Source organism: Melospiza georgiana, chromosome 15, assembly GCF_028018845.1.
Source record: "Melospiza georgiana isolate bMelGeo1 chromosome 15, bMelGeo1.pri, whole genome shotgun sequence".
Classification (NCBI taxonomy): Eukaryota; Metazoa; Chordata; class Aves; order Passeriformes; family Passerellidae; genus Melospiza; species Melospiza georgiana.
Window position 1 is genome coordinate 5,591,813 of NC_080444.1, and position 69,245 is coordinate 5,661,057.

The window sequence follows — 69,245 nt, forward strand, 5'->3', positions numbered from 1 at the left end:
AAGCAGGTGTCCTCTGGAGTTATACCAAAGGATATGTTCATACTGGCTGATGTTCAGTTTACATTCAATTAAAACACTGCTCCCCTCTTTGGCTATGATATCATGGTGTGCTGGAGAACTTATTAAAGCTTGAGACACTGCATGAAGTGATGCATTGAAAGGCCTAAAAGCAACTGTCCTGTTAAAAGCTACATTTTCCACTGTGAATCCAGCTGAAAGACCAGCACTAACAGTCAAAATTAACAGGCAATAGCTGAGCTTCATGGAAAGCTAGTGAAAATTCTTCTTTCATTTAATTTGAAGAAATGAGGTCATATGATATTAAGCTGTCTGTATTGCTCTGAGATAGGAGAGGAGCTCTTGATTTGTTCTGTGATGGAAAATGTCTGGGATCCAAGTGCACTTTCAAGACCATCAATATTTGAAGTGGAAACTGGAAGTAAAACTGGAAAAAAAAAAAAGCAATAAGTTTATTAGTGATCACAAGGCTACCATGTATTCATATTAAACTTCCAATAAACAGATTTCAAATATCATAATATAAACTGTCAACTGAGAGGTTCCAAATCAGAGCTTTGCTCAGAACACAGTGATAAAATGAGGGTAAGAAGGCATTTGCACAACCCTCCAGTCCACTAGATGTTCATCTTCCCAACCAAATAAATAATCTCTGGAACAATAATCATTAAGGGGAAAAAGGTTTTAGAAAAAGAACAAATTGTTCAGACTACTCAAAATGCACAATTATCTTTAAAAGTGGGTTCTGCATTTGTTACCAGAGAAAAAGTGCTTTCTTAACAGAGGAAGAAAAGCAAGAAAGAGGATGTAATTTCTGCCTGCCTCTCCACCAATATCAAAGTGCTTTTAAGCCCTGGTTTTCTAAAGCCAGTCTTCCATTTACTACCCAAAGAAAAACCAAAGTGCACACATGCACATCTGATTTTTAGCATTTACATCTACTTACTTGACTTTAGGGGCACAATTGATATTAGATGCCTAAATATTATATAATATAGTTTAATTACTTGGGAAAAGTCTCTTGGTTGTTATCTACAGCCAGAAGAGGAAGTCCTTTTCTGAACAGCAGGACACTGATGTCTACACATACTTCCTTTTTTGCAATATCTCTTGTTGCTGCTGCATTTTCTAAGTCTGCTCCCTGTTAATCTTGTTTGTTTTACAATGAGCTCCTGTTGAAAATCTTTTAGTTTATGCTGCTTCATCTCAGCAGTCATATATTCTTCATTGTCTTGTCCACCCATATTTCATAAATATGTGAAAAAAATTGTTTTGTCTAGGGACAGATACTCTTCAAATTAATGTGCACAAAAGATATTTTAAGACATTAGGATACAACAAATTTTCTGTCTTTTGTACACAAGCCAGAATAAAACCAACTTGTAACAAAATGAGATGACACTGATAAGAGACAATCTGTTATCAATTTTCCTGGAAGCTCGATTCAAGAAAATTTCTAATCTAATATGTGTTCCCTGAAGTTATGATTCCATCTAGACAGATCCAGAGCCTTAAAAAAACATTTACAAAGTACAGAAGCCACAAACTCAAATATTATACTAAAAAATATCTCACTTCATATCATTGACTGTGTGACTTCAAATTTATTATCTTCTACAAATAACAGATGTTAGTGGAAGGGAATTCCATAAATACCACAACACAAAGGGACCCATTGACTTAATAAATAATGCAGACACTTTTCATCCTTCTAGAATTACCAGTTAATACTATCTAAAGCACTTCTGAAAAATAAAGTAACATGCATAAAACCAGCTGATTTCTAGTAATTGTCTTTCATCAGAGACAAACTAAGCATATTCAAAAGGGGGAATTCTGCTGATGCTATCCAGACTGGGAATTTTTTTCAGTGAAAGTTAATTTGTCGAAGGTCAAACCAGATTCCAGACTTGATGAGATGAGAAATGTGTTATCTGACCCATTTCCATTTCTGTTGTGGCTATTGCCAAAGCCAGTTTAACAAAGAAGGCAAAGAAGACAGCTGTGTCCAACTCTCCTTCAAGCTTGACTAACCAACTCACCCACTGAATCCTGCAAGAGAAACTGGAAAACAGGCTCCCTACTTGTTTCTCTGTAAACAGAAATCCCTTCATCTGCCTTCTTCTTTTTCTTTTTTTTAATCATTGGCCCCACTCTGTTTTCTATCATGCCTCTTGTCCTTTCATTTAAGATGAGACTAGTGCAGAGAACTCAATTATACCATTGTGCTGGAGGAGCCACTTTCCCACAGCTAAACAGTTAAAACCACTACCAAGGCCTCCTTCATTCCTGTTTTTCACCAGCTACACTTTAGGGAAAGCATTACTGAGTCCTGCTGCCTCTGAAGAACAGCATCCCATCCACAGCAACAGCACAGGTCTGAATTAAAAAAAATACTAAGGCTGCTGTTGATCAGCAACTATTCTTCTGTTTGAGGGAGTGGTTTTACCTTCCATTTTTAGACCTCTGGTATTTTCAGAGCCTGCAAAAGGCTGCTGATACTGACCTGCTTGCTTTGGCAACCTCACACAGACAGGCAGTGGACTGGTGGTGGTTTGTGGACCACTGATATTTGGGTTGCTTTAAAGGTCTGTCACAGCTTGTGGGGGCACGTGAGGTGCTGTGGTCCCAGACATCACCCTATGCCCCAGCTGCCTTCAGCTCAAAATGCACTTCTGCATGCATCAGACTTGATTTCACAGCACCTGATGCAATTAAAACAGACCACAGTTCTGCAGCAAACACAAACCTTCATCTTCACCCTTGAATCACAGGCACATAACTTTCAGTCTTCTAAAACAATAACAACCCAACCGATACTTTAGATTTATTAGAGAATAATCCCAGAGAATAATCCTCTTGTACTTTGCCTGTGCAATTGTAATTTTAAATTATTAAATTTGAATTGTTAAGGTTTCCAAGCGTCTCTGACGTCTGTTCCTAAATGACATTAGGAATCTCACTCATTTATTTAACACAAGAAATACTCAGCAACATTTTCCCTCATAAGAATAATTATCTTCAGTAATTGCATATGCTCTCCACTATCCTTGCACTGAGCCTGCATAATGCATAAACCATTGCTGATGGGTCATTTAATTTTACTATTAAATTCTTCGAGGTCTGATTTATTAGAAATTGTTTGTCTTTTGGAAAAGCCATTATTGCTAAGCAGACAATGATCTCTCACTGCCGAGTGCTGGGAACAATAAAATGATTTGCAAAATCCGTATTCTTCATCCACTGCACTTATGCAAAACAGCTGCTAAAGGACCCAAAAAGGATAAAGCGTGATCAGTGCCAACATCACAATTCTTCAACAAAGTGTTAAGCTCAATCAAGATGAAATGTGCCAGCATAGAAACTGGCTATTTTACAACTGAACCTGAAGCTGAACTCAACACATTTAACCTTTATTAAACCATAGGTTGTAACAACAAATAGCAGTGGAAAGATAAAAATCTGTGATGCATGTGCTTGTATGAGTCATCCTTGGCTCCTACCCTGAAGAAGTGTATTTGTGTCTAACTTAGAGCACTCTAAGTAGTCCCACTGAGGTCAGTGGAAGCACTGATAGTACTTAAAATTACACACATTTATATGGCACTGCAAAATTGGGGCCCAAGAGGTTGCAAGTTATATGGTTTTACATCCATTGCTTATAACATCACTTCATACCTGGAGTAACGTGAGGCAATAAACCGAGACACACCTGACAGAGCACAGGCTGCTGATGTCTTGCAGAAATACCATTTGCAAGCCCCCTCTGACCCTCTGTCAGAGAGGGAGATGCATTTGGCAGAGCCCTGAAGACAGGAACTCTTGGGAAGTTTATGAACACATCCAGCACGGTGCTGACAAAAGCCATTCCGGGTGCTCCAGCATGGGAGAGGCTGCAGGGAGGGCTCACCCTCTGCACCAGCCAAAGCTCTGCAGGGGAATGGCAGCACACACAGCCCAAAAACCATCCTAAGGGGCAAATCCACAGCATCCCAGGGCCAGCCTCACTGCTGCCTGATGGGATTTGTTGTTTTCCCGTGCACATCCCCTGGTTGCCTGACAGGACACGGTGTTTTGCTGTGCTTATCCCTTGGCAGTCTATCACACATAACTCACCAGGACACACCATCAACTGTGCACCAAAACAGGTTTTTTGTCCTGTCAGCTAAAAACGACCAGCCACAAAGTTCCACTTAACATCACCCTGTCCTCACAGCCCTAGTTCACTGGTGGAAAAGCCCTGGTGCCAGCTGGTGGTGGCAGTGGGACTCAGGACATGCGACATGACCATGACCGCACTGCATCCGAGGGCACTGGGACACGGTGGGGTGACATCACGCGGGCTGGTGTCACTGGGGCATGATGTCATGCCAGAAACACAAACAGAATATTCTGAGCTGGAAGAAAACCAACAAGGATCATCCAGTTCAACTCCTGGCCCTGCTCAGGACGCCCCAACAGTCCCAGCCCGTGCCGGGCAGCGCTGCCCGAACGCCCCTGGAGCTCGGGCAGCCTCGGGCCCTGCCCATTCCCTGGGGAGCCCGGGCAGTGCCCAGCACCCTCTGGGGGAAAACCTTTCCCTGATCTCCAACCAAACCTCCCCTGGCACAGCTCCAGCCGTTCCCTGGGTGCTTTCACTGTCACACAGAGCAGGGATCCGAGCTGTCCCTCCGCTGCCCCTCGGGAGGAGCTGCAGACCCCGATGAGTTCTGCCCGCAGTCTCCCTCTCTCCGGCCTGAGCAGACGAAGTGACCTCAGCCGCTCCTCCTGTAGCTTCCCCTCGAGGCCCTCCGCCGCCTTCGCTGCCCTCCAAACCTGCCTCTACTGCCCCTATTTCCACGCCAAAACAGCGAGGCGGGACATGGCTCCGCAGCCTCCCCATCCGCCGCTGCCCTCCGACCCCGAGCTTGCCCGGTGAACCTGGCGGTACCACCGCTCTCACCGGGACGAGGCTGCCCGGCCCGGCCTGGCCCGTCCCGCAGCTCCGCCGCCGCCGCCGGCCCCGCCGCCCGGACGCGCTTCCCCGAGCCGAGGCCGCTTCCGGGGCAGCGCCGGGGCCGCTCTGCGCCGGCCTCGCTGCTCTCGGTCCGCCCGGAGCCGCGGGGGCCGCGCCGAGCGCCGACGGTGAGGGCTGGCACCGGGTCCGGGGCTCAGCGGGGCACAGCGAGCCCCGCGGGCAAACGGGCGTTGGGGACCGCTGCGGGGCAGGCGGGGCCACGGCGGGGCGGTGCGGGCACCTGGCGGGCTCCGTGTGCGGCAGGAGTCACACGGGGAGGCTCGGGGACCGTGCGGTGCCATACGGGACAGCCCCGTGTGGGGGTCAGGGGACTCTGGGGGTCTCCCGGGGAAGCGGAGGCACAGGGAGGCCTGCAGGGCTGCGGGGTGAGGAGGGTGCCGGGGGTGACCTGGGGGTCCCGGCAGATGGGGTGGCGGTGCCCAGCCCGCAGCCGGAGCTGTCACTGTCCTTCGCTTGAGGCCCCGCCAGCTGCCCCGATTGCATCAGTGACAGGGGGCACAGCAGTGTCACCCCAGTGTGATCCTGGGGAACCGTGGGGGTCCCGGCTTGTCCCTCCCTGCCCTGCAAGGCACTTGTGCCGCAGGTGCTGTCATAGGAGCCCGGAGGGGTGACAGGCGGGCCCCGGGCCCAGCGGGACAGCCCCGCTCCCGGCTCCCGGCTCCCCGAGCCCGGGCCGCGGGGCTGGGGCGGCTGCTGGGGCGGCTGGAGCTCACCGCGACTCCTGGGGGTGTTCGTGCTCATCCCCAGTCACAGGAGTGACCCACTCTCTGCCTCCCTGCCTGCTCAGCTCTCTGACTGCTGTCCCCATTTGTGTCCTACACACCTCAAGCCATCCCAGCCATTCCAAGCGATTTGTTTTCACTTTTATTTTGGTGAGACATGTAATGGATTTAATTATCTGAGGCCCTTTTGTACCTTCATTTGTTTTTCAGAGTTAGCAAGCTGGTTTATTTTGCTGTGGAGAGGGTGTGTCAGTTAGATAAAGCCACGTGTCCCTGTGGGACTTTAAACTTCCAAGTATGCTATTTTTGAGTCAGACGTAATTTGGTGTGCACACATGTGGGTACATGTGGCAACACTGTTGTGTTTAATTATTTAAAGCACCAATGTGATGCTCTTGAACTAATGTCAAAGTGCGAGGGAGGGATTATTTTATTTGCTTTGCTTTCTGTGGATGTTTGTAGTCATGTCTGAGGAAGACAGTGGTGAAAATCTGAAAGATGAAACCTCTTACAAAGCTGAAAATGAACAGAAGACAGAGGAACTTGGCTGCTCTGAGAGCAGTGAAGGGAAACAACAAGAGACTGTGCCTGTGACTCGGAAAAGACCTGAACCCAAGCCCCCAAGCCAGCCTGCTGCCACGGAAAAGCCTGCAGGTGAAACCGTCAAGGTAAGTTCCTGTGCTTGCTCAGAAAGATGGGACTTCACATTTCACGGCTTTGAGCACAGGAGAGCTCCGAGCATAAGCCTCACTCCTTTCTGAAAATTCACATTGCTGTTCTCTGAAATGAAAAAGCTGCACAAAAGTCACAAGTCAGTCTGCTTGTGTTCCTTTCCTCACCATGATGCCTGCATCAGTCTTCTGTGTTTCTTCATTAAAGGTCTCAGATCCTCCTGCAGTTCAGACAGGGTGGGGCTACTGGGGAAGCTGGGGGAAATCTCTTCTGTCAACTGCGTCTGCTACTGTAGCTACTGTAGGTAAGGCTCTTTCTGGTGTTTGATAAATATTTTAATCATGTGTTGTGTCTCAAGCTGGTGCTTTAGAACTTGTTTCTGGAGAAGAGGATTTCAGTTATAGCAGCCATTATTGGAAAAATGTCAAGAGAATTGTTCAAGTAATGGGAAAAGCTTGTACCAAAAGGTACAGTGAGATTAAAGAGATATGCACAGGCAGAATTACTTTCAGGTTTTTAAGGCGCTTGTGTAATTTTCACCTGGTATTTTAAACTAGTATTCTGCCAGTATTTACAACTTTATTTAAAAGCTAAGATGAAACCTTGGTTCATTACATTGGTAGGTGAGGTGGATAGAAGGAGGTTTTTATGCTGGTTAAACTGTTTTGAACAGAAGGAATCCAGAAAAATAAAAAAGAATATGCAGCTCTAATCCTGTTTCTGTTCTGATTTCTGTCTTCTCTAGGTCAAGGTATTTCAAATGTCATAGAAAAAGCAGAAACAACCCTTGGGATCCCCAGTCCAAGTGAAATCTCGTCAGAGTCTAAAGATGGTGCAAGAGGTCAGTTTTGTACTGCATGAGAACAGCCCTGCAATGTTTTTCACAACATAATGAGCCCCAAAATAACATCACCTTACTCTGCACCTTGCGCCTTGAGAATGATAATAAAATCATTTAAATAATACTGTGTTGCTTAGTACTGTTAGCTCTGAAAAGTAGGGGGGAAGATAATCCGAATTGTAGGCTTGCTCCTAGCTGATATTTGGTGTCTGTTGATTTTCTCCACTCTGTGGCTGACAGGATCTTTTATTTTTTTGGAGGTCAGGAAGTTAATTTTCTGCCTTCTAATGCAGGAAGTGAGGATCCTGCTGCCAGCAACGCTGATGCAGCTGATGATGGCAGCTCCTTCCCTATTGCTGGGGCTCTTGAAGTTTTATCAACCATCTCTACTGCTGTCCAAAGCACAGTGAGTGAGTTGGGAATGCAGGAGAAAATGGGTTTAAGGGAGCTTTGGGGTTTTGGCCTTTGATCTGAAACATTGTAAGAAGAAACTTAATTTTGACAGTTGCGGGATGCATGGTGATAAACTCTTCCAGCCTTCAGAAAACCATTATCTTGGGCCTTGCTTTACTGACACCTAATGTGAAAGATGTTATGAATTTTGATAGTTCTGTATTGAATGTTGGTACCTGACAAAAAAATCCTAATGGTGGATTGTGCAGAGCATGCATTTCTGTGCATGTCACCTCTGTACCTGTCATCTCTGTCTTTCCTTTGGAGTATCAGCTAAATGCAGGGTCAGACTCATTCCTGGAGTATTTCCACTGATTTCCACAGAACTAGAGATGAAATTCATTCTCCTCTTCAAAAAACCTATGTGAAACTAGCTCAGTTGGCTTGGAAATCAGCTTGCTCCTGTGACCAGGAGAAATGCACTTCAAAGGAAGCCATTACCCTTAGAAACTGCTTTTGTGATCTGCTGTCTTGTCAATTTGCCTGGGAATCTGAAAGAGCTGCAGATTGAAAGCTTGCTTCTGTTTTTTGCTTTTAAGGCTCAAACAAAAGTTAGCAGTCAAAATCCACAGGTCTGGTGTTTTCTTATTGGAAAGATGAGAACTGAAATCTGTAATGTGCTGAGAGCCAGCTTATTCACAAACTAAAAAAATGTATTTCCCATCAGATTGCTGCAGCTGTCTGGGTGCTGTAATAAGCTGTTGGGTGATAATGTGTTGTGGCTCTTTCCATGTCCTGCTGCTCTCTGTGTGATGATTAGGGTTGAATTTAGGGTGACAAGGACCAATTTGGCTTTTATGTGAGTGCACGCTGTAAGATTGCTGATAAAACCCTCCCAATTCAATTTCTTCCATTGGGTAATTTTCTCTGAGTTTTATGTGCTGTCTTTATCCAAATCTGATTCCCAGGGTAAAAGTGTTATTAGTGGAGGTCTGGATGCCTTGGAATTCATCGGCAAGAAGACAATGGATGTAATAGCTGAGGGAGACCCTGGATTCAAAAAAACAAAGGGCCTCATAAACAGAACCTCTACATTATCTCAGGTACAGCACTTCCCTATCAGCACCTCATTGGTTTCTCTCATCTCTTCTCCCTTCTTTTGTGGTCCTATCATTAAGCAGCCATTTTTTGCTATTGAGCCAAAAACCCTCTCCTCCTGTATATTCTTTATCTCCTGGCACTGTCACGAGGCCTCTGCTTTTCTTTTTCAGGTCTTAAGAGAAGCAAAGGAGAAAGAAGAGCAGCAGACAGCTACCGAGGTTACCATGGCTACTGAGAAGAAAGCCCATTATGGGTTACTGTTTGATGAGTTTCAGGGTCTTTCGCATCTGGAGGCCTTAGAGATGCTTTCCAGAGAGAGTGAATCAAAGGTAATGGCCTTGAGCATTTTGCTTTCTATTTTGAGTTCAGCTGAGCAGGGGAAAAAAGATTAGAAATATATGTATATGCATGTAAAATCAAGTGCTCAGAACTTGCTGTAAAATGATTACAGAGCTTCACTTTGATCCTTGCATTAGGATCTGGTGTTTACCTTGGGAGCAGTTTGTCCTGTCCTCAGCTCCTAAAGCCATTCCCAGCCTCAGTTCCTGCAGTTCAAGTCCTCCAACTTCTCACAAGTTACTCTCCTCACACCTGCTGCTTTGCTGCCTTGGCCTGCATTTTCCATCCTGTTGGATGGATTTATTGATTCTTTCTTGGCTGTGCTGCCCTTAACCAGGTGAAAGCAGTTCTGAATGCCCTCTCTGGAGAGAAGTTGGACACACTGAAGGAGGAAATGGAGCAACTCAAAGAAGCATTTTCTTTGCCTGAATTCTTTGAAGAAGAAGAGGAAGAAAAGAAGGGTAAGAGAGCCCCAGGTTTTGAAAAGAGAAGCTGGTCCTAGTGCAGAACCAGCCAGCCCTGATCAGTGGCAATGGGCATGATGCCAAATTTAAATTATTTTTTAGCTGGATGTTTAATCCTAAAGCCATTTCTGTCCAAGGGCATGACAGGTAGCAACACCCTTCACCTCTGAGAAGCTGTGCAGTAATCCTGTAGCAGGAATGATTTCTTGCCAGAGCAGGGTTAGAGTTGTTTGACTCATGGGCAGTTCATACAACTGACCCTGAGCCAAGATGCTAATTCAGAGATAAAGTGGGTTTCCTTGACCAGGAGGGGAAAACTGAACAGAGTTGTCCAACATGTGGAAGAGCAAAAGCCTTTTTATTTGTTTTTTAAATGAGAGTTAGCCACACAGAGCAAAAGATTCAGAGGTACCTTTGCACACAAGAGCCCTGATTCTTGAGAATTACATGGATTTAAATGTAAATTTCTTGCATTGCTTTTACCTAAATGCTCATCAGGGAGGGCTTACACACCTGCACTTGCTATCATTCAACGTTTAATGTATCTTTTATATTTGCACATAATGGATCTCACATCTGCTGTGCCATATATAATAGGAGAACCATAGGCTCTAAGTGATATTTCAGACTCTCCAAGGTAATGTGCAACTTAGTGTGTTATAAAAGGCTGCCTGTAAAAAAATAAAAAATAAAAAAAAGGAGTTACCTTAGCTACAAAGCCAGAACTGAGAAAGCAGGAACTAACCTTCAGGCACTGATGTCTCCACCTTTGCAGAACTTACCTTAGAAATCGTATTTGAAAAGACTGAATTTGATGCATTCTTGCCTGAGGTGATGATTCACAGAGAAATTAAGAAAACAGTTGACAGACTTGTGCAGAACTAGTTGTGCATTGAAGTGCTGCTTATTCCTAAATTTGTCCTTTGTGTGGATTCTTTAACCTTTCCTGTCCTTCAGGAGATGAAGAGTTCACAAAAGAAGTAACAGAGTTGTTTTCAGAATTGCACATCTCCTCCACGCCAGACAAAGTGATCACGGTGAGTTATTTTCCATATTCTAAAAGCTGGAGAGTTTCCTCACGGGAAGGGCTTCTCTTCACCTGCTTTGCTTGTGAAAATATCAAATGCATGAAAACAAGCCATATTTTACATCTTTTTGCAATGGTATGCAAAGGAGGTGTGCCTTCAACTTTATGGGGCAGAGTTATGTGAGCCTTCAGCCACCACAGTAAAAAAACCTACAGTCATGAGCTGAAGGCCTGCTCTTGGTGCAAAGCATCTCATTTTACTGTCTTCAGGAGCTGGTGTGAGGAAGTTTCGTCTTTTTTGCCATCATTTCACTACCCTTCAGATCCACCAAGTGGCAGCACCATTCTGCAGACATGTTTTTAAAGCAACTCTGATAGTTTGGTCTTGTTGGTAAACTCCAACCCCTGGTGCTAGAGAAACAAATGCCCTCAACTGCATCAGTGCAGGCAAACTTCTGCAAAATCCTGAAGGCACTGGGATTATTTACCCTGGTTCTTCTCAGAAGCTCAAAAGGAGTTGTAGCTGCTCCATTGTCTTGTGGTGTGCAGGGGGGCTTCATTCCAGTCATTAAATATTATGGCACTTCTTGCTCCAGGTGAGGACATCTGCTCATGAGTGGATAGCACGATTCAACAGTAGTCTTCCTAAAGAAGAAAAAGAAAATGAAGAAAACCAAGAAGTAGAATCCAGAGATGGTGACCAGGATGCTAAGAAATCAGTAGAGGTAACTGGGTAATCAAGGAAAAGATATCTGCCTGCAGAGTGTTTGTCTGGCTGCTGAGTTACAGTTGTGACTCACAAGGTTTATGTGTTTCTATTTCTGTGTGGGTTCTGAGGTCTGAAAGGGCAGTGATAGTTTGTTGTGTGATTGACTTGTTTTAAATAATAAAAGCTGCTAGTTTTTGTGTAGTATGCAGAATTTTTGTCACTCTTGCAGGATATTCATGCATTTGCCATAAGAAGCCTGGCAGAACTGACAGCCTGCTCCATTGAAATGTTTCACAAAACTGCAGCTTTGTTTCTCTATGGTCAGAAACAGGAGGTGACAGCCACAGACAGAGCCAAGTCCCTGTCACAGTGAGTGCATCTCTCAGTAAATGGATAGCATAAAATTACTGATTAAACTGTCTGATAATTCTTTGGAAATCCATGCAATGCAGGGCTCTTCAATTCTGCATAGGTGTTTAAATATGGGACTTGGGTGAATTTGTGATGGTGGCATCATTATCTTCCAACAGAACTCAGCTGTCTCTTTCCAGCTTAAAGGCATTTCTTGAAAAGAAAGAGGAAACTCTTCTTGAAAGCTTTGTGTAGCCTAGAAGAATATTTGCATTAAGCTTGTGCTAGTCAGTAGGCAGAGATTTAAAACATAACAAAACAGGTGCACAAAGTGACTCCTGATTTCCTCTTTGTTAATCATTTAGTATGCTTGGTACATGAGATGGCAAAATTACTGCACAGGAGACACTTGGCATGTGTCTGAAATGTGCAGTACTTTCTATTTCAGAAAATGACACTTGCCTGTAAAAAAAGGCAAGTTAGTACTGTTCCTTCTGGAATGGCTCTGTGTCCTCTGAGTGCTCTTTAAGGTCTTCTGCTTTAATTATTTATTTCCCCATCTTTTCTCTCTCTATTTTATTTGGGAAACTTCTGAATCTTCATACACCATTTATATCAACTTTGGTTTATTTTAACTTGGTAAGCATAGAAATAGGGCATTTATGTTTTAAACTTGAAAGAAACCTAATCTTGAGGACTGTGTTTACCTCATTGTTTTCCCTGTCTTCTCCACAGATTGACTATCATGCTGTGTAAAGAACTGTCAGCTTTCTCTAAAGAGTTCACAACATGCTTAACAACTTCAGGGGTAAGAGTTACACCACAGTTCTTAGGAATGAGATGTGCTTATTTGATTACAGCCTTGGGATCTTTGCCAGGAACTGCTTTTTGTTTTTGATGTTTACATATGCAGTTTTTAACTGATCTTTTAGGCTAGAGTTCCTCAAACTGTGGCATCTGAGCTTTTGAGAGCCTGGCAAAGAGTGAGGGTGGGAATTGATGCTCACAGTGCTAAGGAGACAGAGACAAATGAAATGTGACCCTGTTGTGGATTTTCCAAAGCACTCAGGTGTTCCTGAAGATGGTATCATCATCTCTGTATTCCCCACTTGTCCCCAATTCATTTGAAGATGTGATGTGTATTCATACCTGACCTGTGCTGGGCACATGCAGATTTCTTTGTTCTTATTTGCATGCTACAAGGCTGTTCAGCTTGTGGCTTGGCTTTCCTCTGGGTAAGGGAGCAGTGGTGGTTTGAAACTTACTGAGAGTTTAGCTTTATCTTGCTTGAAGAAATGTGATTAAATTTTCAATCAGGATAATATATGTCTGATCTCTACAGGTCAAAGAGAAAGCAGATGTGCTTAATCCCTTAATCACTGGAGTGTTTTTGGAGGTCAGTTATGCTAACGTTAAAACTTTAAGCTAATACTTTAAAAATAGATGTTCTGCTTCTTCCTACTTTAGGATACTTATGCATGCCAAGTTCTCTAACCCATGGTCTAAAATTGTGCTTACCTGTCTAATAACTTGAAAGTTTTGATAAATGTCTGTAGATTTGCACAAAAGATGAGTTACTTAGTGAGGAGTGAGTGTCAGCTCACAGTTATGATGGGTCAGGAGACACATACTAAATTCAGCAGTCTGGATTTTTAGCATTTAAATGTCCAAAGTCAAATCTTAGACAAGTTCAGAAATTAGCATAGAAGAGTCCTAACATTTCCCATCTGAGGTGTGGTAGGAAGGGGGTGTTTCATGTTCACGTGTTCTTCCTTCCTGCCACAGCATGCTATGCTCCACTTAGAAATAAACTCTTTTCTTCTCTTACTGAGAACAGTATCCTGCATTTGGATTGGAACTGATCTTGTTTGGCAGTCTTTAAGCCATTTGCTTTTTTTTTTTTTTTTTTGCCTACTGGCATAAAGCCCCTCAAAAACTTGACATAAAATTGATTTCTAGAATGAAGCCTTTAAAATCCAGCAAGCACTAGGCTTCTGTTTTTTTCTGTGCAATAATCAATGCTGTTTGAAATGAATATGTGGTGAGTAAAGCTGATTGGTAGCATGGCTATTCATGTGTGTATTTTGATTTTTTTTCCACAGGCTTCAAACAGTGCTTCCTATATCCAAGATGCCTTCCAACTCCTGCTGCCTGTGCTGCAGATTTCTCTTATTGAGGCTAGAACGGAACTATCACAGTAATAAAAATCCTTCTAATTAAGAACTTTTTGACCTTCCCAGTTCGTAGTTTCCATGCTGGAGAATGATGTAATGGCTCTTATTAAAGGGAAAAAGATGAACTCTGCTCACTGCTGCTGCAAGAATGGTGATTAAGTGCAGTCTGGCAATGACAGCTCTTACAGCACACTGAGAGATGTGATTAGCATAGTCCAGGCTGGTGGACAACGTGGCAGACTTAAAGTGCAGATTGCTTCTCTGTTTCATGGACTGTCTGTGTCTTTTCACTGAAATCTCTCTGCTGTATGTGTTAACAAGCTCTTTGTGTTCACAGTCCAGAGAGCTTCTCCAGTGCTGAAGAGAAGAGTAGCAGCTGGCTAGTTAGTTAGCTAAAATCATGGTGTGATTTTTAAGTCAGACATAATTGGGTTCCTGATAGCTCTGCATTCCTGTTGAAGTGAATATTAGATAGGAGGTGCAAGAAGAGGCAAATTTTTATGATTATGAACCTTGCAGTTCCTAGACTGGGCAGAATAGAGCAGAGAGAATTCCTGATCAGGCTGTTGCTGGAGAGAAGCTCAGCTTCCTGAAGATGCCTGTACTGACTCAGGGATGTGGGACAGGGACTCTCACCAGGGGGCTGTTTCTCATTCTCTCATGCTGTGCTTGCTTCAGCACAAGCTGGGAAAATGCTGATCTGGCCCTGAGAATGCAGGTACTTGGCTTTATAGCAATAAATGAGAACTGACTAAAAGGGATTGATTCGTGTTTGGGCACTTTAATGAGAGAGTTCAGCAGGAGGATTCCCATTTTTCAGTGCAGCTTGACATGACATCCACAGACTGTTCACAGACTCACATACTGCTTGTCTTCTTTCTGTGGAAAAACACTGTAATGCAATGCTCCTTCTTGGAAGGTATCTATTAAAGCAGGGAGAGAGGCAGCAATTTGGTTCTGTTAGTAGGAGTCCTAATTTGCCTCAGAAGCTGCTCCATGGATGGTATCTGTTTCTTTGTGCTGTGCAAGTTCCCTGCTTTGTTCCTTTATCTTTTGAGCCTGCCCATGGGGAGGCAGCAGCCTCTGTTGGAATCACAAGAGCAGAAATGCACAGCTGAAATGGAATTTCAAGAAGTCCATAATAGCTAATCAGAGGTGACTGAGTGTCACACCTGCCTCTGCACTTGCTCATTGGTAACAATGATGCTCAAATCTCCTTTTGAAAATCCTCTGGGTTTTAGCAGGTCTTGCACATCTCTGCTATGCTGAAGGCTTAGAACATTCCTCTGCTCTAGTTGTGCAGTAGAGAAGTGTTTTTTTATATTAGAATACCTTTTGGCTAATGCTCTGATTTTAAATATATATATGGAAAAAGCCCTGCCTTAGTCATGGTTAGACTGATCAGATCTCAAAAGGGAAAGCTTTTTTGGCATCTTAAAACTGGACTTGAAAGGAGGGTGTCCAGGGTAAAAAAATGTGCACTACAATAAAATCTGTATTTTTTTTTCTTCTTTTGGTTGATAGCATTATTAAATAAAGGATTTGTTTTGACAACCGTTTCAGTTAAAAACTATCAAGGTAGCAGTGGGCACAAATGAAATAAAAGGACTGTGGGGTTTATTTCTCAGCCCTGATTGTGTTTTTGGGGCAGAGCTGGGTGCAGCTTTGGGGCCAGCTGGGATTTTTCTCATGGCAGGAACCAGCGCTCTGAACCCAGGCTGGGAGTGAGATCTCCCACAGAGGAGCTCCCAGTTCCTGTGTCAGTGCAGAAAGGCAGATTTACTCCTGCCAAAAAGCCAAAATGTGCAGCAATGTCAGAAGAGAAGAAATGAAGGTAATGGAGTTTTATGAAGCAGCAGCTGCTTTTTTGCAGATAAATTCTACTGACCTGCAGTGCTTTAGTGTAGAGTAGTTTAATAATTAAAGGAAATGAGGTGATTTTTTTTAAACATGCAGACAGTAATTCCTTCAGTCATGTGCCACCTGGATTTTGTTATAGCAGCCAATAATCAAATGTGCACCAGCTTCAGTTGTGTGCCAGTGCAAAGACTGCAATAGACAGACAACAAAAACAGTTCCAAAAAAATAGTTGCTGAAGTCTTTCTACCCAAAGGATTCATCAGAATTCAGCATCCAACTGTCTGGAGGTCTTCCTACTTGGCCTTGCCTTCTGTGTGAACCTAATGAGAGCTGACAGTAATTTGAACACTTCTGGTAGTGTTTGGGGAGGTGAGAGGTGGCTGAGAATAGATAAGAGTCAGCTAAGATGCTGGCAGTGACTTGGAGGGGGAAAAAAAAAAGCCTTCCACAATTGTTTTCTTTCTTTGGGAGTGATTCTGTTAGTTGCAGCTGTAAAAGCTGCTTCCTGGCCGCTGCTGTGGAAAGGTTTAAAATACAAAAAAGGCTTGGGCTTCCCAATGGGCTTTGGGATGTGCTCCCAGGCCTTGCCAGCCACCTTCCCAGGGACTCCATTTCCATTATTAAAACACTCATGGTCAGTAGCAGGATGAGCAGCTGTCCTGGTTTAACACTCATGGTCAGTAGCAGGATGAGCAGTCGTCCTGGTTTGGAAGGAGCAGCAGCTATGCTGCCACTGGTGTCCCTGACTAAAGGGACACCTGTCCCAGGTCACCCACAGCACAAATTAAAGGGTCTGACTCAGAGGCCGGAATGGGGGAGCTCGTGGCAGGAGGAGGAGGAGGAGGGCTCTGGCATTTCCTTCTCAGGGGTGTTCATTGAATCCAAAATAAAGAGTGGTCTGTGATCTTGTGACCTAAGCGGAGATGGTTGTTTTTAGTCCAAGGCTCCTTGGCACAGAAACAGAGGACAGAAGTGCCCTGTTCTGTGCTAGTCCATGTTTTCTGGGAATCTCCTGTGACCGCAGCTCGAGGTTACCATGCCATGCCCTGGTGCTTTGGGTGCTGCTAGCAGGCTGCTTTCCCTCCTTCATGAGCAGCTGTGTGCCCACTGCAGGGTGAGACCAGGGCCTAGGAGTGTCCCTGGCTGTCCCTCTGCTGTCCTGCTGCAGGGAGATGCTGGTGCCTGCAGCCTGGCCAGGATGGTCCTAGTTCCGTGGGTGTCACTTTGTGTCCCCGTGTCCAGAGAGCAATGGCAGGGCTGTCCCCTGGGCTGTTCTCACTGGAGGATGCTGGAGGCATTGAGCCCAGCTGGGGCTGGCAGGGAGGGAGCAATGTGGCCACCAGTTAAAAATAAGAGTTTGAGTTTGGTATTTATGGGGAGAATCCTCCTGAGGTGGCAGGAGCTGCTCAGAGGTGTGGGTCGGATGCCTGTGCTGGTCCCAACACCAAACAGATCCCAACTCCCTGGATCTGTTTTCAGGGTGCTCCATGTGCCCATCTCCATCATCTCAAGCTCCCTGGCTGCGCTGACCTGGCAGCTGTGCCATGCTGGCACAGATGGCATTGCTGCCAGTGCTTATCCAAGACCAAGGGCTGGCAGCAGGAGCTCCCTGAGTGATTTGGGTGTGAGTGAAGCCTCTCTGTAAGAGACCAGAGCTACTGATTGTAAACTGGGCAGCGACAGAGACTCTGCCACCAGCTTGGTTGAGCTGCTTCAGGGTTTATCCTCCCTGGACATTAAAATCCATCCCTCATTTCTGACCTAGACCTACCAATGGGACCCTTGCTCTGAGTTTGGGGCCAGTGCAGGCTGTGGTGGAGCAGGTCTGGGCAGAAATAGCCGGGTTTTTGGGACAAGTGACTCCTGCAGAGCTGCTGGCTCCCTGCATGGGTTACCCACAGTTATGTGCACTCTGTTGGAGGGGGCTCCAAACTCCCTGCAATTACTGAAAATGAAAGTCAAATGATTGTGGGAGCAACTTTGTTGTAGAGTTGAAGGTGTTAAATGGGACAAATCTTACAGGAGAGCTAATTCCTTTTATTAGATGGGGAAAACAAATTAGCTGGGTACACAAGCCCTTTCTGACACTATTGTTGCTGTTATTATCCCTTACTGGTGCTGTTAGAAATGAGGGCATTGCATTAGAGGGAAGGCACATTATGCAAGGGTTTAGACGTGCTGGTAACTGCTCTCTGCTGACAGGTATTTACTTAATGATATGTTGAAGTGAAAGCCAGCAGCAAGGACAAGCTCTGGAGGGAGCTGGGAGCGCTGAGCTTTGCCTGGACCTCCTGGATCTGCCCGACACCCCCCACCCACAGCAGGCATCCCCCAAATCCCCTCTTCTGTCCGTCCTGACCATTGCACATTCCCAGCCTGCATCCCCAGTGCTCTCCTGGAGCCAGGCCTGGCTGCCATGGATGTGTGCAGCCTCCAGAGGTGCCCTGACTTGCTTGCAGCAGGTCTTTGTGCTGGTGCCTGTGCTGGAGGCAATGCCTGCTGTGGGGAGCAGTGGGACTGGTCACGTTTCCGGTGTCATGTGCTGTCCATGACGGATGGCAGAGCCAGTTTTTCTGCTCCAAAAGTGGGACTGGGGAGGAGACCGCAACCCTCAAATACCCGGAGCCCTGGCATCCAGGAGATCACTGCTTTTTCAGCTCCAGGTAAGGCCCTTCCCTTTCTCCCTTGTGCCAGGCAGGGAGTTGAGACTCACCTGTGTGTTTTACAGGCTGGGGGAGCAGAGCAGGACGGTGGGGTGAATGAGGGGGCAGCAGGAGCATCCCTGGGGCAGCTCGTGCTCCATGTGGTTTTGGGGATGGCAATGGGGGCCTGAGCTCTGTGGGAAGGATTTGGGTCCCCTGGCTGAGATGGGAGAGGGCTCAGTGTGAGCTGGTTGTGCCTGGGGAGGGGTAAGGCCACTCAGGCTTTGAACACACAGGTTTGCTCTGCTCTGAGCCAGCTGCACCTCGTGCCCGGCTTGGCCGTGGAGAATTGCAGCTCCTCCATGGGTTTTGCTGCTCTCTGGGTTTTGCTGGTTTTTCTGCCTGGGCTTTAGGAAACCAGCTCATCTGGGGCAGGCAAACCTGCCTGTGTGAAATGTGAGGCTCCAGAGGAACAGGCAAAACCAGATCTGCTGGTCCGGTGTGGGATGGAAGGGGAAAAAGCTGAGGGTTGGCATGGAGGCAGCACCCACGGCAGGAGCTGCACAGGTGCTGGGTGGCACCCCCAGACAGGGCTTGCAGAGCCCACCCCATCTCTTGGAAGCCAGCAGGGTTGGTCCCCAGGGACCGAGGCAGCAGTGCAGGGGGGGATTAAAGGGGTTTAGCCCCCCACAGAGGCATTTCTTGGCATGTGTTGGAGCAGAGCCATCCCCTCCCAGCCCTGGCTGCTGGACTTTGGTCTGCTTGTCCATCTCCCAGTGCAAAGCTCCATGTCCACCTCTGTGCCTTCCCTATCTGTACCCTGTGCCTTCCCCACCTGCTCCCCTCTGGCACTGAAGGCTCAAGGCAGGGGAATCCTCATGGATTTGGGGCTGGGCACACCATGGGAGCCATGGGGCAGCCTTGGTGAGGGTCAGAGCATCACCTGCACCTTCTTCTGTCCCTTCCCAGGGCTGCCTTTTCCTTTGTTAATGTTTGATTCTTTTTAATGATTTCAGATTAAAATGTGATTATTTTCAATTAGTAGTTGCACTTCTTAATTACGGAGACGAATTAGATTGCTGTTCATTATTAATTAGATTTTAACTTTGCACTGATTACATCTTCTATCAGGCACTTCCCACACTCTTTTCCTTCCCTTTCCATCCAAACTCCCTCTCCCCCTGTGCCACCCCAAACCCCACTGGTTTCCTGCTCCCCTGCAGCATCCTGGGGGTTTTAAAAGCTGCCTAGAAAATACAAATCAATGTTATCGGCTCAGAGGCTGCAACTGCCTCCTTCAAAGGGCCAATAACACCAACTAGATGATGTCATTTTGTGGCTAAAAACCATTAAAAAGAAGCATTAATATTCTGCCTCCCTCCAACACTGGCTGGATGAGAAACTATTCCCTAATTGCCTGCTGGGGTGGATCTGCTCTTCCAGTGAGCAGGAAGGACCTGATCCCCTCACCCCTGCTGCCCTGCTTGTGTATGAGAGGGAGGGTTTGACCTGCCCAGCTATTTCTTAGCCTTTGTTTGGGCTTCCTATTTTTAAAGCAAGCTGTTTCCTTTGCTTTCTTTTCATCTGTCACCTTTCAGGTACCTAATCAATGCTTGGGAGTTTTCTTACCCTTGCTCTTGGTTTCTTCTCTGCTTGCTGCTGTCTCCATCTACCTCTCTGCCATCACCCTGTCCCTCAGGGAGGGTGTCCTTTCTGCTGGGGATTCCTAGGAGCCCCCACACCTGCTCTTTATTGTTTCTTCCTCATTTAATTTGAAATACTTCTGTAATTTGCTTATGGTGAGGGGTTTTGACATCTCCCTGCCCATTTTCCCTGGGATTCCTCTGCCTCCATCCCTCTCCACTTGCTGCTTTCCTGGGCAGAGGGGGCAGCCTGGGTGGGCACAAGGTCTGGTCCTTTTGGGTTTTGTGTCATCCACACATTGTCCCTGCTGTTTTGGGGTGTAGAAATTACACAGGGCCTCTGTAAAAACTGAATGTTCCAGGGAGGCCTTTTCATCCCTGAAAAACTCACCTTCCTCCACTCTCTCGTTGCTCCTTCAGGTCCTCTCTGTTCCCCAGGTGTGACTGTCTCGTGCCCCTTGGTGAAATGTCGACAATCCTGAAATGTGAGTGTTTGGTGTGGGCCCAGGGGCACCTGCAGGGTTTGTGTGAGCTGGAAGCTGCAGGCTGGCAATGAACCCTCCTCTGTGCCCTGCTGCAGGGTTTGGACGGGAGGATAAGGAGAAAGAGGAGGACAGGAAAGAGAAGGAAGAAAAGGAGAAGGAAAAGACTGAGGGAGAAAAGGAGAAGGAGAAGCAGAAGAGGAGGAAGAAGGAAGAAGAAAAGGTAGGGATGGAGTTTTTGCAAAACCATTGACATCCTGGCTGTAAAGGGAAGTCATGTCTGAGCCATGGCAAACCCACACCTGTAGAAGATGGAGCTGTGCTGCCCACAGCCTAAAAATCCCAGTGTCCATGGCTTTTCCACTGAGAGACAGCTGTCTCTTTGCTCCCAGCATTCCTAGTTAGATCTCCCTCCTTTTCCTCTCCAAATGGGATGCTGGTGTGGACAGCAATGCTCCTGCACTGCACACACTGTGCAATCCTTGCTCTTGGCTCTGGAGAGCTCTGCGCTGCCATCGTCACACGTGGTGCCACAGCAGCACCAGGGGTGCCAAGCCTGGCTCTAGATACCCACAGGACCAGAAATCTCTCTGCCTCCTGACTCTGAACTGCCAGGGCTCCCAGTGATGCTCTTCCCTCTCTCTTCACCCCAGCAGGGAGATGGGGAGGAGGACAGGAGCAGCAGCAGCTCTGACAGTGACTCAGAGGAGGTAACCCCAGCCCAGCCCTGTGGGGTTTGCACCCACAAACCCCAGTGTGGATCCTCCCAAACACCTGGGATGGGACACTCAGCACTCCCCTCACATGCTGTCCCTTTTATTTCTGCCCCAGGACCAAGGCATTGCCAAGGATGATGAGAAGGAAGACAAGGATTAGTCTTGCAGTGCAGGAGCAGCAGTGCAACCCTCCTCAGGTGGAGATGGAAATGGCAGATTGGGCTGGAGAGCGACTGGGCCACTGTTAGCCAAATAAAGGTGTTGTGATCTCCAAAGAGAAATGCTGTTTATTCACCAGTCACACTGCCTACCCAGTGCTGTCTGTCCCTCTGCAAGAGGAAACACTCAAGGAAAGGCAATAACAGGTGGGGCGTGGGACCTGGGTGAGCAGCTTTTGTACAAGACCGCGACAGAGTCTGGAGAGAAATTCAGGGGCTCTGTGGGCTCGGCCTGCCTGGCTCTGCAGGGTCCCTCCAGATCTGGCATCTCCCTGTGCCCTCCACGCTGTTGTGGGATGGAGCAGCGTGAGCAGGGACAGACACCTGGAGCTGTGCTGAGCAGGTAAAACTGATTTCAAATTTATCAAAAACAAACGAAAAACAGTTATGGGGGGGAAAAAAGCCAAGAAACCTCTCTGTTTTTGCAGCGCTGACCCCAGCGCAGGGGCCGCGCCCGTTCATCCATCCCCAGCCCCGCCGAGCGCTGGCACCGGGCGCGGCGCCAGGAGAAAAACAAGCGGGGAAAATGAGGAAAAATGAGCTGGCACCGCCATCTACCGGGAAGGAGACGTCTGGCAGCGGGGCCGCGGGTTTCATAACGCTCGGCTGTTTTGTAAGGCTCCCGCAGCGCGCCGGAGACGGGGAGAGCGTCGGGAACAGGGAGAGAGAATCGGGACAGGGAGAGAGCATCGGGGGCAGGGAGAGAGCATCGGGGACAGGGAGAGAACATCGGGACAGGGAGAGAGAATCGGGAACAGGGAAGGCATGGGGGACAGGGAGAGCATCGGGATAGGGCGAGAACATCGGGACAGGGAGAGAGAATCGGGGACAGGGAGAGAGAATCGGGGACAGGGAGAGAACATCGGGACAGGGAGAGGGCATTGGGGACAGGGAGAGGGCATCGGGGACAGGGAAGGCATGGGAGACAGGGAGAGCATCGGGATAGGGCGAGAACATCGGGACAGGGAGAGAGAATCGGGGACAGGGAGAGAGAATCGGAGGCAGGGAGAGAGCATCGGGACAGGGAAAGCATGGGGGACAGGGAGAGGGCACTGGGGACAGGGAGATGATCGGGATAGGGCGAGCATCAGGGACAGAGAGAGATCATCGAGAGCACTGGGGACAGGGAGATAACATCGGGGACAGGGAGAGCATCAGAGACAGGGAGAGGGCACTGGGGACAGGGAGAGGGCACTGGGGACAGGGGAGAGAACATCGGGGACAGGGAGAGCATCAGAGACAAGAAGAGGGCGTCGGGGACAGGGAGAGCATGGGGGTGACAGGGAGGGCACCTGGAGCAGGAAGTGCTCCAGGAACAAGGAGTGCTCTGGGGACAGGGAGAGCACCAAGGACAGGAAGCGCTCCAGGATCAAGGAGCGCTCCAGGGACAGGGAGTAAATCGGGGACAGGGAGCTCACCAGCAGCCCTGGGTGCTGGCAGAGTCCAGCCAGCAGCAAAAGGAACCTCAGAGGGGGACACACGGCCAGCAGCCCAACCCAGTGCTGCTGCCAGGACAAGCCCAGAAGCCTCCCCATCAATAAAAACTTCAATGCAAACTTGAGCATGAGCCCTCCCTGCTGTGTTGCTGCCTTGGTTTGTTTCCTTTAAGGAGTCTATTTTTATGAGTATTTTCTTGAGTAATGCAGATTTCAGGCAAACCCGAGATTAAAAGTCAACACCGCGGAGGATTTTACTTGAAACCACAGAATGTGGCTCTGGATGTTCTTTCTGTGGAACAAATGCAGCCAGCTCTTGTATAAGCACAACAAACAGCAGGAAAGATGCTGAGGAATGTTGTCTTAATTATCCAGCACAAAGATTAAAGGGAAAACACGAAGATGGGAATAACAAACAACCCTAAAAGCTAAGCTGGGTTTCAGTGAGCTGGTTTGGCTTCAGCAGGAAAGGATTGATTTTAACTGCCTTATTGCTTCACGAACCCTTGGGTGCATTAATGTAAAATAATCCTGTGTGGGGTTATTTTACATATTTTACTTTTTCCTCTGTGCAAGCACACAGGACTCTTGCACAAGACACAAACTGCTTCCAAATAGTAGATGGAGTTGCAGAATTTTACAGTCCCCTCAGGCCATGCTACTAAAGGATGGGAATATCTTGGAATAAATTCTGTGTTTGGACATGAAAAGGAAAGGCCTTGCCTTTGCTTTTCAAGATAAAGGTTGGAAACCTTTCAAGCATGGTGTGCCAGACTCTGAGGTGAAACTTGCCTGTAGATGCTCAGTTGGAGCTGAGAGATGTTGCATCTCATGGGGGTGGGATTCTGCTTTCCAGCTGTCAGGTATTTAACCTAAAAGCCCTGAAATTGTCCTCTGTGCCTTGTGCCCCAACTCCCAAAATGGGAGCCTGCAAATGTCTGTGTGGAGCTGACCCCACAGCCTCACACTGCCCCAAATCTCAGCACTGTCACGTGCTCAGGGCCAGTGCTGGGCACTCCCTGCAGTGCTGGGTGATGGTGAGCACCAGGTGAAGTCTTCTGCTCGTGTTTTACAGTCCCTGCTCCAGGCCACTGCACCAAGCTCCCTGCAAATCCAGCCTGTGCAGCCAGATCCCTGTGGCACAAGGGCAAAGAGCCAAACACACCCAGGACTGGCTGTGTGAGCATCCAGCTGGCTCCTCCAGCAGCCAAGCTCCTCCATCCTGCCCTCAGCACCTTGCCCTGCATGTGGCTCTCTCCCCTCTGCACCCTTGTCCTCCCTTCATAGAATGGCCAGGTTTGCCCAAAAAGTTGTGGAGGTGAAAACCATTTCACGTTCCCTGGTGTCCCTAATTCCACATTGCATCTCAGCCCTGGCTTGAAGCCAGGTGACATGAATGGGCATAGAGCACAAACATTCGTGCCAGCCACGGGGATTATGGCTCTAAGAACGCTTAGTGGAGGAGGCAAAAGGCAGGTGGAGCATCTGGCCCTTGGGGATGCTGAGGACCTTCAGTCAGTTCAGCAGCTCTCCTGAGGGACACATCCCCCAGCATGGCCTCGGTGTGCTGGGATGAGTGTTTGCCCACAGATGTGCCAGCCAGCAGCTGCCCAAGCTCTGCTGGGCCTGAACTCTGGCTTCCCCCCGTGTTTTAACCACCTCCTCTGCTTGGAGCATCTGCAAGGTTCAACCAGAGGCTCCTTGGGGCTGCTGTGTCTTCAGCTGGCTGGGAGAGGAGTGTGGAGCACAGAGCTGGGCCAAATGCCCATCACACCAGGCTCTGCAGGGGCGGAGTAGGAACAGACCAGCAAGAGGAACTGGCAGCCCTGGAGTTACTTAAGCAAGGCTTGTTTACACAAATTTATATAATAACTTTGGCTGGTCCTCGGGGAGCAGGAGGGGTTGTGCTGCCCCTGCTCACAGCATCTGGGGGTGCCTGCAGGGATCCTGCACAGCACGTGGCTGTCTGGGGCCTCATAGCAGCAGTGATGCCAAGAGAGTTTAGATGTGGAGACAGAATTGTTTCCTATAGCATTTCATGCAGAGGTGCCTCCAAATAAAAGTGTTCTTCTATAAATGCCAAAAATTTTAGAACAGAAAGGTTGGACCTTTATATTGTGATGAGACTTTTCATCTTGCATCTAGGGGCTTTGTTATATAAAGCGTCCTATTAGGGAAACAAGGCTCTCTAAGGTAGAGATCAAAAAGAAATCTTTCCTCTGTTCCCAAGTGACCTTCTTCATGGAAAATTTCAAGCTGCTTTTTCATTCCACTAAAAAATGGGAACAGTTAAAAATCCTCACTTTCCCAGAAAAGCTGATTCCTGCAGCCCTGCTTATGATCTGCTAATCTCTGCAGAGTGCTGGGCAGAGGTTTCCAATGAAACCACTCTCCTATTTTTGAGCTGAATAAAAAGAAAAGCAAAACTCAAATGGAACTGGAGTCATACAAGTGAAGGCTGTTCTGGAAGGTGAAATCCCTGCTCCTGCTTCCTGCACAGCACTCAGACTTGGTCCTCTCTATGATGCATCCTTCTACGATTTATCCCTTCACTCTGAATATCTGTAAACTAAGACTCTTTGCTATGTTAATTAGCAGCTAAAAGTTATAGCAGAGCTTTATTCATGGGATTAATTGTCATAAAAATGATGCTGAGGATACACATATTTCCCAGCACCTTTCCCTTCCCTGCAAACCTCTCTAGGATTCTGCATTTGCTCTTCCACAAGAGCAGAGCAGGCTCCTTACTCCCCAAACCTCACTGCAATAGCTTCCTAAAACCCACAGTGGAATGGTGCCAGGCTTCTTGCGAAGGAGAACCTTCAATTTGCCCTGGCAGATTCCCCAGGACAGGTTTCTGGGTGACAAATGTTCCGAGCAGTAACAGCCTGACCTCTTTAAGAGCCGTGACGTCCGTGCGTTATGAAAGGAGGAGCTGGTGAGGGCTTACCCAAACATGATTCACCTGCTGTTCAAAGTGCACCAGAGGTGGAGCCCAGCCAGCCTGGGCAACAAAGAGGCACAGACAGAAATATTTGTCTGCTCCTTGAGCAGAAAGCTCTGCCCAGGCCACCACTGCTGCGAACAGGCCAGGGGTGCACAGGCAGCTCTTTATAACTGTGGGAGAGAGCAGCCCTGCTCATCCTGCCTGAAATCCAGCCCAGGGTGTGTTTAGGGCTTCGTTCTGTCTGACGGAGGGGAAGGGAAACTGCAGCAAGACCCTGAGAGCCCTCTGCATTTCTCCCTGAGACTTCCAGGTGCTTCCTTCTCCCCACGGTCAGACAGAGCTTTTGGATGGAATCGAGCCACTGGCTTTGCAGAGCTCCTTGTCCTCACCAAGAAGAACACACGGGGTGGTGAAGATGCTGGAGCTGAAGGAATAAGGAACCAGGGTAAGGGATGAGGAAATCAGCCCCTGGATCTGGCCTGAGAGGCCAGAGGCATCCATGCAGAGGGTTGTGCCAGCTGCATGCAGAGCCCACCCTGTGCCACTGGCACCTCCTCTGGCAGCGCTGGGTGCCCGCCAGCCCTGCTGGCATCTCTGGGAGCTGCACAGGAAAAAGGGAAAAGGAAAAACGAGGGAGGCAGCACGTACTCGCTCCTTGCTGAGGCAGGGAGCCGAGGCCACGAGAGCTGCTGAGTCCCCAGCTGCAGTGACGGGCCACCACAGTGTCACCCCGGGCCACCACGGTGTCACCCCGGGCCACCACGGTGCCACCCCGGGCCACAGGGCAGGCACACGGACACACAGCAGCCTGTGAAGGGGCAGCTTCTGTCTGACCCTGCAGTAAAGGCTCCTTACAAATCTGCTCTCCCCAGCCAGCAGATGCAGAGGTTGATGTGGCCTCCAGGTCTGGCCCACTGGGATGCAGGAACCTCTGGACACCAATCTTCTTGGAAGGAATGGACCTTGCTGCAAATGTAGAAGTGTCTTCAGGGAGTTGTCTTGTTATGACTTTTCCTCCTTTAGTCACTTTGTTATCCATGGTGACTTTGGGCTCCTCTTTGGGAACTCCTATAGATGGAGGACCTTCAGCTTCAGTAAAAATACCAATAAAACAATTGCAAGGCATCAAGGCAAGTTTACAGCACCCTGCACCACAGCCCATGGTCTTGTCATCCATCCCAGGGCTTCCCCCCAGGGCAATGGGGACAGCTGTGATCTGTTTTTGTATTCTCTCCTTGGGGTGTGTAGTTTGTACATGACTGCCCATGCTGTGGAAAAAGACATCTCCATCTATTTTATGTGGGCATTGCTTCCAAGGCTGGCTGTTAATGTTCTGCCAACCTCTTTGCCAAGATATTTGGCTTGAGAGACTAAAATGAGCCAGATAGGAATCTGGGCTCTCCTGCTGTGCCTCTCCAGTTTCCAGAGTTCAGGCACAAGCCTGGTTACATGAACAATGAGATAATGCTCCTTTGCAGCTCTCTGTCCCACCGGCCATGTGAAAGTCAACTCATTTCTCTAGGAATGATGCTGCCTCAGGCAAAGCCTGTGTGAGTCAGAAGGAAAAAATACTGAAGTTTTCTTAATTCCCTGACCCTGTTTATGTCTGATCCTCTGTGCTGAGAGTCAGGACCCCTCTGAGCACTCAAGCAGCAGAGTTTCGGGAATTGGGAACAATACCATGTAATTTATATGATTGCTTCCTGCCCAGTGCCAGCACAGAGCAGAACTGGAATCCCAAACCTCCTGGAGCACTGTGGCAATCTGCCTGCCTCTGCCCAGAGCAAACCACCAGCAGCAGCTCCCCTAACTGCACACAAAGATGCAGGTTATAAAAGATGAGCTCAGGACAAAGAGTCTGCCACACCACCTGCTCCCACTTCCTTTTGCTCCACTTCCCAGGAAAGGCTTTGTACCACATGTAGCAAACGGGGAAACCTGCTGGTTGAATAACATCCTGGATCTAGAAATACTATGATGCAAAGAAAGAAAGAAAAAATTCCAGGAAGCTGATGTGTTTGTTGACATCTTTGGGGTGGGGTGGGGGGGGGGAAAGGGAGGATGATGCAAATAACTCCCTGCATGTTGCAGGCACGTACTGAGGTGTAAAAATAATTCCTTAGGCCAGCTCTGGAGGCTTGCAGAGAGCCAGGATCCAGGTGCAGCACTGCTGGGGCACAAGGGTGCCTGCACAGGTGCTGAGGCTCTCTGCCTGATCACCCTGATCACCCACAGGCTGCCTGGCACTTGGACATGCCCCTGTGAGCCCAGCGTGCCACTTGGACATGCCCCTGTGAGCCCAGCGCGGCCCTTGTTGGCAGCAACTCTCCCCCTCCTTGGCTGGGATTCTGACGCTTTCCTCCTTGTGTGGGTTTAGGAATGGCAGAACTTGTTTCACCCCCGTGCAACAGGACTTTCAGGTCTGATGGGGCTGGAGGAAGCTGGTGGGTAGAGCGGTGTGGAAAAGGGGTCATGACATTTGGGGTGCATGTTCCTGTTTACACACGCTTGTGGTGCCTCTGAAGACACCCTTAGGAGCACACAGGCAAACAGAACTGAACAAAAAAAGGCAACACTGGGAAGGTGCTGCCACCTCAGAGCCACTCCATAAACCCTAATGTGTCAAAAACAAGTGTCAATGCCTGCAACAAATATTTATGCACTAAAAATGAGCAAACACAGCTGGTGTGCAATCCCTGATCCCCACGCTGGGATGTCAGCAGTCTGGACCACATTAATGAGGCTGTGCTGGGGCTGAAGCACCAGTGGACGTGTGGCTGGGAGCCAGAGGAGGATCTGCAGCAACACCTGGAACTCCTCACCCTGCACTGACCCTGAGATATTTCCCATCTCTAAACAGAAAACAAAAAAAAAAATTAAAAATCCTGTTGTGCTTTGCAAATAGTTCCTACACACAGTGTGATCCGTCCTGGGTTATGCAACACGTGAAGTTCTCATCTGGCCAGCAGAATGGTTAGCATTAAGCATTTAAAGCTTTTTTTTTTTTCTTTTTCAGTTATGTACTGAGTCAGCACAAACAGGGCAGTGACAAGAGAAAGCATTCGGAGTTCTGAACCAGCTCAGCTCTGGACAGACTGAAGAAAACAAAATGTTCTTGCACACTGGTGCTAATGAAGCCTGGTTTGCCATGGCCTCATGTGTCGTGGTTGATTGATTTTAAACTGCATTATGCAAAGCAGCAGCACGCCTGCTCTGCTTGGAGAGCCCACACATGGTTGTGGAGTGAATCAGGAGGTGAGGGAAAGAATGAGGCAGGTCCCAGAACAGCCCTGCGTCTCCCACAGGAACTGGCTGGGGTGATGAAAGATGCTTCTCTCCTCACCTGGCAAAGGCTGCTGCTCCCAGGCTGAGCCACACAAACAGGTTGTTGTGCACTTTGCTGCAATGTTGGCTGTGGTGGCTAAAATCAGGCTCATTCCATGGCTCACGAGCCAAGAACGTGCCCTTCCTGAGGGGTAAACTGGAGACAAAACTGGAGAAGCCTCCCTGGTGGCAATCTTTGTTGTTTTAGTCAATAGCCAGGTTTTGGTGGAAAAACAAGCCATGGTGAGAACTAAACCATGAAAGGAGAGTGTCTGGCGTGAATGATCTTTGTCCACCTGAGGAATGCCCATGGGAGAACTGCTGGGGGAAGGGATGGGCAAGGTCCTGTGAGGCAGAGGCAGGAGGAGGGAGCTAAAGGCTGACCCTGCAGATGGGGACATGGAAAATGTCCCCTGCTGGGCAGTCCCACACTGACTCCAATGCTCCCACTGTCCCTAATGCCATGCTCAGCTTTTCAGGGCAGTGCTCCCAAATGCCACCTGAGATTTCTCCATGCTGGAGGGATCACTTAAAAAGATAACGGAGAAAGCAATGAAGCCTATCAAGCCCACATAAAATGCTTAGTTGTTGAGCTTTTAAAACCACTTATGAGCCGTTTAATGTAATTGCAATAGATTTGGAAACAAAACCTGCTCCACAGCCCAAACCTCCTCCAGCCACTCCCTCAGTGGGGCACGGGTTTCACCAGCACTGATGTCCCACTGGTGATCTGAGCAGCTCTGCCAGTGCGCGCGTGGGGTTGGGTTGTTTTTGGGGACACACAAATGAGCCCTTGGGGAATGTGCTTCACCCTGATCTACTAAGCTCCAGAAGTGACAGATTTCAGCTGTTTTTCTCGGCACCTGCAGTGCAAGAGCTGCTGGCTTTTTGCTGTATGGCTGTGTGTGAGGGGATGCATCTCCCTTGTGACACCAGGTCCATGCTGGGGGTCTGTGAGTGGGAAGGGGATTGTCCACATACAGGGTCTGAAATCATTCAGTTCTGGGCGTAGAGCATCTGAGGGAGAGATGTCGTTTCCCATATACCTTGGAGGAGTGCCCCTTTGCCCCCAAACGTGATGAGTTTCCATGGAGGGTAATACAAAGAGGCATCAGGTGCAACCCAGCCTCACCAGCCTGCCCTGCTCTGGAGCACCACAACAGCCAGCACCCCACTCCCACTCCGGAGAGCCTCAGACAGCTGAGGGAGCCCAGGTATCCTGTGCCAGGACTCTGGAGCATCCCAGCCTCCTGTCCCCATCACAGAGCACCGTGTTCCCCCAAGACTTGTGCCTCAGCCCTGCTCCACAGGACACCCCCGGATACCCCAGGCAGCCCGCACCGTGAGCGGCTCCAAAGTGCCCTGGCCCCACACCGGGGCATCCCAACCACCCCCAGCACTCTGCACCTTGGTGCTGCTTCGGTGCGCCCCCGTGTCCGTTTGGGACAGAGCTCTCCTCGCCCGGCTCCCGGCTCCAGAGCCGGTGTCCGGCTCGTACCGCACCCGGCTGCTCCGGAGCCCCCCAGCATCCCCGCCTGCCGGGAACGGGCAGCGGAGCGGAGTGGGTCGGCACCCACCGGCACAGCGACCCCGCCGGGCCCGGCTCCCGCTCGGCCCCGGTTCCGCGGGCTCCGTTACGAAACGCGGCCGGGGCGGGGCGGCGCGGCCGGCGGCGGCCAATGGTGGCCCGGGCAGCCCCGCCACCGGCGCCTGCCCCGGGTCCCTCCGGCGGGCCGGGCCGGGCCGGGCCGGGCCGGAGCCGCAGCCTCGGCCGGGGCGGGAGCGGCGCGGGGCGGAGCTGGGCGATGCGCGGGGGCGCGGCGGCGGCCGGGCCGTGCGGGCACCGCCGGCTTTAGGGAGGACAGCTCCCCTCAGCGCCGCCATGAGCGGCCCGAGCTCCCCTCCGCCCGGGGAGAGCCCCTCCGGGCAGCCCCTGCGGCTGGACCTGCTGCGCTGCCCCTGCTGCCGCCTGCTCCTCTGGGAGCCGGTGACCGCGTCCTGCGGTCACTCCTTCTGCAAGCCGTGCCTCGGCGGGGCCGGGCCGTCCCGCTGCCCGCTGTGCCAGGAGCGGCTGGAGCTGCCGGGCATCGGGGCGGCGAGGTGCAGCGTGGTGCTGTGCGGGATCCTGGAGCGATGCGTGCCCCGGGAGCGGCGCCTGGCCGGGCTGGCGGAGCGCGTCCGCCACCGCCTCGCCCGCGGGGACGCGCGGGACGCGCTGAGGATGGCGCAGAGAGGGGTCGAGCTGGGTAAGGAGCAGCGGGCTCGGGGGCTGGGGGTGCGGGTGGTGGGCCGAGGGGTGCCAGGGGCCAGCCCAGCAGCCCGACAGGCGGGGATGCACGGGCTGGGCTGTGGCAGCAGGCGAGTACCAGTGTGGGTGACAATGTAGGTCACCGTGTCCCTGCGGCTCCGTGCGCTCCGAGCCTGCACGGTCCGGAGCGAGAAGACGTGGGAAGTGTTGTAAGGCAGGGCTGGTGGGAATGGGGGTGGGAAGGGGGGATGCTGGGCATTTCTTCCATATCCGTGGATGTCCCGAGGTGCTGGGGGCGGTGGGATGCCCGACAAACCGCGCTGCTCGTCCCCTGCCCGGCCGGTGTCCCATCGGCCCCGTGCTCCTGGAGAGAGGGACAAGCACCGATAGTCACTCACATCGGGCGGAATTTCAGGGTCACAGAGAGAGCTCTGCCCAGGGGGTGACCATTATGTAAAGCGGCTGGGACTCGTCCAGCCGGGGATGGACACGTCCTCTCCCCTAGAGCCTGGCGAGGACACAGCCTTGGCAGAGCTCCTGTGCCAGCCCCATCGTGCAGGTCAGCGCCCGGCCCGACCCATTCTCCACCCGGCCCTGGCCAGACATTTCCCGGGCCCGGGGGTAGTGGGGGGAGGTGGGGTTTGATCTGCTTTAATGTGTGGCTGTAAGTGGATTTCTTGGAAAGTAAATAAAAGGGGTTATACAATGCGTCTGGAGCAGGGGGTTGGGGCGACGGAGGCAGAATTTCCTTTCTCCGCGGCGTTTCTATGACAGCGCTGAGCTCTCCTCCCGCTCTTATTCATTGCCTGCTGCGAGACAAGTGCCAGAGGTCCAGGGTAAGCCTGGAAGCGACGGGCTGAGCGGACCGGTCGATCCTGGTGCTGGCAGCAGAAAGCAGGTCCTTTTATGCAACCTCCAGAGGCATCCGTCCGTCTCTCCCTGCACATCCTCCTTCACAGTAAAGGCACATGCACACTGCTCTGGTGCTCATTTACCAGGCTTTTCCCTGGTTGGGGTGTGCAATTGCACTTTTCTCCAAAAACCCTTTGCTGGCATAAAGAGGAAACATTGCAAACTCTGTCCTCGCTCTTCCCTGCACGTTCTGTTCCCCGAAAGACAGGAAAGTCTGGCTGAGGGCAACAAGGAAATTGCAGTCACAGGCTCAGCTCCAGTGAACCTTTGCTTGCTGGGGCTGCCAGGCTCAGCCACGTGGGTGGTGCTTTCAGGATGTGTTTTCCAGTTCCCGCAGCCAGCTTTCAGCTGCACACTTTTTTTTTTTTTTTTTTTTTTTTTTTTTTTTTTTTTTTTTACGAGCTGCCTTTCACTTTGGAACAGAACCACTGATAAATGCTTGACCCATGGGGATGTTTTATTTGTGTCTCAGTGTGGTGTGATGGGTCAGTTTGCAGTGCCCTGCTCATCCCAGCCTGTAGGGCTGCTCGCTTTGCTTGGGTGGAAATAAACTGTCAACTTTTTATCTTCATTCTTTGTGAGTGAACATCAGAAAAATGCAGTGTAATGTGTAGCACAGGAGGCCCTCTGACATGCCTGGAGCGTGGAGGCTGGTGAGGCTCTGAGGCTGCCAGCTGGCTGATGGCCCTGGTGTGTAATGATATCATACATCAAAAATAGCTGCAGCAGCAGAGAAATGCAGAATTCATTGCCCTGTTTTACACATCTGGGGTGGTTTTGTTTTTTTGTTTTTTTTTTTTTTTTTTTTTGCCAAATCAGTTGCTTTATTGCTGGGGCTGTGCAAATGTTTGAATGGGTTTGCCCACATGGAAAATAAGCCTCTAGACTTTGTACCTATTTGTTCATCCCTACCTTCTTAGGGGGTGGGATATTTCATGTCTGGATGGGTGTTTGTGGGATGGAGTACTGAGCAGCACGTTCCCATGTTTCCTCACTCAATCCCTAAGGTCTTGGCTAATATTACAAAGGAAAACAAGGTCCCAGGGACCATTCTGTGCTGCACAGCTCAGCGTGGCCAGTGCAGCTTTTGCTGCAGGAGGGGCTGTGCCTGCCTCTCCTGCTCTCTCCCTAAGGGAGCAGGCAGGGAGCAAAGTCTCTCTGTGCTGCATGCTGGGGACAAGGAGGCAATAGCCATGGCAGAATTTGGACTGGTGGGTGCCTGGGCAGGGTGACAGGCAGGGAAATGAGCAGATGCCTCCTGCACCCAGCTCTCATGGAGCTGCCAGTCCTGACCTGCAGTTTGCTGGCAGAGCTGCATCAGCACCGGGGTTGAACTGGGCCGTGAGGAAATGCTGCTGGCTTTGGAAGTGCAGGAGAGACATCACCAGCACTGGTATTCCTGGTGATTGCTGATCAGCTGCCAGCCAGGCAGAGTGCCCCTGGGAGAGCTCCTGGCCCCTCAGCAAGGTGATGTTACCCACACCACATTTGCCAATGCAGCGGCAGTGCCTTAAATGGTGCCTGATTTATGATGATACAAGGGTGGCATCAGTGTCAGCATCCTGCAGGGCCACCATGAGTTACCTGTGCTGGACCTGTCATCATCCCACAGGGAACTGGGAGCCCCCAGTGACATTGCAGGACATGGGCATCTGTGACACTGGAGGCCTCCCCAGATGCACCAGGAAGCCACAAGTGCCCAGCCCCAACCCCCTGCAGCTTTGGGCTGATGCTCAGAGCTGGGGGATGCAGGGCTGGATGCTCAGAGCTGTTACCTGAGCTGGAACACCAGCACTACTCTGGATGTAGGTCACCTCCATGAGCTGTGATATAACGGGGTGGGTCTGGGCATCTCTGCATTTCAGAACCCACAAACATTACCACACCTGGTTACTCTATGTAACATGTTCTTTAGGACTAAATCCTTTTTACAAATCTTTTTTGCACAATTTTTTTTCACAAAAAATGTGCAAAAATGATGCAGGCTTAGATACTATATGTTTGTCTAATTGGGAACTAGAAAAGCTCTTTTCAACTTGTCAGTGTGCTGGTAAAAGATTTGCTTTTGATCAAAAAGCAATCTAATGGTGAGCTAAGTGAAATTGATAATGGGAACAATCTTGCATTGAATTAGAACGTTTGGGCTAAAGAACTAAAGAGGAGTAACATGGGTGCCCTTTTCAACATCTCCCAGCCCAATTCTGCCTCTGGCTGTGCTGATAGGAAGGAAGATCTTTATGTGGTTTTCTGAGGCAGGAAAGAAAAGGATCTCACTGCCAGTTTTTTTAGGAGAAGGCAGGAGCATGTAATGCTTGGTGTCATGACTAGCAGTGTCTGTGGGACCTGTGCTCCCCCAGCACCCTGATGTCCCATCAGTGACATCTTGCTGACAAAGAACTGGATTCTCAATTATTTTCCTTTTTTTTGGGAAATCTCAGCCTTTCCTCATACTTGGAAACCCCAGGTCATGGGGTGCAGGCAGATCCTTGCACCCCTTTGGCTTCTCATGTGCCCCAGGAGAGCAGTGGCAGCCAGGTGGGTCTGGGAATTCAGGTACCCAGCCCTGCAGCCCTGTTTGGTAACATGTTATTGTGGCTCTGCTGGGTGAGTCACATCACAGAGCCTGCTGTGGCCACAGCCCTGTACGTGTGTGGTGGAGCTTTTCTTTTGCTCCATCCCAAAGAGATGGATGAAAGCCCAGATCCCAGCATGGCTGAGCCCTGAGGCAGTGGCGGGGCCTCTTGGCTGGGGGTGCTTTAGGGAAGATGGAGGGGAAAAAAAACACAAAGGGAAGAGCCTCAAACAATTTAAAACTGGATATTTAGGGGGAATAACTTCTTCCTTACAAAGCCAGTGTCTCCTGGTGAGGAGCACTGATGTGAGGCAGCGGCACAGGGACTGTGCCCCTGTGGTGGTGGCTGTCCCAGGCTGGTCCAGGGCTCATGTCCCACGTTCTCTTGCAGCCCTGGAGTGCAGCTCCCTGCGGCTGTGCCGGGCAGAGGCCCTGCTGGCCCTGGGGCAGCTCCCACAGGCTCTGGAGGACCTGGATGCCGTGTGCAGGGCTGAGCCTGGGCACCACGAGGTGAGTGAAGCCACATGGACTGCACAGGAGCAGCTTTTCCCCCTCCTCAGTTCTCCTCTGGGTTCATCCTGCTCAGAAATGCACTTTGCAGAGCCACTGGGGTGCCAACCAAGGTGGCAGGTGCTGTGTTGCTCTCACAGGAGAGGTCTGGCACTGTGTCCATCCTTCACTCCAACTCTCCCTAGGCTTGACTTTAGCAGCTGCTGCACTTTGGAGAGTCCTGGGATATTTTAGGGAGCAGGTGCTTTGGGATGGGGTGGGAGCAGGCAGGACAAAGGGACATTCCCTTGGGGCTGGCATGGGAGCTGAAGGGGGACATGCTCTGCTGGTCACTGTCTCATAGTCACCACGTGTTCTTTCTGCTCTGCAGGCCTTCTTCAGGAAAGGGAAGGTGCTCCTGGAGATGGGGCAGAGAGCTGAAGCCCTGCAGGCATGGGAGCACTGCCTGACACTCAGTCCCCATTGCCAGCTGGCTCGGAGAGAGATGGAGAAGGTGTGTGGGCTCTGCCATGTCCCTCTGCTCTCACTTCACACAGGGACATGTCCTTGTCCTCTGAAGGACTCCACAGAGGGCTCAGCCAGCACAGACACCAGAAGGGTCCTTTGGGGAAAAAGTGGGAGCCTGGCAGCTCTCCCACCTCCTTGCTTTTTCCTCCTAGCATCCCCCAACCCTTGCTTTGTCCTTGCAGATCATCATGGAAGCTGATGCTCCTCAGCCATGCACGGCTGCACACCTGGGTGATGCTCACCTGAGCTCAGCTGGTTCCCATGTCGATGGAGGGAGCCCAGTGCTCCCATCTTGCACAGAAACTCAGGTAAGAGCCTCCAACATCTGAATCTGCAAGGAGACTTCACGTTCCTCTGGGACATCCCAGTGATGGGAAAGGAGGTGTGATAAGAGGAGCTTGTGCAGGACATGTGGCCATGCTTACCTGCTTGTGTGCTGGGATCTGCAGCTGGTGGAGGGTGGGAGAGCAGGTGTCATCAGGGCTGAGCTGTGGGGACTCAGCAAACAGAGGAGACTTTATCTCTCTATTCATCTCACTACATACAGGGGGAAAACAAAAAGTGAGTTTCAGTTTTTTTGGAAAAAAAAAATACACACTTGAGAATAGTTCAGACCATTAGCAGCTGTTAAGGAAGCTTTTATTTTCCTCTTTGCCTTTATAAACAAATTTAGCAGGCTTGGAGAGAGGAGGGAATTCAGAATACACCCAAATAGCAGTTGGTACACTGGACAGAGTGAACCATGTTTTAATCATGTGGTGGGCAGCAGTGTCTGAAGGCTTCTGTCCTGCTGTCCTGCAGATGGAAGCTGTTAATGTACAGTGACACACCAGAAAACTTCCCGGTGCCATCAGGCTTGGTGGGACAGAGGGAGAAGAGGGTTTGGGCTGAATTGCATCTTGCTGTGCCTAGGATCAGGAGGGAGAGCTGGCAGAGGGCCGAGGGGGTGCTGGGTGTGAGCAGAGCCAGGACAGAGCCACCCTTCCCCAGCCAGAACCGGCGACGGCGGCAGAGAGTCAGGGCCAGGGCCTGTTGGGTGAGTGTCATCACAGGTACCACTCTGTTGTGTCGTGCAAAATACTTGTGTGGAATCCATTTTGGCACTGAAAATGTGCTGTTTGTGCTGTGTTCAGCTCAGCAAATATCCCAGGGGCACACAATGGGGGAGCTCTGGCTGGGACATTCACTGCTCCTCATGCATGTGGGGAGGATCCACCTGATCTTCTGTGTGAGCAGGTGAACTGACACCAAAACTTTGCTCCAGCTTGGTGACAAGTTCTTGTTAAAGCCAGGCATCACTGGTTCCCTGTGTGGAGTCAGGGAGAGGCTTTCTGTGGTTCCCATGTGTTTGGATGGGTTTTGGTTTTGATTGAATTCCCCTGTGGGGGACAGGACATGCCATGAGCTGGGCAAGCAGCACCTCCATCAGTATTGACTTGCCATCAGTGTCCAGCCAGGTGGACAAATAGCAGTGATGGCTCATGGCAAATTTCCAGAGACTTCCATCCTGGAGCTTTTTGGGCCACTTTGCTGCCTCAGTTTCCCTGTCTGCAAAAAGAGGAGATATCACCTTCCTCTACCAAGCACCATGAGACCCACTGACACACAAGCTATGGATGGACACAGATGGGTTAATAGAGGGGTTTATGTTGAATTTCCTGGTGGTCTTGTTCTTTTTTGACACTTTCAGAGCACTTTGTGGGGCAGTTATGCCTCAGAACAAGGTCTGAAAGCAAAGATTTATTTCCTATATTGAAATGGGGGATTGTCTTTTCTTTTATCACTAGATAACAAGGAGGAAACAGCAAACTGTAGCCAGCCATGCCTTGGGGAGTCACTGAGCATTTCTGACTTGGAGTGCTCCCTCTGCATACGGTGAGTTCTCCTGCAGGATCAAGAATTGGCGCCTGCTGGGTTTCCTTTACTGATGTGCATCTTTCTTCACATCTTAATAGCACACTCAGTTCTGAGAACTGCTGATACAGATAAGAGGGGAAGGCAGGGCCATGGGACACCCTGCCAGGCTGCAGGAGCTCAGATCACCCTGTCTCAGGGTGCAGCATCACTGGGGCTGTATCCCTTGGGACAGAGATGTGGAGCTGGGGATGTTCAGTGGGGTCAAAGACCAAAAGCAGTGGTTGCCCTTTGTACCTGCAGGAAAGTGTTGCCCAGGGAAATTCCCTCCATGGTGGGGATATTGCAGACCTAGTGGGGAGCATTTTGGAGCTTTTTGCCTGGTGCAGGTGGAAAAGGGAATGGGACAGAGCTGTGTTTGTCTGCTGGCTCAGGGCTGGTGTTGCACTGCCACAGGGCATGCTGAAACCAGGCTGCTGTTCCTGGTGTGTCCCAGGACAGAGCAGTTGTGCAAGGGCTGCTGGCACAGAGCTGGGTGGGGGTTGCACTGCCAGACGTGCAAGTTGGTCAAGGTCCTTCTGGCAGCTTTTTCCAGGTCTGTGCATGGGGGAGAGAGACTGAGGCTGCATCTGGCCTGAATTATGTGAATATGGGTCTCTTCTGAAAGAAGAAAACAGTGTTTAGGAGTAGTCAGGGCTTTCCCAAGACCTTAATTTAATTTTTGATTGTGGAGCTACCTGTGAGCAACTTGAGCACTTGCTGCTGGCTCTGCTCCTGGAGCAGGGGAGCAGGAGGAACTTTCCTGTCACTGCCCTTTGGATTACACACCACTGTGGGTGTCTGGGGAGGCACAGACCTGGCAGGACCAAGGGGTGTCATGTGTGTACTCATGGGGTCTGCTGGGACTCCATGGAGACCCTGCAGAGAGGGGGAGCAGAGCTCAGGCCTGGAACAGCTCTCATCTTACATCATTGTGCAAGCCCAGCAGTCTGAGCCCAGACTTTCTAATTAAGGGGCTAATTAAAGTCTCTTTCTGCCAGACTTATCTGTGCCCCTTTCCCTTTGTTCCTCCCTGCACTCCATTGACTCTGATCACCCTTTTCAGGATGTTCTTCGAGCCGGTGACTACGCCCTGTGGTCACACCTTCTGCAAGGAGTGCCTGGAGCGCTGCCTGGACCACAGGCCCAACTGCCCCCTCTGCAAACAGAGCCTGAGAGAGGTGAGGGCATGGCTGCCCCGGGATGGAGCCCAGGGGAGAGCTGGGAGCCAGCTCCAGCTGCTGGCTGCCTGCCCAGGGCTGGGCTGGGAAGGTGCAGTGCTCTTCCATTAGCAGCTCCCTGGCACGGCGGTGTCAGCTCCACTCACGTGGGAATGACCAGACAGCTGATAATTAAGACCCAGAGATTCATTTCCACAAGATGCCACAGTGATTTAGTGAGATTGTAAACAGGAGAGGGGAGAGAGAGGGAGAGAGGAGAAAATGCTAATGACTTTAAAAAATGGAAATGGATGGAAAACCTGCTAGCCTGGAGATTTGATTTAATCTTTAATGTAAAGGGATTCGGATGAGACCATCAGGGAAATTAGGTTGTCATACAAGGACTGCATCACTGTCAGAGACAGGACGCTGTGCTGGACGGGCCCTGGCTCTGAGCTGTGTCTGGAGGTCTCGGTGGAGCTGACATCCCATCCTGCTCCATGGCTCAACATCCCCCAAGAGGTTTTATCCTTGACTTTCTCTGGTCTAAAATTACCTTCAGTTCCAATAAAAGTGAGGGTGATTCAGAGTCCAGCAGGGCTTCAGGGCTTCCTCCCTGCTCTTTTCCAACCTTTTTTTGGGTCTAATTCCTTTCAGTACCTGAAGGCTGGGAGGTACAGCCCCACAGTGCTGCTGCAGGACATCATGCTGGCCACCTTCCCCACACAGCTGGCTGAGCGCCGGGAGCTGCACCGGGCAGAGATGGCAGAGCTCTCCAAGTAAGCAGGGACTGCTCCTGTGTGTGTGGGTGGGTGTGGAAGGGGCTCTGAGAGGGATGTCTCTAGCCCCACGTTCCTCTTCATAGAGAAAAGCAAGGCACAATTCTTCCCAAGAATATTCTTTCCTCATTTGCTGTGCCCGTGTTTGTGCAAAAGTAGAAAGTAACATGGAGATTGTTTACCCAAAGTGATGGTGTTTTTTTTCCTTGGCCTATCAGGGCCAGGTGTGTGTGTGTGTCAGGATTGTTGAGTGACAGTCACAGGATTCAGTGCAGTGTGTGCAGTTGTGTGCAGGGTTGAGTGCTTGTCAGGTTCAGTTTTACATGTATAGAATAATATAGTATAACAAAGTAGTTAATTAGCCTTCTGATATCCATGGAGTCAGATGCATCATTCTCTCCCCTCGTCGGGGCCTTCACAGCGTTGCAATAGATGTCCACACCCCATACCACTTCTGTGGCTTGGTTCTGCTCAAGTGATGTCTGTCCCACCTCCAGGACCACATTGCAGCAGTGCTGTGTGGGTGTGGACATGCCCCATGAGGCACCTGGGGGTGAGGGATCATCTTTGCAAGGAGCTGTTTTGTGGGCAGAATCTGTCCTCAGTATCTTGGTGGGCCAAGTGGAACTTTAGTGTTGCTCTGTGCTGGAGCATCGCTTCTTGTGCTTAAGGATACACCTGGTTTGGGGGAGCAGCTGATGCAGGGATGGGCTTTGCTTGGGAAGGTCTCACTTCTGTGGTTTCTCCTCCTGCCCCTCAGCCTGACCAAGAACATCCCCATCTTTGTGTGCACGATGTCCTTCCCTGGCATCTCCTGCCCTCTGCACGTCTTCGAGCCTCGGTACCGCCTGATGATCCGGCGGTGCCAGGAGAGCGGCACCAGGAGGTTTGGCATGTGCATCTATGAGAATGGGAAAAGGTGAGCTCCTGGGCAGGCTGCCCCCTGCCCCTGCTGCTTTGCCTCTCTCTGCTCCAGCCCCAAATGTCTAAAATACTGAGTAGTTCTGAAAGGTTTCCTGTCAGTGTCATCTCGCGGATAGAATCAGCAGGGAGGTGGGTGGTGCGTACCCCACAGTGCAGAGTGAAATGGGATCAAGGAATGAGGCCAGCACTGAAGCTGGACAGAGCCAGCTGTAACTGTCAAATACAATTCAATACAATTCTTGAAACAGCTTCTGAATCAGGATGTCTCTGAGCTCCATGGTTCTCTGGCTGTGACCTCCAGCTCCTCTTAGTGAGCACTGGGAGGAAACTTGATTGAATCTCTGAATTTGCCCCTGCCCTGCCATCTTGTTCCTGGTCCTTTTGGAGACGATACCTTCAGGAGAAGCAGCTCCCTTGCCTCCTATTACCCCAGCTGAGCCCTGTTTTCTGTCCCTGTGTCCCTGCAGCTTTGCTGACTATGGCTGCATGCTGGAGATCCGTCAGGTGGAGCTGCTGGCAGACGGGAGGTCCTTGGTGGACACCGTCGGCCGGCAGCGGTTCCGCGTGCTGAGCCGCGGCCACAGGGACGGCTACCACACCGCCGACATCGAGTTCCTGGAGGACAGGAAGGTGAGGGCAGGGCTGGGCAGAGCCCTGGGCTGCAGCAGGACAGATCCTGCCCACGGACACCTGTGTCCCTCTTGGCTCCGTGCAGGTGTCCGGGGAGGAGCTGCAGGAGCTGCAGTGCCTGCACGAGAGCACCTATCGGCTGGCGCAGCGGTTCTGTGAGCACGGGGACCTCACCTCCAGGCACATCCTGATGCAGCATGGACCACTGCCAGAGAAGGAGGAGGACATCCAGGTAACGCCCAGAGGGAAGGGGTGCACCAGACAGAGTGCCAAGAGAGTCTCTGAAGCAGCACTGTTCCTGCAATAACCACCCTGCTTCCCTACTCGGCTTCCCCTCAGGATGAACAAAAAAAAATCCAGTTTTTCACCCCTGTTACAGCATCTCTTATCCAGACAGTTTGTAGGGCTTGTTTTGTAAACTGCTTGATGTTTCTTTATGGTTTTAAACTGTTCTTGGAAACTGAGCACTGAGTTCTAAAATCTTTCCCAGAATCTTTTCTTAAATGAGACCTGAGAAACTGAACTGTGTGTGTTTGAAAACTTCTTGGGAAAAAGAAACCAAACAAATTGGCAAAGAGGCGAACCCTGCAGCTTGTTGAGTCTGCAGTCTCCTTTCTCACTGTGGTCCTTTGAGACAGCCATAGCTGGCCAGTGGTAAAGAGCTAAGAGGACAGGATCCAATTTGCTTATTATACTGCTCTGACAAATTAAGATTCTGTAGGAGGAAAAAAATCCCAAAATTTAATTTTCACTCCTTAAAGGAAGCATTTCCTCTCTGGATTGTTACAAATATACTCTTGCTGGCTTGTCCCAGGCTAAGGCTGTCCTGGCCAGCAGTCACATTAATGATGTGCTCAGGAATTACAAAACAACTCACCCTCCTTCAGCTGAATCGAGCTTTTCCTTCTTGGTTTGACTCAGGTTATAGAAAAGCCACTTTACAAAAGCAGTGCCCAGCAGCTGTGCCTGCCTGGCCTGCACCTCACCTCTTCAAGTGATGGCCAATGTCCCAAAAACACTGGCCATGCAGGATTTGGCCTCTGTTTTCAAAAAGCACTCGCTTAAACAAGGAAATGCAGAAGATATTTCATTGTCTCTTTAGTATAGACTTTCTCCCAGTTACAGATGAGATGCAGATGCAGATGAGCCAGGAGGCTCCCTGGGGAATGCTTGTCTGGAAATTGAATTAGTTTGTCCAGCAGTTTTGAGCTTGGACAACAAAAGGGCTGTCCAGATGAGTACCTTGGCTACTGGTACTCATCACAAAGCTGGCGTGGCTGTCCTGACAAGAGCAACTCTTTGCCATCAGCGATGCAGCGATGCTGCATCCACCTTACAGCTCTGACATAGGGGTCTCTCTCTCCCTCTCTCCCCCCCAGGCTTCAGCAGACGGCCCGACGTGGTGCTGGTGGCTGATCTCCATCCTGCCCCTGGACCCGTCCTACCAGCTGAGCCTGTTCTCCTGCACGTCGCTGCGGGCGCGGCTGTCGCAGCTGCAGCGCATCCTGACGGCGCTGCTGCAGCAGCCCCCGCCCCGGCACCTGCTGCCCGAGCGCAGCCCCCGCCGCCTCTGAGCGCCCTGCCCTCCCCGGACCCGCCTCCGCCCTCGGCTTTCTCTCTCTGTGTGGTTTGAGTGTGGTTCGAGCCCTCCTTTCCATCCCCCAAAAAGCGACCTCAGCGATGGGCTGGGTGCTGTGCCCAGCTGGCAGCGACACTGTGCCGTCCGTGCCACCCCTGGAGCTGCTGTGCTGTGCCACCCGAGCTGGGCTGTGTCTCCAAAGCTAAATCCATTGCTGAGTGGCCTCTGCACTGAGGAGGATTCTCCTTACGGGGAGGACTGAGTGCTGGGATTGCCGCAGTTTGGGTTCTTCCACTCTGAAGGACAGTTTAGGTTCTTCCACTGTGAAGGACAGCTTAGGATCATTTGCTAGATGGTCCTGATTCACACAGGAAATTTAGAGCCTGGGGAGAGGTGGCACTGGGGAAGCAGAGAAGTTCCAAAGGCTTCCTTTGGAGGATGCTGACGGCTCTGCCGCTGCTTGCAGCTTTGTGTTTGAACGAGAAGAAAGGTTAAACTAAACAATCTCAAACTCATGGTCTTGCTCCCAGCCACCTCCACGGCCACATGGTGAGGAGATGGTTGTATCTGAATGCTCTCAGGTCCAGACCCCCCCTTCCCACTGCTGTGCTCGGTGCTGTGCTGTTTGCTGGCCAGACCATTCCCCTCCCTGCCAGCTCCAGTGCTGTGAAATGCCGTGGGAAGGGGAATTCTGTCAGCTTTGGTGCTCGTCCCCTACCCAAAAACTGCTGTTCCCAACCCTGGCTGGGTTCAGGTTACAGGGTTGGACCTGGGAGGAGCTGATAGCACAAGGAAGTTAAGTCTGGAAGTTCTGTTGTGAGATTTTCTGTTCCTTGACCAATGCAATTTCCCCCTGTTCTGTGTTTGTTGTGAACTTTCTGCTTCCTCAGGAGAAAATCAGGATCTCAGCCGAGGCTGGACCCTTGCACTTGGGACTCAGAATAGTTCAGGATCCCCCAAAGGAGCACAGTGAAGTCAAAGGGATCCAAATATCTGGATTGGAGGGATGGGGCAGGATCAGTGACCCAGGCCAGGATCCACATGCCAGGGAGCGAGTGCTTGGCTGCTGCTTGTCTCTAGACACAGGGCAAAAACTCTCTGGACAGACCAGGCCTCCATGGAAATCCTGAAGATTTGGGATTTTTATCTTTGATCCATAATTTCTGTGGCTTTGGGTTCAATTGCAGGAGCGACATCCACCTGGTTGTTGGATTGCTCCTGGAATTTTATCCCCGCACTTCTCAAAGGCACCACACCCCCTCAGAGAGTTGTTGGATGTGTGTGGGAGAGGAAATGAGGGCCCTGCTCGTCACTGCAGGTGTTTGTGGGCTGAGCCTGGCTGGGACACTGGCTCCAGAGAGCTCCCTGCTCAGGGCCACCACCTTCCCCTGTCCCCCTGTCCATCCAAGTGCCTCCCTGGAGTGACAGTCAGGAGCAGGGCTGGCTCCCCAGGAACCTCTGTGAGCACAGGGCAGCTGAGAACAGCCCAGAGCTGGATTTGCTCCTCGCCTTTGAGCCACAGTGCTGGCCCAGGAGCACCCAAGGAGCCATTTCCCTGGCATGTCAGCTTGGCAGGGCTGGGGCAGGGGATGGAGGGATGCTTTGCACTCCCAGGGCGGGTGGCAGGGTGACACTGAATTCAGGAAGTGCCTTTCTTTCCCCCAGGGGCAATGTGTGACATCCCCAGCCCAAGGCCCTCACCCGCCCCCCGAGCTGCTGTTCCCCAGGGCTGGGAGTCCCTGTGGGTCCCTCCAGCAAGGGGGGGATGCAGGAGATCCCCTGTCACCCTGGGGAGGGCCCAGAGCCACCTCTGCCTGGCTGCTTGGGGAAGGGGTCCCTGCAAATTGCTCCAGTTTGCTTGGAGCACCTTTGTGGTTTTTATGACTGTCTTTGCTCTTGGAGTTACGTTTTCTTTCAGGTCGTTGAAATAAAGACCTTTTGTTGTTGTTGTTGTTGTTGTTTTGTTGCTGGTGTTTTTAACTTTTAGCTGCTCATTAATAAAAGTGCTTGGGGATCCCCAGGGAGATTTGGGGACACATGGACAGGTCACACCTTGGTGTCCAGTGACCACGGTCCAGCAAGGGCAGATGGCAAAAAGGGGCAGGAAAAAAGTGGTTTTGCTCACAGAATGTGTGTGAAACAAGACAGGAAAAATGAGCTCCTGGCTGTCATTGCAGCTGAGGGCTGTGGGGATGGGATGGGATGGGGTGGGGTGGGATGGGATGGGGTGGGATGGGATGGGGTGGGATGGGATGGGATGGGGTGGGATGGGGATGGGATGGGGTGGGGTGGGGTGGGATGGGATGGGGTGGGATGGGATGGGATGGGATGGGGATGGGATGGGGTGGGGTGGGGTGGGATGGGATGGGATGGGATGGGATGGGATGGGATGGGGTGGGATGGGATGGGGTGGGGTGGGATGGGATGGGATGGGGTGGGATGGGATGGGGTGGGGTGGGATGGGATGGGGTGGGATGGGATGGGGTGGGGTGGGATGGGATGGGGTGGGATGGGGTGGGATGGGATGGGGTGGGAGATGAGCCCAGTGGAGATGCTGGCCAGTGTGGGATGAGCCTGGAGGCAATGTCCCCAAATGCTGTGGCCAGCATCTGTCCCTGTCCTGCCTTTGCAGCCCTGGGCAGAGGGCTGTGGGCTGGGAGCAGGTTACAGCAGCTGGCACTAGGGATGAGAGGTGATCCAGGGATATGGGCATGGGGTCTACAATGAGAGGGTGGTCCTGGATGGAAGGTGATGATGTCCTGCTGGGACAGCTCTCACCCGTCTCTTGCTCCCATCTCTTCCCTCTGCTTCCCAAGGTGCCATCCAGGGGAAGGACAAGAAGGAACTGCCCAGCTGTGCTCCTTTCCTGGGAACGTGGAACAGCTGCAGCACAGAGGGAGAGGCTCAAGTGGGCCGAGCAGATAACCTTAAACAGAACCCACCCCTCAGAGAGTGAACCTGCTATGCCATTAATAACTGCCTCCATGAGGAATTACACCTTGAGTTCCCCCCAGCATCGCTCCGGAGAGGCAGCTGTGCCCTGCTGAGGGCCAGCTGTGGCTGTGGCTGGTGCCAGCCCCTTGGGAGGCTCTGGCAGCCCAGCCTGTGCTGGTGTGTGCCCGGAGCTGGCGCTGCCCGGGATCGCTGTGCCGCGCTCGCTGCTCCCACTAGATGTCAGGAGGAGGCTGAGTGCGGGCGGGGAGGAAGGCACAGCCCAGGGGATGTGCAGCTCTGGTTCTGGCCTTTCTCTCCCGGCCCTGGCCCCAGCTGGGCTGCCCTGAGCTCTCCATCAGCCCAAAGTGACCCTGTGCAGGTCACTGTGAGCCCACCCCCAGCTCCCCAGGCACACAAGGTCGGTGCTGCAAGCTCCTCTCCTCTCCCCAGCCAGTTTGTTCTCTTGGCACGGGGGCATTTGGGGTGTCCTGCTCCCCATCATCAGTGCCCAGGCAGAAAGGGACCTGGGGGCACTGGTGACAGCCCACTGAACGTGAGCCAGCCGTGTGCCCTGGTGGCCAGGAAGGACAGGGGCTCCTGGCCTGGATCAGGAATGGTGTGGCCAGCAGGAGCAGGGAGGTCACTGTGCCCCTGTCCCTGTCACTGCTGAGGGCACACCCTGGGTGCTGTGCCCAGCTCTGGCCCCTCAGCTTGGGAAGGACCTGGGGACACTGAGCACATCCAGAGGGGACAGCGAGGCTGGAGAGGGGCTGGGAGCACAAACCCTGAGAGGAACCCCTGAGGGAGCTGGGGGTGCTCAGCCTGGAGCAAAGGATGCTCAGGGGCGCCCTTATCACTCTCACAGCTCCTGAAAGGTGCCTGTGCTCAGCTGGGGCTGGGCTCTGTCTGCAGCAGCACTGACACACCCAGAGCACACAGCCTCGAGCTGCACCAAGGGAAATACAGGCTGGATATCAGGAAAAAGTTTTAAATGGAAAGAGTGATAAAGTTCTGGGATGGTCTGGTGGTGGAGTCACCCTCCCTGGATGTGTTCAAGAAAGGACTGGATGTGGCACTCAGTGCCAGGGTTTGGTTGAGGTCCCCACTTCCATCACCCCAAAGTGGGACCTCCCAACAGCACCATTGCCTCCCTCCCTGTTCCACACCTTCAAATAAAGACATGGGTGACAACTTCCCTCACCTAACAGTGTAGGCAGGCAATTAGATAAAGAGGTAAATAATTAATACAGCAGGTGTCAGACTGTGCCTCATCTTTCTTTAACAAATGGTGCATTTCCAAACTAATTAGACCAGCCGGTACTTGAGAGAACAGAAAATCAACACAAGATTGTTCAAGCTAAGATTTTCTTCTCTAGCAATGGAACAGGAGCACAGTACATGTTAAAGCTAATGAAGGTGGGAAGAAAAAGGAAAAAAACAGCACCGAATTTTTTTCCCACCATTTAGCAATACCAGTTGGTGCAATGAAAGATGGGTTGTATTGTTCCTGCTTTTTCAGAAGAAACAAAAAAAAAAAAAAAAGCAAAGGAAAGCAATGAAGACAGATGTGCCGTCTCTTTCAAGAAACTCACCCACGGGATGTATTCAAAGCTGGAAAATGACAAGTGATGAAAAAAAACTGACTGAAGTCACTGCTGAAGAAGGTGGAGTGGGACCTGCCTGTTCACCTGGAGAAACATTGAACATCCTTAGTTAGAAGGGACCCACGAGGACATCGAGCCCAACTCCTGGCCCTGCACAGCCCCAAAATCACCCCATGACAATGTTTGGGCTGTCACAATGGTCAGGCTGCATGAGGGGGTGAAATTCACCCCTGTCCCGTTCAGAGCAGAGCTGGTGATGCTGCTGAAGGTGACCCAGGGCAGAGATCAGTGGCAGCTGCACAAATGCCTTTGTCTCCCGTGCAGGGGCACTTTGGAGGTGCTGCTCTGGCGTCCCCTGGCTGTGCTGCACTGGGAGCTGTGCAGAGCCATTCCTGACCTGGGAGGATGCATCAGGTGGAGCTGCCTTAGCATGACGGTCGGTAATTCCCTCCATTAATAAACTGATTCACAGTGACAGCCTTTTTCCAAAGGCTTTTCCAAACCCATTTAGCTCCCTCACAACCTGCAACTGAGAAGCTCTGGATTTGGGGCAGCAACAAGGGGCTGCCTCCCAAGCCTCCCAGCCTGATTCAGGGCCACTTTCAGCCCCTGGGAGCACATGCAGGAGGGATTAACCCCTCAGTCCCTGCCCACAGCCACATCCATCCCAAAGTGCCCATTGGTGATTTGGGCTCTCCCTGCTGATTCCTGATTTCACAAACCCCTTTGAGCCCAGGCAAAATACTTACAGGACTGATTAAATATCAAGGAAATGGGAAACTTGTTAAAAGTGTGGAATTTATATAAATACAGCATTATTAAAACAAAATGTGACTTTTAGCAAGGACAGCTCTCTCAGCTGGGCTGTGTTTACCTTAATTGTTTCCCTCCATTAATTACAGTCTGAGAGGAAGACTTGTGCAAATTGAAATAAATTAATCGAATTTGTTTAGAGTTTTGTGTGTCTGGCTTATGGGGATTGCAATTAAGCTGGTATGTTTGGTGTATTAAATTACATTGCCCAGATCTATTCTTCCCTTTTCAAGCAGCGTGAACGTGAAAAGGCAGAAGTCAGTGACAATTAAAGGGTAAACAGGCAGTGTGAGTGATGGTTATTTTAGCTCCCGTGCCTCAAGAATTTCGCTCTTTGCAAGAATTGAGGCTCATTCTGCAATAAACAGATCACCAGCTCTGTGCTATGAAAGATAAAGGGGAGATGGTGGAGCAGAGACCAGGGCACATCCCAGCTCTGCCCTGGCAGTGGAACAGTGACGTGGGTGGGAGTTGAGTCCAATTCTCCAGGAAAATCAGGCTCTGTGACTCAGCAGCCTTGCGTGTGTTCCTGCTCGTTCCCACCAGCAGCTGCCCAGTACCACCCACGTGTGACACAGGGGAAGAGGCTTCCAGATATACCCAGGGCCTGGCAAGGTCTGTGAAAATGAGAAATTAAATGGGTAAAAAAAAAAAATGCATCTTCCTAATGGGGAGGGGAAGGGGATGCTCAGCCAGCAGAGAATTTACACCAGTTTTTTTTTTTTCAGGATGAGTGTTAAAGAGGAAACCCTGGTCTCATCCATGACTCAATGTTATCTGGTCTTGTCCCAAACAGCCACAGGAGCAGGCTGAGTGTGAGCTTGCTCCAAGACCCTCCAGCCCCATGGGGAAGTGCAGCCAAACTTCAATGGGGAATTCCAGCTCAGATGAAGGACAATGGTGCAGTTTCCTCTCCAGAGTAAAAGGAATACTGGGAACAGGAAAAAGAAAAAAAAAGAGAACCCATCACAGCAGAAGATGGAGGCCAAGAAGAAGGAGAAAGGCTGGACACACCCAGTTCCCTCCATCTTGCCTCCTGAACCCCCATACCAAAAACCCCAAAATCTACTTTCCACCCTGTGATAACTTCACTATTATTCTACCCAAACTGTTGTGGCTTGCTGATCTTCATCCAAGGTTGGTAATTTGCTCCGCGGGTCATAATCAAACCCACAGGTGTTTTGGGCTCTGTGCCAGGGCTTCTGAGCCCCCTGGCAGGGGTCCTGGCCATCCTGGACTGCCAGAGGGATGTTCTGGGTTCCCACACCCCACTGCTGCTCTGAGCCTTGCTCAGTCCAGAAGACCCACTGCTGTTTGTGTTCCTGCTACAACCCCTCCATCCTGCCCCAAAAGGAGCAGATTCCCGTGGCAATTCCCACTGGCATCGCTGTGCAGAACAACCCCACACTGTTCCCAGCTACTCCCACTGCTCTGGGCTCTGCTGGGAGGGCAGCAGGACACAGCCTGGCCATAAATAGAGGGTGAGCAGGGATGCCAGGGCCCAGCAGTGTCTGGCAGAAATGTTTCCTGCGCGCAAACCTTTTCACCTGGCCATCTCCTGAGCCCTGATGATGAATGGAGTGGCTGGGCTGCAATAGGATTTCCACCCAGAATATTGGCTGGATGATAAAGGAGTCTGTCTGTGGTGATAATTGCACCATAAATAGCTCTGGCTTCGGCAGTGAAGAGTGAGGCATTAGAAAACCTCACCCTCTGGATTCCTCCCACCTCCTTCCATCTTCCTTACAGCTAACAAGCAGGGAGAGCTTCTCGTCGGTTTTGAGCCTCCACGAGAGGTTTATTGTGCTCAGACACAGCTGGGCACCTTCCTGCCCATAAATCTTCATAGCAGCGAAGGAGAGAGGGGGGAACAAGGCAGCCCAGCTGGGTGATGGCTGAAAAGCAGCAGGTAGGGCTGGGCTGTGGCTCAGCTGTCCCTGCTCATTGTCTCTGCTGCTGTCTCACTGCCTCCTCCAGGCTTCCCCTGGCTCTTCTGAGCACTCCTGGGCACTTGGGGGCTATCATCCTCCTTTGCTCCTCTGATGGAAACTGAAAACCTGCCAGCCAGCCCCAAACACTGAAAAATGAGCTCAAACTGTGAAAGTCAAGGCTGGAAAGAGGATAAATGCGACCAGATTGGAAGCTCTCCCTGGCTCCTGGCTTTTTGAGCCTGCAGAAAGCACATGGATGCCTTGTCTTCTCCTCCCAAAAATTTTTTTTTAAAAAGATGGGAAATGGATCTGACTTCACTGGTACATTTACCTGCTTTTGAATTCCAGAAGATATTGAAAAACAGAGGGTTTAACCCCTCCCGTTAAATGCAGGTTCACCTGAGTTCTGTCCTCTGCACAGATTTACTCACTGCTCACACTCAGCCACCAGGAGCTTTGGGGAGTGTGGTGGAAATGGAAAAAGTGGTCAGGACTGAGTGGAGGCATCTCCTCATTAAATTTTATTCATGGGTCAGTGAATTGCTGCTGTGGCTTTTCCTTTTCTCATGTGCAGTGCCCAGATTTGCTGCAAATAGCTAAAGGATGGGCTGTGTAGCACAAATCCTTTTTACAAGCTTGGAGAGCCTGCAAGACCCTGGCCAAAAGTTAAACCTTGAGGAGTCAGGTGTGCCATATCCCAAATGCTGTGAAAATCCCATTCTTGGTTCCAGGTCCCAGCTTAGAGGGGTTACAACATCCCACTGTAACTCAAACACACTGACATCACTAGTGTTTTCTAGGAAGGCTATTAAATCTATTTTTTTTAGAATTTTGAAGGGTCCAGGAGTGATGAGGGAAAATTATTCTCCTTCCTGGACAATTTATAAAGCTCCCACAAATAGCTGCAGTAGGAGGAGGGCAAGTTTTATTCTCAGATGGGAAAAGAGATGCTTAAAAGGCAATTTTTAGAGGCATAGAACTGGGGTAAATCCATGCCCATTGTCCAGGAGAACCATCCAGCTGGGGCTCACACTGACAGGAACAGGAGCAGCTCTCTCCTTCCTGCACACAGTGAGGTGAAGGCTGCTAAGCAGGCAGAAGCTTTTCAGCTCCTGCACAAACCTATAAGCTCCCCAAACCTTCCTCTCCTGCACACCCAGCAAATCCAAATATAGAACATGATTTTTCTTCTTTTTCTTCTTTTTCTTTTTTTTTTTTTTTTTTTTTTTTTTTTTTTTTTTTTTTTTTTTTTTGTTGCCATACAGGAGCGTTTGAAGCAAAACTATTTACCCCGTTAAAGCTTTGGATTTGCAAGTTTAAAGCTTTCACAGTTCCAGGTGCACCCAAAAAGATAAGGGAGCCTGGAGGTACCCTGTTGTACCTGGAAATGGATAAATAAAGCTGTGATTAATTTGAAGGTAGCTCTTAATGCTCATCATTTCTTCATTATCTACTGCTATTATTACAGTGGCCTCACCTAAGCTGATACAGGACAGCACAAACCCCTTAAAGCAAACAGGGGAGAGCTGTAAGGAGCATTTGAAAACGCCAGAGATCCCAAAAGCCTGGGACCAGGGAGGGAATGACTGGGCAGAGCACAGCAGTGTGTTCCTGCCACTGGCTGCTCCTCTGCTGATGCCAAAGCCGTGGCAGGGCCAGCAGGGCATGGCGTGTGCCCAGCACCAGTCCCTGCTGCAGGATCCCGCTGGGATTCCTGTGAAACCTGCACTCCAGATCAGACCCCAGCATTTCCTGGGCTGGACACAGAGGGAGGGAGAGAACCAGGCAGGCTTTACAGAGATAATGAGCCTGAAGCAGCGGCCTGGGAGCAGAGGGATCTGTGCTCTGGATGACTCAGTGGGATGAGGCGAGTCAGGGCTTTGTGGGAGAAGCTTTGGGAGAAAGGAGCCAGGATGAGATGAGATTAATCAAGTGGCAGGAGCTGCCCAGACATGGCTATTCTTGGCTGTTTTATTAGAAGGGAGATTAGTGCCTATGGTTCCTCAAAACAAGTTTCAAGGCAATTAAACAGGCTTTTCAATGGGTTCCTTCCTTACTCAGCAGCTCTGCCTCATTCAGCCTGTCTGGATTTATGTGAGCTTGGATGCTCTGGGTCTGCAGGAGCAGGAAATCCTCGTGGGGCTGCAGTCAGTGCAAACTGCCCCACCCTGAGCTCTGTGCCCTGCTTCTCCTGCGCTTTTCCCTGGCACCTGTTCTGTCACCTGAACAAGCAGCTCTTCCTCCTCCTGCCTGCTCCAGGCTGCATTTGAAAGTCTGTCACAGACATCTTATTGTGAAAATCTTTTCTTTAGGATTTTTTTCCCTTCTGAGAAGCTGAGGCCTCAGAAGCAAAATGTAATCAATGGTTGTCTGCTGCTGAGGAATGCAACAGGTGGGTTTTTGATTGGGCCATCTTGAATGTTTACAATTAATGGCCAACCACAGACCAGATAGCTTGGACTCTCTGTCTGAGCCACAGATCTTTGTTATTCATTCTTTTTCTGTTCTTAGCTTAGCTAGCCTTCTGAGGAACCCTTTCCTTCTATTTCTTTTTAGTATAGTTTAAATGTAATATATATATATCATAAAATAATAAATCAAGCCTTCTGAACATGGAGTCAATATTCTCGTCTCTTCCCTCATCCAAGAACCCCTGTGACCACTGTCACAAAATTCCTGTTGCCAAGAAGGGCTGAGGTGGGAGATTTGTGCCACCAGCATCCCAGATCATCATCAAGGACACAGGGCTGGTGCACCCACCAGCCTGCTCTGGGGTGAGCAAAGCAAATACAGCCAATTTCTGGCATAAAAAATTTAAAACCAGGCCCACATAATGTTTCTGTAGCTGCAACAAATGAGTTCCATGGTTTGGAGCTGAAATAAGCTGTCAGTGTTTGACTGTCTCTGGGAGTTAAAGCTTTATGCAAACGCTGGTGAGATTTTAGTCCAGGTCAGGGAAAAAAGACATCCACTCTGAAAATTATTAATTTTCTTGTCCTTATTTCTGAAAGTCATTCTCTGTGTTTTATTTTGTCAGCTTTCTCTCTCTCCTGAAAGCTCAGTACCACCCACAGCACTGGGTACTGCTGAGCTCTGGCTCTAAGTCAAATCTCCTGCCTTCAGGGAGATGGAAACTAATCAATGAGCAGTATTAAACAATTTGAAAGCCTCAATGATTTTTACATTTCCCACAAAGGTCAGAGTCCCCCTGGCAGCTCCACTGAGCTAAAGGTGGCAGAGGGAGGTGACATATCTCAGGAAAAAAAGCCCTCATTCCCCCATTTCCTGCAGAAGATGTTTTCTTATGGTAAGGGAAAGATCCCACTGCTGAGCAGGCTCAGCTTCTGGGCTTGTGCTGAGCTGAATTTTGATTTTGCAGGAGCTCATGGGGAGCCTGGGCTGTCTTGGGTCTGGGCTTGCAGGGCTGGGTTTGCAGGGGATGGGGTCCAGCTGCTTTCCCAGTGTCTCTTCCCAGCCTGAGGGTCTGCAGGGCTTTGCTGGCAGCGGGATGATGGATGCATCCAGGCTGCCCCAGGGAGTGTGGGATCCTTCACCTGCCTGAGGATAACTCACCTGCCCAGCAGCTGCTGCCTCCAGCTGCCTCAGGCTGGGGTTTCACTGGACGGGAGATTTTAGCCCAGATTCAGCCTTGATTTGGCACCTTGCCTCCCTTTCCAAAGGTGTGGGATGCAGGGAGGGCTCTCATGACTCACTCTTAAGGGAGGGTGCAGGATCCAGCCCAGCCCATGGGAGCAGAAAAGTCACAGAAATAGAAACCCTGAAGTATACCCCCATCTCCATTGTTTTTCTCTGTACAGGCCCTTCTATTCCTCTGGCAGCAATAAGAATTTTAATAGTTCCAAGGTGAAGATTAAGTTTCTGATTTTGCACTTATTTTTTCTTTCTGAGCAATCTTAACAAGTCACTTCTCACTAGGTCCAGGACTTGTGTCTCTGTTTAAGGATGATTACACTTAACTTTCATTTCTACATCCAATTATATGAAGGGGTTGATAATATTGAGCACCAGTGTGAGAGGCTCCCTAAAGGGAGACCAGTAATCAATTGATCCTTGTTTCCATTCTAATAGCAACCTAGTTAAAACCTAAATCTTTTATTTTGAGCTTTCCTGGCAGGGCTGACACAATAGTTCAATCCAGCTAGAACTGCTCAAGACCCTTTTGTATTTAAGGTTTGTAAAAAAAAAACCCACTGCAATTAGCAAAACAAGGGGAGTGGAACAGCAGGAGAAAAGGACCTTGAATGATGCCAAGCTGCAGCAAGGCAGTGCTCACTGGGTGGAAAGCCAAGGAGCCAGCAGATTCTGGAGATTGCTGGGAGCCATTGCCTTTCCCATTCCAATTATTTCTCTCAGGTGCATTGTTAACTGGCAGAAGTTGGTCCCCTTCAAGTTTCCTGACAAGCAATATATTGTTAGAAAGGATGGGAATCAGCAGGTGCTAATTCCATCTCAATGCCCCTCCTGTCCCATCCCAGTTACTGCACCTGGTTACACACCACGGTTATGAACTTAATGTGCAAAGTTAAATGTAAACAGGATTAAAAAGAAAATCTTAGCAATTATAAAGCACTTGAAAGCATTCTCCCTCCTCCATTTTGTTAGCAGACTCTTCACTTTGCCTGTCTTGCACACCCAGCGTTGCAGTAATTTTCTGGGATAGCTTAACTCATTCCAGGCATTTCAGCCAAAAAGGAGCATCAATTTCTGTGGCAGAAGTGGCATGAGAAAATGGAAAGTATTTGCCTTTATTTAACAGAAATGGGGGAAGGAATAAAAGAAAACTTCATTAAACCGAATTAAAAAATGTCAGGTGAAGGTTTTTCTCCTTAAAACCAAGGACAAACATTTCTTAAAAATTCTGTGACTTCAGAGGAAGACAAAGCCACAGCTGTAATTGCCTTTACCTGAGCAGAATTTGACTGTCAATCTGTAGTCCTTGGTGATGTGCTTCTGTGCTGTTATAATCTGAGAATTTTTATTCTGAGGGCTTTGGCAGAGATGTTTAATTATCCATCTCACTTGGACCATTTCAGGTTTGGTGGAGGAAAACATCAGCACCATCAATCCCATAGGATGGGGATTTAAAATATACATTAGGTCAGCAGTTAGGGATAAAGCCAGAGTTTCTGTGGGGTGCTCAGATCCTCCTTAGTGCAGCTAAACAACAGCTCTGAAATATTGTGCCTTGGTGCAAGCATCTGTCATCAGAGGCTCACAGTGTGTGAAGGCAGCTGGAGCTGATTGACCCCCCTGGCCCTGAGGCAATGATTGACTCTGAACACAGCTCACTCCTCCTCAGCTGCCCAGAGAGGAGCTGCTGGCTGTCAGAAACAGCACAGTTAGCTGGAATTGGGGGGCATTTAGGAAAATCCAGATCTACGGGAGGCTGATCCGCTGCTCGTGCCCTGCCGAGCCTGCCCAGTGCTCCTGCTGCGCACCAGGTGTTGGCATTTTGGTGCTTGCAGTCATAGCTGTACTTCAGAGTTTTCAAAGGGATGCAGAAATTGCTCAAGAATAAAGCTAATTGGCAGCAAGTCAAAGTTCTGGCTGGCAGGAGGAACAGCTCGGCCTGAAGGGACCTGGTGGCTGCTGTGGGTGCCATGTCCCCACAGAGTGCACCAGGGCCATTGCTCCCTCACCTTGGCCACCACAGCAGAGGCAGGGGCTGGCTTGCAGGGCCACAAGGAGCTGCCTTAGCCCAGCCAGCCGCTGCTGACATGCACATTCTGCTTTCTAATTTGCCTGAACTCTCAGCGGGCCGGCACCTTTTAATTTGCTGTTTGTTGCTGCTCTCCTAGAAGTCCAGCTGATTGCTCTGTTGGTGCCAGCAGATCAATCTCACTGAAATAGACTTATTTTTCTTCTCATCTTGAAGAGGTTAGTTTTCCAAACATCTGTGCTAACCTGCTGAGCTGAGTGAGATTGCTCTCTCTCCCTTGTGCTGCTCTTGTGCTCTGCCAGGCACATCCTCAGCCCAGGGCAGGGCTGCAAGAGAGACCTGAGGCTGGCCAGCAGCTGGATTTTTATGTGTGTGGTGGGAGAATGGTGAGGAAGGAACACACAGAGGAAAGAAATCCAGAGAACTATTTTCAATGTCATTAGTTTTACAGTTTATTAAATTGAGTTTGTCTCGACAAGATGTGGTGGGAGACTGTGCAGGCTGGGCTGGCACAGAGCAGCCATAGAAGGAAGGACAGCCCAGCACTGCAGAGGTGGGGCTAGCACACCTCTCACCTCAGGAGAACTTTTTGGGCCTCTAAATTTAAAGGTCTGCTCAATCCAGCTCTCTGGGATCATTTGCACATTGCAGTCTGTGCACACCTTGTTAAAGGAACTCATCTGCCCTTTTCCAGCTCCCTGTTCCTCTCACTGAGTGCAAACACACATTGTCCTCCTCAAGCTTTGTACTGGACAGCTGAGCTCCTGCATCACCCCCTGTGCCCCCAGGGATCAGGAGCTGCTCCAGCTCTGTGCATTCCTGATGTTTGCTGGCACCTCTGTAGGGCACAGGATGGATTTTGCACGTAAGGCATCATCCAGCCTTCACGGGACCACCCTTCCAGGGGAAACAAGTGACTCCTGCAGCCTGACCCCTGTCAGAGAGGGGCTCAGCTGCTGCCTGGGGTGGTGGGAGGTGGGCAGGGGGCAGTGCCTGCTCAGCCCCTTCCTTTGCTCAGCATCCACACTGACTGTGGCACACTGCTAATGCAGCAAAGCTTTGCTTCTGCATTGCATCTTTAGAATGGTTAGGGCAGAAATATCCTAGAAACCCAAGAAATAACTGTCATAAAGGAAGAGCATGTAATTTAGAACATTTTAAAAAAACCCAAGTCATTATTTCCTCAACACCAGAATTTGCTGAAAGCACTCCAAGTTCTGTTTCGCGAGTGCCACGGAACAAAATAATTGTGCAATTAGTAATGCATCTCACACTCCATGAAATGAAAGATTTTTTACTTTCAACAAGTACAAAATGTAGCATTTTGCTTTCCCATGGTGGGAGAGTGCTGGCCATTCCTTCCCCTCCTCCCTTTTTAACTGCACTGCAGTACGTAATTAATAAAGATAATAATAAGCACGCTTCACAAAGCAGGAGGGATGTGAATGGCACAGGATGGCTTGGCATTGCCAGAGCAGCCAGCAGCGCCCAGATATTAATTACAGCTCCCTGTGGAGGAGCTGTGCCCTCTCCAGCCCTGTCCAACACTGCTCCAAGGCACTGTGACACTGGGGCTGCTTGCCCAGGGTCAGGCTGGGGTGGGAGCCCGAGCAGGGCTTGTGTCTGCAGCCAGCAGCTCCTGCTTGCACAAGAGGGCTGCTGTGAATTCACTCACCAGAGAGGTGTTTCTGAGTTCCAGCATCCCCTTCAAGAGACCAGTCATCCCCTTGGTGCTGGCCTGGCCCGTGGAAAGGCTCTGCCATGACTTGCCTGGTTGGTATTTGGAGGCACACAAAGCTGTTGCCTGGGTGATGGCATCCTCCTCCCTGCCAGGCGCTGCTGGATAAGCTGCTCTCCTGCTCTTCAGCTCACACTGAGCCTGCTGCTGTGATGGGCAGCTCTCCCAAACCCCTTTCAGAAATTCTCCTCCCCAGCAGTGAGCCCCTCTCCCCTGGCTGCTCAGCTGGGTGTGCTGGGAGAGGGACAGGAGTGTGACCGTGTTCACAGGGGTGCTTGGATGAGGGAAGAGATGAGGATCTGACTCCAGGTTTCAGAAGGCTTGATTTATTATTTTATGATATATATTACATTAAAATTATACTAAAAGAATAGAAGAAAAGGTTCTCATCAGAAGGCTGGCTAAGCTAAGAATAGAAAGGAATGATAACAAAGGTTTGACTCGGACTCTCTGTCCGAGCCAGCTGACGACTGTGATTGGCCATTGATTAGAAACAACCACATGAGACCAATCACAGATGCACCTGTTGCATTCCACAGCAGCAGATAACCAATGTTTACACTTTGTTCCTGAGGCCTCTCAGCTTCTCAGGAGGAAAAATCCTGAGGAAAGGATTTTTCATAGAACATGTCTGTGATAGAGGAGCAGCAGGGCCATGGCAGTGTGCAGTGACCACAGGGGTGGGATGCAGGAGCAGAGCTAGGCCTGGATGGAACAAAGCACCATGGAGCAAAAGGAGATGTGGGATGCAGGAGCAGCACCTGGCTGGGCACTGCACAGCACTGGTGACGCCAGAGCCTGGCAGAGTGAGAGGCTTTGGTGTGGATTGGAGCCATGGGGGCACCAAGGGAGCTGTGAGCTGCAGTGGGCAGGAGAGGGGGGCAGGGCAGGAGCTGGGCACACCTGGGGATGAGCTGCAACACAAGGACAGGCTCAAGCCCAGCAAGGGTTTGCTCCCAGCCATGATGCCAGGAAGGAGATCCCAGGATGGGGCCTGTTGGACCCAGCCCTGCAGCCTCAGCTGTGAATCACTCCAGCGCCATACAAGCAAGCTGATTTAATTAAACATTTTTAAATTGCTTTGTACACCATGCCATACTCAGTTCAGCTGCGAGAAGAGCGGTGGGGAGTTTAACTCTGAGGCTGCACCTCTGCCTTGTGGCTACCCAGGGCATCTCTGGAGCCATCCCTCATCCCTCATCCCTATCCCTGTGCCCAGCCCTGCAGCTCGGGTTTCCATGGCACGCCGGCAGGCAGGGAGGGCAGCCCGGCAGGGATCTGAGCAGGCAGAGGTGTTTTTTGTTTTTTGGTGCGTGCTAACGAGGTGGAGCCAGCAGGGGAGGGCAGGCAGGAGCCGGGAGCAGCTTATCGCTCCTCGGCACGCAGGGAGGCGCCAGGAGCCGGGGGCTGCTGCATAAATAAATAAAGCCAACATCAAACACCTCCAGCGCCTGCGGTTCCCGGCCCGTGTGCCTTCCCCAGGGGTCCCAGCTGCGTTTTCCCTCCAGCAGCTGCAGGCAGGGGTGCTGAGATTGCTTTTTGCCTAAAACTAAATTGCCTTGGACATTAAATGCTGCTGCAGTCACAGAAAAAACAGAGCCGTGGGGGCTGGAGCAAGGCCTGGCCGTGTGATAAAAAGCCCATGGACTGTTTTTCCCTGGAAAGGGAAGGCTTGTGCCAAGAAAAATCTGGAGGACTTGGGTGTGAAGCCAAAGGCACTCGGGGTGCTGCCGTGGTGTGAGCAGTGCTGAGTCCCCTCACGTGGTCTGACAATTACTGGAATAGCAAAGCCAGAGCAAAAAACCTTCTATAAAGTGGCACAGGAGGGGTCTGGGCCACCAGCAGGCAGGGACCCTCCTGGCTCAGCCCTCCTTGTGTGAGCAGCTGCTGCAGAACAGCGTTTTTTGGGATTTGGGGTCACAATTGGGGCACTCAGAACTGGGGTTAGATGAGAGGAGGTGTTGCCGGCTGGGGGCTGTTGCAAGTCATGAATGGGACGGGGCTGCTGTGGAACGTACCTTGAGCTGTTCTATTTTTCAGCATCAGTCTCATTACCTGGTTATGACAATGGGAAGATGCCACCAGCTCACTTCCCAGGCAGCAGACTCAGAACTTAATGTTACAACTCACTTTATAAGTTTTTTGACTAATCACACAAAGCAAAAGCACGTTGACAGTAGTTCTTGGAGCTGGGTGCTCCAAGAATGGATCAACAGCCCTCAGTATAAAAGTCTTCCTGTAGCGTTTCTGTGCTCATGGAGGCAAACAAAGGCAAGCCAAGCTTTGTGCATGGAGCCCTACCAGCTTTCCTTCCCTCTGGAGGGGAAGAGGCAATGCTATCCCAGTTACTTACCCAAGATCTACCTCAAGCTTTCCTTGTTTCAGTTGCTCTGCATCATTTTGGGTTCCCCAGCCTGCCCAAAGCAAGTCTCTCACTTCCTTCTAGCTGCTGCACTGCCCATTTTTAGCTTGTGGCTCACTTCACCAGGCAAATGCCAAGCTGCACCACAACCTCCTGTCCTGGTCTCCTAACAAACTTTTTTTTTTGGCTCCACAGATTGTGTTTCAGGTGTGATGTGAAGCTTCACTGCAATCCAATCAAACCAACAGTCCCTGGCTGGCCATTGCTATTCAGAAAAAATCTCTTCCAGTGAAGTTATCACTTCAGCAGGCTCACAGGAGAAGCTTTATAAGGCATCTGAGGATTTTCATGCTAATGATTTCCAGTCCATCATCAGTTCCTCACTGCTTGAGTTTCACCCGCCTGGGCACAAAATCACTGATTTCTATCCTGAGATCTCTTTCATCTCTTGCCATCCTGGAAGAACTAGATAATAAAGAAGTGGAGAAAAAGCAAAAAGAAAGATTTTAGCCCCAGATTAAGAGATGTCAGAGTCAAGGTCATAAAAACCCCTACACTTTGTACTTTTTATCCAAGACACTTCTGCTATTTTATGTGCTTTTGAGATCAGTCATAAGGGAATGGGAATGAATATCATAATTTCAATTTGCTCAAATATCAGGTGATAGAGAGCTCAGAAAACAGGTTCAGGGTTTCAGAGGGAGCTAGAAGGACCAAGAAATCTGGAGAGGTTCCATCTGATTACAGGGAAGTTGAACACCTGGTTAGTACATCTCCTTCTCACTGGTGAAGTTTCAGCAGTGGTGAAATCCTGTTTATCCCCATCCATAAATAAAACCCCCAAACCAGAAAAACAGTATTAGAAGTGATTATCCCTGGACAGGTTGTTATCAAAGGTGGCAGGGAGGGTGAATTTTCCCTGATGACACATTTATCTCGAGGATGTTTTCCCAGAAGCTCTCCAGAAGAGCTGCCAGCCTGCCCCATGAACATTTTGCCTTGTGAGATCAGCACCAAGCACAAAATTCCTGTCAGAACTGCACTGGGGGGTCTCTGTGGAATGATGCATTCCTGCATCATTCCAAGCACAAAATTCCTGTCAGAACTGCACTGGGGGGTCTCTGTGGAATGATGCATTCCTGGTGCTGCCTGGATTAGACCCACCTCCATCCTGCCTTCCTTGCTCCAGAACAAGCTGGGTTTATCAGGCTCCTCTCATGATGCTTTTGCTCAGTTTCTGGCAGGAGGGCGAGCCTTGTCTTGCAGTCCCTTTCAGTTTTGATGTTTTTTCCCTTCCCCTGCCTCCTCTCCTACGCCCATGTGCCACCATCCTTTGATGATCCTCTCCTATTAAAGACTGAAGGGGATTTGCCACGTGTCACTTTCAAAGGTCCAGGGGCAGGAAGCTTTAATCGCCAGATTTTTCACACAGGGTGTTAAAATTTATTAAAGTCAGTTCCTCTGATTTCCCTTTAATGAGATGACGACTGTGTGTATGAGATAACATGAGGTTCAAATGGTGGCAAACTCAGAGAGGGTTTAAGCAATCAGACCAGGAAAAAGAAAAAATAAAGCCCAAACCTGCGCTAGATCTCATGTCTTAAGGCCTTATTCTGCAACTTAATTTAAAGGTACAAAACTGGGATCATTCTTCAAACAGTACAGCAAGGCTGGCAGTCTTCTTTTGTAAAGGGTTTTCCTTGGGAAGGGGAGCAGGGGTGGGCTTTGGGTATTGTTTGATTTTTGAGACACTTTTGACTTTTCAGTCACTGTTTCTCTGTGGCTGTGCCTGTGGAAACAAAGATGGGGTGATCAACTACCTGGGGCTCACCCAGCACCTGAGGAAATGCTTTAAATACAATTCCTTGTGCTCAGTGTTACTGGGGTGTGAGAGACTTATCCTGTGCTCCAGCAGCCCCGGGCAGCACTGAACTGTCAGAGGCAGCAGGGAGCTAAACCCTGTGTTTGTTAGCCCTAAACCCTGTGTTTGTGAGCCCAAACCCTGTGATAACTACCACAAATCCTGTGTTTGTGAGCCCAAACCCTCTGTTTGTGAGCCCAAACCCTGTGTTCACGAGCCCAAATCCTGTGTTCATTAACCAAATGCTGTTTTCATTGTCACAAACCTTGTATTCACTAGCCCAAACCCTGTTTTCACCAGCCCAAACCCTGTGTTCATTAGCCAAATGCTGTTTTCCTTGTCACAAACCCTGTTTTCATGAGCCCAAACCCTGTTTTCACCAGCCCAAACCCTGTGTTCATTAGCCAAATGCTGTTTTCATTGTCACAAACCCTGTTTTCACCAGCCCAAATCCTGTGTTCATTAGCCAAATGCTGTTTTCATTGTCACAAACCCTGTTTTCACGAGCCCAAACCCTGTTTTCACCACCCCAAACCCTGTGTTCACAAGCCCTTGCAGCATGGGCCATTGCCCCAAGATCCCACATAACCCCACTGCCAGCCCAAACCAGCTGCAAGTGAGATCACCTGAATCTGGGTAAAAAGAAAACCCCTTCCAAACTGGGACACACTAAAAAATTAAAGCCTTTGAGAAAAGAAAGCATAAAAAGCACTGAAAAGCTGAACTTTTTGCCGTGGCCACCCTGGCTGCTCCCCTCCCTCTCCTCATTTCCCCCCCTCCTCCTTTCCCTTTCTGCTACCTTCACATGGGATTCTGCTGCCCTACTTTTGTCCAGCCTTCTCCTAGAGATAAGATAAACGCTATTTTCAATTAACAAGACTTGATTGCTGAAAGCAATAGGAGGCAGTTCGTTTAGACCCAGCAAATTAATTGAAATCTAAATGTACACAGAGTATTGCAGGGAGAGCAATTATCCCTCCTTTGGCCCCTGCCATGCAGGCAGCTGGGCTGGGCTGGGCTCTGTGAGCAGGAGGAGCTCATGTTCGCCCTCCTGTCTCCTCAAGTTCCTCCCTCAGCTGCTTTTAGCCCATCTCCAGCTTGCAAGAGGAAGTTCTGCATGGCTCTGACTGGAAATTGGAGCAGAGGATGTGTCCTGGGACTTTGGCGCTGGTGGGATGCAAAGTTGTTCTGTGAACATCAGTCAGACATGATGAGATCTTCCCTTCTCACTGCTCTCCTCCTTAGGGAGGGCTTGTGCTGCGTGTGAGAATGGAATATGTGCAATATCCACCAGCTGAGAGGATTCCCTGCCCTTTGCAGCATTTACCAGCACGATCACTTCAGGGCACATGGTGGGAGCTGAGACCTTGGGAGCTCACTGCTCCTTAAACTGTGTTTACACATGACAAACAGCAGAGGGAAGGAGGGCAAAGCAATCAGCCAATGAAAGAAATATTCCATCCTAAGAAAGATCTTCCATGACTTCGGATGCCCAAATGCTTTTGGTCCTGCTGAGGGAGCCATTGTGGCTTCTGTACCACCAGGTGCCTCAGGAGCTGGACTTGTTCCCTCCCATCACCTGAGGGACACCTCTCAGCACTCTTAGAGTGCCTAGGGACTAGAGTACAGGGAAAAACCTTGGAATGTTTTCTTTCCTAAAAGGATGAAAATGGAAAACCTCAGAAACTGACCAAGCACTGACCTAAGCCGTGGAGGAACACACAGAAACTGACCGAGCACTTCCACTTTGGACATCTCTCCTTCAAAGGACTGCTCAGAGCTTCATGGCTGTCCTGAGGGGTGCACTGTGAATGTGCAGCACCTGGGCATGGATCTGAGCAGCAAGGAGACATCCCCTCACCCCACAGGGTCATCTCTGGCCTCACTGTCACATCCCACAGCTCTTAGAAACACCTCACTAAAACCCACAGCTCCACAATTTACATACCAGGGCACTGTAGAAAACACCCAGCTCCAGCACAGGATCCACCCAGAAGTGTTCCAAAGCAGCAATTACAACCCAGCCTCTACTGGAGAGCTAACAAACCCATATCACATTTTCCTTGCTGCACCTGCTGCCTCCAAGCCAACTGGCACAAAGATGGGGCTTTCGTATTCCTGCACAAATGTTGCTTTCAAGCTTTCCCTCCCTGCCAGGCGTGGGAGGAGCCCCCCTGTGTCAGCCCAGAGGATTTCCAAGGATTTCTGCTCTCATCCTGGGAGCCAGCATACCTGGGGCTCCCATCAATCCTCTCTCACCCTCGGGAGCTGCTGAACACGGGGCTGGAGCCGTGTCCCAGTTCCAGAGCTGGCAGCTCTGGAGGGAGCCAGGCTCCTAACTGACCTCTCCTGATACAAAATTCTGGGCCCAGAAGGACTAGCCAACCTGCAGCTAACAGCAACCAAAGCTGCCACCACCCTCCACTCCAGCCTAATCAAAGCTTACTTAGGATCATTCGCCTTATCCATCCTCATCATCCTCATATCCACATACAGAAACAACCAATGGCCCTCAACCTTCGTAAAAACCACCAAATCCTGAAAATGATCAACAACACCCTAATCAACCTCCCAGCACCATCAAATATCTCAACGTAATGAAACTTCGGATCTCTATTAGGCGTTTGCTTAATCACTCAAATCGTCACAGGTCTTCTGCTGGCTATACACTACACAGCCGACACCTCCCAGTTTTCAGGGAGCAACTGAGGCTCATGAAACCCCAAAGTGGCACCTCTGGAGCTGGCAGCTCTGGAGGGAGCCAGGCACGTTTGCAGGGAGCAGCTGAATCTCATGAAACCCCAAAGTGGCTCCTCGGGAGCGCCTGGCGTTTCCTGCTGCTGCCGGCGGGGACGCGGCTCCTCGGAGGAACTCGTTATGCACCAGCATCTGTTCCATCACCTCCCCTCTCTTCCCTTCTCCTGTCTGCCAGCTCAAAGTGTCCTTGGCCCCTTCTCTGTCTTGCTTCCCTCCCCGTCTCAATTTCAGAGCAGATTTCCCAGGCAGGGGTGAGGAACATCTTGGAGACGCAACTTCGGCCCAGCTTTTCCAGGGAGGGAGGAACCCTCTTGCCCTTGGTGCAGTAACTTTCTAAATAAGGTTATGGACTCTTGGGACAGCTCAGAGAAGAGATTTCCTAGACAGAGGCTGTTTAGGTGACAGTGGCCACTGCACTGCTGGTAGGCACAAGCATAAGTGGAACTGGAAAGTATTTCCTGCAATATTGCATTCCCAGTAATTCCAGTTTCAGGTCAGCTTTCCCCATGATGGCTGGCCAAGATTGTGCATAATATTTTTGGAATCATGAGGTTTTTTCCACGCGGAATTCTTGCTGTGACCCTTGAATATGCTTGGATTTTTTTAACTTTCCTTTTTTAATGACTGCACAGCATATTGTCCCATTAGGGGCAAACATCCTCATTGTGATCAGCCAGCGTATCTAGATCTTCATCTGCTCTTTCCAGCAGCGGGGAGTCTTGCAATCAGTCCCTCAATCATGATGTCAAACCACAGCCTTTCATCCTGTCTATTCCCCAAATTTAAAGTCTTTCAATTCTCCATGTGATTTAACAGTGGTTGCAAGATAAATCTTTCAGAGAAGCTCTATATGTACGTTCCTTGCACTCAGTTATGCTTTGCAGTACAACTCATTATCTTCTCTTTAGATGTCTCACTTTGACAACTTTTCTTTTATAGTCTTCATTTTAGCTAATGAGCTCCCCCACAAAAATCAAATGTTTTTATGAAGCTCATTTACATTAAACCTGCCACACCTCCCTCCCTTAGAAACACAAGCAGCTTCAGAAGAAAAACAGACCAACAAAACAAATCACAGCAGTCTGTCAGGGTCTATCTTTGGGGAAGCACAGAGGGTTTTTTCTCTGGTTTGCAGCCTTCTTGCATGAGTTTGGTTGTTTTTTCCTGGCCTGGAGTTAGGCTACATCTTTTCTTCCTGCCACACAGCACTACCTGATGCACTACAGTTACCAAAAAGTATTTTCTGACCTGCAAAGTAATTGGTTTTGCTCATTTCAGGGCATGCATATTGGAGTTTTGACAGAAAGTCTCCCTTTGCAATGTCCTAATTCCTGTTAATGTCATACCCCTCCCCTTTTCACCAGTCTTATGAAGCCCCAGACACATAATTCAGCTGTTTTCAGGCTCTGTTTTGACCCCTTTTAATCTGCCTCCCATTATTCCTGCCCAGCAGCCTCCTGTCTCTGTCAGCAGCTGAAGAGCTCTGTGCTGTCGAGGGGATTAAGCACCAGTCCCACAGGCTGGGATAAGGAAGCTTTTCCTTCCTACACTCCTGCTTGGGGAACAGCTCAGAACCAGAAGGAGGAAGGCACTGAGAGTTTCCCCTCCCACCCATGGCATTAAAAGCAGTGAGTGTCTTTCCCCCCATCCTCCCCACAGCTGCAGGAGATGGGAAGTGACCTGTCCTTCCACCTGGACACCTGGACTTCTCATGGAGCACCACTGACCCCATGAAAATCTTCCTGTTTGCATTTCTTAAAAAAAAAAAAAAAAAAAAAAGAAAAAGAGGAGATGCAACCCCTTCTGTGCCAATTGTTCTAAAAGAGGATCCAGGAATTACAGGAGCAGTGTTCAGGCTCCCTTCCTGCTTTCTGGTTAATCAGCAAATGTACTAAAAATGTGGCATATGGTCTGTGAGGGGTGGGGAGATTTCTCTTACACCAGAATGAAAACACTTCTTCATGTGAAACCTAAAAGCTGATCACACCGTGGTCATGTGGCTGTGTCAGGATCCTGTCAAAATATATTGCAGCAGAGATGGAGATATGTGGCATCTTGCAGAATTCTGCCAGATGTCTGGTGGGATCTCAGAGGGGGATGTTGGAGCCTAAAATTTGCTTACGAGTCTCTGCAAGTGTGTGGCTTGTGACTGCAGCTCTAACCCATCTCCCTTCAGGAATGCCAGAGCTCTGGCTGGGGCAAGCTGGCCACAGAGGGGTTAACTTAGATTTCCCATTGATTGCTCAGTGAATGCAGTATTTAATTGCTTTCCTTTGGAAAGGACAATTAACAGCACCAGGAGTTATCCTTTTATCTTGCCATATGGATTATCACACCAAAGGGCATTGATGAGGACATAAAGGTCCTCTGGTTTATTTCTGCAAAGAGCTGATCTTTGTGCTCATATTTGATTTTTTACTGTGGGGTTTTCTCTGCACTTTTAAATGGCACATGGATGCACACAGTGCAAACAGGGATGATCACAATGCTCTCTTTGAACATATCAATTGCTGCCCATTTGGGGAGATCAATACTTTTTCTAAAAGACCTTGCGAGGTTAGATTGCTTCCAATATTTCCCCTAATGTCAAAAAGTCCATCAGGAGCTGGGAGTATACACAACTCACTGTAATTCAGCTGCTTCCTTAGAGAAAGAAAGTTTTCCCAAGTCTTCACCTTGTATCTTCTCGTTCAGCTGAGCCAGGACCTCAGCACACAAATGGGAAAAGTGTGACACCTCGTGACCTGTTGTCCATTTTGTCACCATTTTGTGACCATTTGGTGACCATTTTGGGTTCATCTTGGATGTAGCCCCTGGCTGGGCTGTTGTGCTGCTCAAGGTGGATCTCTTGAGGCCTCCTAATAAATCTCTATTTTATTCTTTAACTCCATCTAGTCGCTGTTCTGGGTCAGCCTTCACAAGGCATCAGAGGTGCTGCTGAAATCACTGCATGGCACAAGCCCTTGGCTGCAGGATCCACCATGGAGCTGGGGATCACCAAACCACAGCAGCCTCATCCCCTGTGGGCTCAGGCAAGGGCAGATTTGATGCCATGGTGAGGCTTCTGGGGGTGTGTGGGGTTGCTGGTGCCACTTATCCCTGCTGTGGGGTGAAGATGGGGGGGAAAACCCACGGCTCCCACTGGTGATGGTGGTTTTCTGTGAATGCTGTGGCTTTGCAGAGTGATGCAGTGGGTGGATTTAGGGTTGCTGCAAAAGGGATGTGTCACCTTCCCTGCTGCCACAGCTGCAGGCCCATGCCAGCACCCTCCTGGTGTTAGTGGAGAGAGCTGGATCAATCCTAGAAGGAGCTGAAACACTTCTGTGTTCACTTTTTGGTTTATTTTTGTCTTTTTTTGTTCTTTTTGGACATTTTTCCTGAGCCACTCTGCAGCCAATACTCTGGGAGCTGGTGTAAAGGCATCATCCTTTTCCATCCCTGGTCCAACTGGGTTGTGAGGCCACTCACCCACCTGGGACTGGTGCATTCCTGCATCTGCAGACCCTCTGATGGGACCAGGTCCTTGCAAAGGAGATCTGGTCCATAGTACCTTATGGAATTATGGTAAATAATAAAACCACTGTAGCATCCCTCCAGATGCCAGGGCTGGGGATCTCTTTCTTTGATTTTTGTGTGCTTTTGTTTAACTGAACAGACAAGGAGCTGAGTGAGGGCTCAGCTGTGTGCACAGGGATGTTGGGCAGGGAGGAGGGCAGAGGGGTGGGAGGGAATAACCCCCAGAAAATGCTGCTGCCCTTCCAAACCCTATGGATCACTTTGCAGTGACACTTATAGACAAGGAGCATTTTCTTGAACAAATATGGATCTAATGGATTAGGTCTGATCTAATTATGCATTCTGCATTAAGCCCATGCTCCCACTGTCTGTGGCTGCTAGCATAATTAAACTTAATGTACTTTTAATGATGTCTTCTTAACTCATGCATTCATATATGATTAGAATCAAACAGGACGAGCTGTCACGAGTCCAGGAGAGCTCTTGCAGCAGCTCCTGATGGGACTCATGTTGAAATATTAATAATGCAGATTTCAAGGTTACCAACATTGGTTTTGAAGTGAGGAAAGCTCGTCACGCAGTTTGAGCTAATCTGAGGCAATAAACCGGCTCCCCTTTCAAGTTCAGCCTCTTCCTGTCTTTCACATGTGCTCCTGGGAGCAGAGGAATTTAAGTTTTACTCGGGAAAGATGTTAAGTAAGTGAACTGCTCTGTGGGCAGCAGCTTTCAGAGAAGCTGGGACAGGAACATTGTGCACACCTTTTGGGGCTAGCTGGGTGTTTGTCCTGGCCTCAGTCCTTTTCCCGCTGCTTTCCTGGAAATTGGGAGCAGTTTGTTTTAGATCTGGCAGTAAGAAGGCAAACTAATTTTATTTCTGATCCTATGTGATCCAGTGAGACCCTCCCAGCCTCTGCTGGCCTTATCCATAGCCCCCTTGGTGCAGGGAATGTGCTCCCTTCGGCTGTGCCCCCTTTGAGAAGGGGTCTGGGGAAACTTTGCCATTGCTGCCCTGGCCCCAGCATCCTTCATGAAGCAGGCTACAACAATGAAATGTTGGGCTTTCCCCTCTTTTTCCTGTTTTTATGCAAACTTTTTTTCAATGAGCCAATGGCCTGGCAGACAGGTTGTGTTCAGAGCTCCTGAGAGCGAGCTGTGAAATCGTCTGAAATCCTTCCAATGGGAAAGCATTGATTTATTACACTGTAACACTGATGGGAACAACACCCTGTACCTTTCATC

The 69,245-nt window shown here is 50.0% G+C and overlaps 3 protein-coding genes across 4 annotated transcripts in view; 2 read left to right on the plus strand and 1 right to left on the minus strand.

Moving 5' to 3' along the window:
* Nucleotides 1-5,026, minus strand: part of MFAP3 (microfibril associated protein 3) — an 11,663-nt gene extending 6,637 nt beyond the window's left edge. Inside the window, exons 1-2 of one of the 2 annotated variants that reach the window (XM_058034992.1) lie at nt 4,961-5,026; nt 1-445 (exon numbers count right to left, since the gene is read on the minus strand). The exon at nt 1-445 is cut by the window's left edge and continues 16 nt beyond it. In XM_058034992.1, the coding sequence (XP_057890975.1) occupies nt 1-264 (264 nt within the window). In that variant the 5' untranslated portion in view covers nt 265-445; nt 4,961-5,026. Of the gene's footprint in view, nt 446-3,696; nt 4,148-4,960 lie in introns of those variants that run through there. The other variant, XM_058034990.1, reaches the window with a different exon arrangement.
* A 43-nt stretch (nt 5,027-5,069) lies between these two features.
* FAM114A2 (family with sequence similarity 114 member A2) lies at nt 5,070-15,374 on the plus strand. Its single transcript, XM_058035059.1, has 14 exons — nt 5,070-5,142; nt 6,220-6,425; nt 6,637-6,733; nt 7,175-7,270; nt 7,564-7,676; nt 8,632-8,766; nt 8,935-9,093; nt 9,441-9,564; nt 10,525-10,604; nt 11,191-11,319; nt 11,533-11,672; nt 12,390-12,462; nt 12,997-13,050; nt 13,757-15,374. The coding sequence occupies exons 2-14, from the start codon at nt 6,222-6,224 to the stop codon at nt 13,853-13,855; spliced, it is 1,503 nt and encodes a 500-aa protein (XP_057891042.1). The 5' UTR covers nt 5,070-5,142; nt 6,220-6,221; the 3' UTR covers nt 13,856-15,374.
* A 15,546-nt stretch (nt 15,375-30,920) lies between these two features.
* Nucleotides 30,921-44,762, plus strand: LOC131089845 (LON peptidase N-terminal domain and RING finger protein 1-like). Its single transcript, XM_058034822.1, has 12 exons — nt 30,921-31,342; nt 35,220-35,338; nt 35,709-35,831; nt 36,028-36,153; nt 36,758-36,881; nt 37,633-37,720; nt 38,805-38,919; nt 39,556-39,677; nt 40,438-40,596; nt 41,069-41,231; nt 41,317-41,463; nt 42,611-44,762. Exons 1-12 carry the CDS (start codon nt 30,979-30,981, stop codon nt 42,803-42,805), a joined length of 1,845 nt encoding a protein of 614 aa, XP_057890805.1. The 5' UTR covers nt 30,921-30,978; the 3' UTR covers nt 42,806-44,762.
* Nucleotides 44,763-69,245: the final 24,483 nt, after the last annotated feature.

Coding starts and splice junctions, on each gene's coding strand:
- FAM114A2 (XM_058035059.1), top strand. CDS start 6,222: ATGTCTGAGGAAGACAGTGGTGAAAATCTGAAAGATGAAACCTCTTAC. Junction 6,734..7,174: donor TGCTACTGTAGCTACTGTAG/GTAAGGCTCTTT, acceptor TGTCTTCTCTAG/GTCAAGGTATTTCAAATGTC. Junction 11,320..11,532: donor ATGCTAAGAAATCAGTAGAG/GTAACTGGGTAA, acceptor TCACTCTTGCAG/GATATTCATGCATTTGCCAT.
- LOC131089845 (XM_058034822.1), top strand. CDS start 30,979: ATGAGCGGCCCGAGCTCCCCTCCGCCCGGGGAGAGCCCCTCCGGGCAG. Junction 38,920..39,555: donor GCAAACAGAGCCTGAGAGAG/GTGAGGGCATGG, acceptor AATTCCTTTCAG/TACCTGAAGGCTGGGAGGTA. Junction 41,464..42,610: donor AGAAGGAGGAGGACATCCAG/GTAACGCCCAGA, acceptor TCTCCCCCCCAG/GCTTCAGCAGACGGCCCGAC.